The following is a 70,754-nucleotide window of genomic DNA, read 5'->3' as shown; positions in this document are numbered from 1 at the left end:
TTCTAGGGAAAACTTGACTAAGCTAAAACAAACTACCACTGTGGCTACTTATAAGAGCTGGTTTGAGATGTTGAGTAATAGGATCAAGAATTTACCTTAGTCTCATAAGCTTAGTTGCTTCCTAAGTGGATTAAGGAATGCGATAAGGCTGGCTGTAAGGATGCAAAATCCAAGAACATTGAGTGCTGCTTTTAGTTTAGCCAAGATTTAGGAGGAGTATTTGCTCACTTGTAAGAAGGCTTATAGGCCATTCCAAGAGTCTAGCAGGACTAATTGGCAAGAATCTCTAACAAATAAGCATGACAGTAAAGCTAAATCTTCAGCTAATTAAAGTGCCCATACAAAAGATTACATCAACTCAAATGGAGGAGAGAAGGAAGAAGGGCCTATGTTATTATTGTGATGAAAAATGGCAACCCAAACACAAGTGTAAGGGTCTCAAACTATTCATGATTGATGAAGGGTCCGTTTGGATAGAATTTATTGCTGAAAACTGAAAACACTGTAGTAAAATAATTTTTAAATGTGTGAATAGTACTGCGGGACCCATTTTTAATAAAAAAAAATTGCTAAAAAAGTACATGAACAGTGCGCGCACAGTACACGCACAGTGCGCGCACTGAGCACTTTGTCCCCCCAGCAGCAAACGAAAAAAAAAAAAGGAGAAAACACAAGTTCAGAAAACGCAGCCACAATAATCTCTATCCAAACACATTCAAAGTACAAGAAGTGAGTCAAGTGGAAGTTGGGGAAGGGGATTTAACTGCAGAATTTCAATTGGACCAAGCTGATATTACCTTATATGCATGGTTGGGCAGTCCTTCCCTAGGTACTATGAGGGTGTTAGATCAGATTAGGGGGCATTGGGTGGTGATTCTTTTGGATACTGGAAGTTCCCATAATTTCCTTGATGTTGTTTTGGTTAGGACCTTGAAATTGACTGTGGACACACCAGAATTCTAGAGGTGAAGGTGGCTAATGGAGATCTAATTAAAACTAAAGGGGAATGTAAGGATCTACTGCTTGAAATGCAAGGCAATGAATTCATAGTGATTTTGCATATGTTGACTCTAGGGGCTGTGATGTGGTGCTGGGAACTCAATGGCTTTGCACTCTTGGCCTTATCAATTGGGATTTCAAGCAGTTATGATGGGGTTCATGTACCAGGACAAACAAATATGGTTGCAGGGCATTAAACCTACTGGTTCGTTGATCCATGCTACAAGTGAATTCCTTAAACAAACAATCACTAAGGAACTGTTATTGAAGATTGTTTCCACTGAATTGGCTGACAGATCCAAGGCTTCAGAGGTTCCCACAGAAATGTTGTCCTTGCTTGAGGAGTATGCTGTTGTTTTTGAGGAACCAAGGGGTTTACCTCCTTGTAGAGGGCATGAACATCAGGTCATCCTCAAACCAAGTACCCAACCAACTTGTCAAAGACCCTATAGGTATCCATACTATCAAAAGACTGAAATTGAAGATATTGTTAAGGATTTGCTTGAGTCTGGTTCAATTAGGAATAGCCAAAGTCCTTTTGCTTCACTAGTATTGTTAGTTAGGAAGGCAGATGTTAGTTGGAGGATGTGTGTGGATTATAGGGCTCTTAATAATGACACTGTCAAGGATAAGTTCCCTATTCTTGTGGTGGATGAGCTCCTTGATGAATTAAGTGGTGCTTGGGTGTTTTCAAAATTGGATTTGAGGTCTAGCTATCATCAGATTAGAATGAAGGAGGTTTCGGCAAGGCACAATCCAAGAGCTCCCTGACTTATCATTCCAAGGGTCCAATAGGAGCATAGTAAACTTGAGAGACCTCCAACAATCTAGTGCATTTCACAATCGAACGAATCACCTTCAAGACTACATAACATGCATATAAAATAGCTTAACATCACTTCAAAGATTCTAATAGATAATTTCACAAATATCTCCTATGCATTTCCAAAATCAAAACTAAAATAAAATATATTTAAAAATCTAATATGTATAGATCAATGTTAAGATTATACACACTCCAAGTTTAAACCAAAATCAGGAAATTCAGAGCTTCACAACAAGTGCACAAGATTCTACAGAATAATGTTACTTTGCTTTTACATAACAATGTTAGAAAACTCAACAATTCAAATTTAAATAAAAAGAATGTGCAAAGCTAATAATCAACATGTCCACTTGCAGGTTAGCAAAATTAATAGTATTGTTACATGAATGGCTCAATGACATAATCAAGCAATTAATAGTATTGTTACGGAAATTGCAAAGCTGCACCAACTAATGCTTACTAAAATAAAAAACTAAGTGGAGTTCATCATCTCTCTATTAATTACAAAGCTAATTGATACAAGCCCATAAATCTACAATTTTCCATCTTCATTGGGGTTAGAGACTTTGGCATAAAACATACATGCTATCATTGTTAAAACTCTCTTATCAAAATTTAAAACTTTAAATCATATTCTTCATAACTACCTAAAATGATTGAGAAACAAAGGGTGACACATGTGGGGAGTAAAAGGACCTAAGCAGGCATTTGGGCCTTTGGACTCTAACAAGGAGGGCCGACCTGTTCTTAAATTAAGAACCTGTTAGTACTGCAAATCGGCCCATACGCCGAGGGTCCGAGGATACATCCGAGGGTGAGTTTCTCCTCGGATAGACCCAAGAGAACTCGGAGATTCACTATAAAAGTCAAGGCAAAGTTTCGGAAAGACTGTTGGTTAAAAGGGGGAATCCCTGAACCTTTTAGATGCACCGGTGTTAGAAAAATATCTTAGGCAAAGGCTGCCACTTTCACATTAAAGACCCTACACCTACCTCCCTGGCCGCATTAATGGGAAAGTGACCCCTAAACAGTAAAACCGAAACTTCTGGTTACTATTTAAAGTACTAAGAGAAGAAATATCTTGGGGGAAGAGATTTGAGCAACACGTGGATAAAGCACCAAGGGAAGAAGTATTTAAAAGGGGTGAAGGCCAAAGAAAAGGAGATCGGTCAGTTACCAAGAAAGAAATTAAGAATTGTAACCTTTAAGAAAGAAAGAGAAATAATACAAAAGTGGTCCTCGGCTTATGTCCGAGGAGGTCCCTTTGCAATTATCATCTACTATTTACAAGTATCTTCACACCTTAGCCTGTTATCAAGTTCCCAATACCTCTAAATTAGATTTCAAACTCACACTCTACAAATTTCATTGTTTAAGGCTCATTGGGCCTGAGCCCATAATTGTCTTTGGGTCCGAGTGCAATTGTGCACTTACAACACCCATAAATTATAAGGAAATGAACATGTAATGAAATCTAAGCTCTTTTTCCAGGCTTAACCTGTTCCAAATTTCTTACAAACTGACAATTTCATGCACGCTGCTCTTATTACTAGTAATAAAATGACAAAATGAAAAATGTTGTAATAGAGTTATAAACCTGAAATCGATAGAATTCTTAAAAAAGCTTCCCTTTGGTGGAGAACACAATCAAAGAAACCTTGATTACGAAGGCAAAGTGTTGCATGACTGGGCATTTGCCACATTTTGAAGTTGGTGACTTCCAAGCATGCACATTTTCACATCCAAATAACTCAAGGAATTGCGAGATTAACATAATTATAAATTATCCAAAACTTTCAAATGGGAACTTGCATAATTATAATTGTTATTTTTTTATAACACTATAAGCTAAGAGAGTGACACTCTGCATTACATACCATAATAACAATACAGACACACCAGATTGCCATAAAACATAGTACATCACCTATGGGGCAAATTTGCCATTGTTTGAATGCCCTGAGACTCATCACCTAATGTTGTAAGCATAAATAAATACTGATGTGGGACGAAAACACTGACCGTTCCTGGACGGTCGTCACCTCGGCAGCCGTCCAGGAGTTATCCTCAGAACGAGGGTAACGGGCAAGGCCGTCCTGAGGATGATGGCGAAGCTCCATCCCTCGTCCATGGGATGCGCACAGCCTGCCCCGAGAGGACTCGTCCACATAAAGCTTCGTGGACGAGGATGCTACACTTGGAATTATCAGGCACACTCGACGAAGGAATTCCAGGACGAGGAGATCATACTTAGGAGAATCTCCGAACATAATGTGACAATCCCTTATCCCACGCATAACTGTCATGTATCCGTTGTGAAAGAGAAGTGTAACTCCTGAACGGTTATGGCAGTTACGTTTAACCCTCCTTGAATCCAGGAGAGATTCCAGTTTCGATAACTGTCTATGAAGGCGCTATATAAAGACTGATTCAGACAAGGCAAAGGTATGTGAATTTTACTCCAAAAAAGTTGGAACTCCAAAAACATAGTGAGAAAAACTAACTTTACCATCAGAGGGTTTTTGGCCGGCAGCCCCGGTCGCCTTTGATTGGTTTCTCTTTTTTCTTCAGGCCGCAGAGAGAGCAAGTGGTCCTATCAAGTCCGAAGCATCCAGCCTACTGATCTTCTTAGCATCATCAGTTGGCGCCGTCTGTGGGGATAATCTAGTGTTCTTTTCGTTCGGTTGTTTGTTCTGTTTTCAACGACTAGTCTTTCCCAGACAAAGGGCTGAATGGTTCGAACAAGATCAAGGGCTACAAGCCCAGGCCACCAGGAGAGTAGGGATGCTTCTAGCAACCCCCTTTGCGATCACAGATCAGCGCCTGTCATGCAACCACCCTCCATTCAGCATATACAATCCATGGCCGCCGCAATGGCGGAACTGACACGTCAAAACCAGGAGTTGAATAGGGAGATCAACCTCAGGAGGCAGCGCCAAGATGGGCATGCAAATAGACGGGCACCGAGTCAGGAAGGTGGAGGAGAAAATGTCGAGTCCGAAGATCAAACAAGAGGTACCGCTTCAAGAAGGGTGCCACACTTGGAAAAAGAGATGGACCAGATGCAAAAAGCCATGGATGAAATGAGGGAAAACATGAGGCGAGCGAACCCAGTGGATGATATGGTTCACCGAACGGACTCCCCCTTCACGGCTTCCATCAGCAGTCACCCCCTACCTCCGAAGTTCAAAATGCCTTCTTTGGACTCGTATGATGGAAGTCGCGACCCTTGCGATCATATTGCAACTTTCAAGACGACCATGCATCTACAAGGAGTCCCAGACGAGATTATGTGTAGAGCTTTTCCCACCACACTTAAAGGACCAGCGCGAGTGTGGTTCGGTAAGATACCCCCAAACTCGGTAGGATCCTTTGAAGAATTGAGTAAGTTGTTTGTCAACAATTTCATTGAAGGACAGCGTCATAAGCGTTCCTCCTCCAGCCTGCTAACCATAGAGCAAGGGAAAAATGAGAGTTTACGATCCTTCATCACCCGTTTTAATAGGAAGGCCCTGACGGTGGACGAGATTGATGACAAGCTATTACTGGCCGCTTTCCACAATGGGGTCAATTCTGACTTATTCATTCATAAGCTCTACGAGCAGGAGCCGCAAACCATGGCCGATCTCGTCCATTCGGCCCAGAATTTTATGAACGCTGAGGACGCTATCATAGCCAAGAAAAGAGAAAGGGCAGAACATTCGGAAGTGGGTCACCACCGTTATTTGGATCAAGGATCTCGTCCAAAGAAAGCTCGGGTAGACGAGAGGAAAGATAAGGATGGTAAGAAGGCCAGTTCCTCCGCGAGGAATCAGCAATACACGCCCCTGACTATGCCACTAGAGCAGGTTCTTATGCAGATCAAGGATGATCCGTCCTTAAAGTGGCCGGAAAAAATGAAGGGAGACCCCAACAAGCGTAATAGGAGCAAGTACTGCCGTTTTCACAGGGACCATGGGCATGATACGGACGAGTGTTTTGACTTGAAGCAGTAGATAGAAAATCTCATTAGACAGGGAAAATTGAGGAACTTCCTTGGACGAGACCAGAGAGATGAGAAAATGAAGGCCAAGGTGGAAGAATCATCACGCCCCCCACTAGGAGAGATAAGGGTAATTGTAGGAGGAAACTCTACGGCGCAATCGTCCAAGTCAAGGAAGACATACCTGAAGGTGGTGCAGAACATCCAACTGTCTGGACGACCTCCTAGGACGAGGGAAGTAGACCAACAGGCTGTTACGTTCACGGACGAAGATGCAGGACGACTTCACCACCCACACGATGACACGATAGTCATCACCCTACTCATCTCTAACTACATGACCAGGAGGGTATTGATAGACAATGGTAGCTCTGCAGACATTCTCTACTACCCCGCATTCCAACAAATGAGGCTAGGACGAGATCAGCTTCGACCAGTGAACTCGCCGTTGGTAGGATTCGGAGGAATGAAGGTGCAACCTGTGGGCACCATCACATTGCCAGTGGTCGTCGGAACGTATCCGCAGCAGATAGCCAAGGAGGTAAATTTCCTTGTTGTTGATTGTGCATCGTCATATAATGCAATTATTGAAAGACCAACTTTGAATAGCTGGAAAGCGGTAACCTCTACCTACCACATGTCCATCAAATTCCCAACCAAACACGGAGTAGGCCAGGTACAAGGAGACCAGCTGGCTGCCAGAGAATTTTACTTAGCTATGCTGGCCATGGACGAGCACATGCAGGCGATGAGTATAGACGGAAAAAGGGTCGTAGCTGAGCCCACTGAGGCATTAGAGGACGTCCCTTTGGACGATAACCAGCCCGAGAAGTCTACTAGAGTTGGGGCGAGCATGAAAGAGGGGGCAAAGCACGCTTTGATTCGGTTTCTGAAGAAAAACCTCGATGTCTTTGCATAGAGTCATGAGGACATGCCCGACATTGATCCGAGTGTCATTACCTATAGCCTGAAAGTGTGTCCTTATTCGAAACCAGTGCATCAGAAGAGAAGAGTTTTTGCTCCCGAGCACGACAATGCCATTAAGGAAGAGGTGCAGAAGTTGGTCGCCGTGAAGTTCAACCGAGAAGTTCATTACCCAGACTGGTTGGCAAACGTAGTCATAATCAAGAAAGCCAATGGCAAATGGCGGATGTGTGTGGACTTCACTGATCTAAACAAAACTTACCCCAAGGATAGCTACCCATTATCGCGCATTGACCAGTTAGTGGACTCGACGGCAGGTCACAGGCTACTTAGCTTCATGGACGCTTTCTCAGGGTATAACCAGATTCAAATGAAGGAAGTGGATCAGGAGAAAACCTCATTCATCACGAGCCAAGGTTTGTATTGCTACAAGGTAATGCCCTTCGGTTTGAAGAACGCGGGGGCAACCTACCAAAGGCTGGTTAACCATATGTTCCGTCCTTAAATCGGGCGAAATGTGGAGGTTTATGTGGACGACATGCTGGTGAAGAGCCAGGACGAGGATAAACATCTGGACGACCTTCAAGAGACTTTTGATACGTTGCAACAGTACCACATGAAATTAAATCCGAGCAAGTGTGCTTTCGGGGTTTCATCGGGTAAATTCTTGGAGTTTATGGTGTCGCACAGGGGAATTGAGGCAAATCCGGATAAAATCCAGGCGATACTGAACATGGAGCTACCGAAAAATATCAAGGAAGTCCAGTCTCTTACTGGACGAGTCGCCGCCCTCAACAGGTTTGTATCGAAAGTTACTGACAAATGTTTACCATTCTTTAAAGTACTTAGGAAGGCTTTTGAATGGACGGACGAGTGTCAAAAGGCCTTTCAAGACTTGAAGACGTATCTAATAACGGCACCACTGTTGAGTCCGTCTGTACTTGGGGAAGAGTTATACTTGTACTTGGCAGTATCCCCACACGCAGTAAGCTCAGTGTTAGTCAGAGAAGAAGGGAGAGTCTAGAAGCCGGTCTATTACACAAGCCACGCGATGAGAGGGGCAGAAGGACGGTACCCGATGATGGAGAAACTAGCCTTCGCATTAATAACGGCTTCCAGGAAGCTGAGGCATTATTTTCAGGCGCACGTCATCAACGTCCTAACAGACCATCCCATAAAAAAGGCGATGAGCAAGTTGGAAGCTGCTGGACGGCTAGTACAGTGGGCCATTGAGCTTAGCGAGTTTGATGTCAGGTACCTCCCAAGGAGCACGATAAAAGCGCAAGCGTTGGTAGATTTCATTGCAGAATTCACCCCCAGTGAGGACGACCTGAACAAGGACGAAGGAAATGAAACGTGGGTGGTTAATGTAGACGAATCGTCCATACTGTATGCAGGAGGGATTGGAATTGTACTGAAATCCCCTAAGGGTGACAAGCTAGAGTATGCGGCCCGTCTGCAGTATCCAACTACCAACAACGAGGCTGAGTACGAGGCTCTACTCAAGGGGTTGGAATTGGCTAAGTCCTCAGGGGCGGAGTCGTTAACGATCAGAGGAGACTCTCAACTGGTCATTAACCAAGTAAATGGGATGTGTGATGTCAAGGAAGATTGAATGAAGAAGTACCTCAGCAAGGTGAAACGCCTTGCCCGAAAATTTTCAGCCATAAGTTTTATTCAACTTCCCAGGGAGGAGAATGCGGAAGCAGACGCCTTGGCGAAAGCCGCCTCGGTAGGGGTCATAGACGAGTTCGGCGACATCCAGTACATGCCGAGCATAGACATCCCTGACATACAGCAGATAGGAGGAAGAGAGAATTGGATGAGTCCAATAATAATTTACCTCAAAGATGGGAGGCTTCCAGAAGATAAGGAGGAGGCGAGAAAGTTAAGGGCCAAGTCGGCCAAGTATATCCTCATAAATGAGGTGTTGTACAAGCGAGGCTTTTCCCAACCTTACTTAAGATGCTTGGCTCCTGACGAGTCAAACTATGTTCTAAGGGAAGTTCATGAAGGATCGTGTGGAAATCATTCAGGGGCAATGTCCCTTGTCCATAAGATCGTCCGCGCCGGCTACTATTGACCAACAATGCAGGCAGACGCTAAAGCCTATGTCAAGGTATGTGATCAGTGCCAGCGTTATAGCAATGTGCCCAGACAGCCGTCAGAATACCAAACCCCAATGACGGCCCCATGGCCCTTCGCACAGTGGGGACTGGATATCCTGGGTCCTTTCCCCGTAGGAATCCGGCAGATGAAGTTTTTGGTGGTAGGAATAGATTACTTTACCAAGTGGGTGGAAGCCGAGCCTCTTGCAGCAATCACTCAGCAGAACGTGAAAACTTTTGTATGGAAGAATATCCTATGCAGGTTCGGAGTACCCAGGGTATTAGTATCTGACAACGGACGTCAATTTGACAACGCACCCTTCAGGGACTTTTGCAATCATTTTGGGATCAAGAATCACTATTCTTCACCCTCCCATCCGCAGGCAAATGGGCAAGCAGAAGTAGCAAACCGATCCCTGCTGAAAATCATCAAGACTCGGCTTGAGGGGGCAAAAGGCATATGGCCAGACGAGCTACCGGGTGTTCTTTGGGCCTATAGGATGACCGCAAGAACTCCAACAGGAGAGACCCCTTTTAAACTAGCCTATGGGAATGAAGCTGTCATACCAGCGGAGGTCCATATGGCAAGTTACCGAGTGATGGAGTACCAGGAGAAAGACAACGGGGAACAACTTCGCCTTGACCTCGATCTTATCGATGAGGTAAGAATGGATGCGGAGCAAAGGACGGCAAGGTACAAAAATCTCATGGCCAGACAGCATGACGCCATGGTAAAACCCAGACGGTTCGGTGTGGGGGACCTTGTCCTCAAAAGGGTCTCCTTGGCGACCAGGAACCCAGCTCATGGAAAACTGGGACCCAATTGGGAAGGACCCTACAGGATAATCAGCTACAAAAGGCAGGGGTCCTACAACCCGGAAGCCCTGGACAGGCGGAAGTTAGAGCATCCTTGGAACGTGGAACATCTGCGAAGGTACTATCAGTGATGAGCGGGGACAAGGGAAGTCAGTGGCAAAATTACAGTTGTGATTTGCGTGTTTGCTTATATTTACTTTTGCTTGTACTACTATTATGGTGTGTTATGAATAAAAGTGCACTAGTTCTTAAACTTTTGCACTACTTACAGACTAGCTTATGAAAGACGATGCAATGTACTTGAGTATCTTAATAAGGCACTAGCTTATAAGCATGTGCCAAGTTTGTGAACAATGTTCATGTAATAATATGGTTTGGATTTCTTATGTATTTGAATTCCAGTTTCCCTGATAATATCCACGGACGAGGCAAAAGCCTTAGACAAGTAAAATCTCGGGACGAAGGCAAACTCGTCTAAGATTTCCTTTAAATGAGGATAAAGCAAAGAAAAAATGCTAAGGCATGCTCGTCCAAGCTTCCTTTAAAAAAAAAATGAGGACAAAGCAAAGGGAAAAATGTTAAGGACTGCTCGTCCAAAGCTTTCCTTTAAAAAGGATAAAGCAAGAGAAAGAAACCAAGGACTGCTCGTCCAAAGCTTTTCTTCAAAAAAAAAGGATAAAGCAAAAGGAAAAAGGCCAAGGCCCACTCGTCTAAGAAAGAAAAGTAAGCCTTAAGGTATAACATTCCAGAGACGAGCACTCATCAAGACGAGAAAACATAAACATTATAAACTGCTTTCGAGAAGGCGAATAATAATGGCCTAAAGGACAGGCCAAATAATGCTGTCATCATCAGTCCTAAGTGGGTCGTCCATAAAAAGATTGTAGACGGTCATTCAACACTTAGAGCATTGTTTAAAAGACAATGACATAAATGATAACAAACAAAGAAGATATTCTTTAACTTAAAAAGGGTAGACGGCCACCGTCCAAAAACCCTTATAAAATAAGCAGTAAAAGACATTGTTCATAAGCTCGTCTAGAACACTCTAGACGAGGAAATTGTACTTGAATAACATTTCAAATTCTTAAATACATTTATTAAAAAAAAAAAAAAAAAAAAAAGCTAAGTGACAATGACAATTGGTTAAAAACAGAAACATCTTCTTCAAGAGGGAGAGGCATCAGCGTTGGGGTCGTCCTGGGCTGGTCTAGTGGAAGCGTCGTCCTCGATGTTGATATCGTCTGAACCTGTGTGGACGAGAGAACTTGTAGCAGCAGCAAGGTTGAGCTTGATGACGCTAAAATCAACTTCAGGAAAGCTGTCCATAGCGTCCATCCTAAAGTCCTCAAACCCTGCTGCGTAGTTTGTGTCCATCAGATCAGTAAACTCCTTGGACGCCTTGAATTCCTCCACTGCCTCGTCTTTGGCTTTCTTAAGAAGGAGACTCAGCTTGTTATTCTCCTTTTGAAGAAGCTCCAGACGGTCATCCTTCTTGGCAGCGTCGGACTTCAGCTCCCCCACCAAAGCCTTCAACTCCTCAGCCTCGTCCTTGGCCTTGTTCGCCACCTCCGCCCACGTCCTACAGTCATTCTTGATCTCTTCTATTCTTTTCTCTAGAAGGATCCTCGTCCTGTCCATCTCTGTGGCCTGCCTGGACGTAGCAATGAACTTTGACATTGCCTACATGGAAGAATAGAAAGTTCAGAAGATAGAATGGGCAAACATGGATGAACCAGGACGAGGAAAAATGCTCACCTTGAAGAGATCGTGGACGCCGCAGTGTTCGAACTGTTTCAAGGACATGTCGTAGCACGCAGCTACGTCCTCGCCTTTCACAGCCTCTTGGAATCGTTCCCAAGCCAGATCCTCATTCTCCAATAAATTGGTAGAAATCCTTCGAGGCTGGGACGAGTCAAGAGCAGGAGACTTGGACGGAGTGACGCTAAGGGGCGTGGACGAGTCTACATCAACGACCAAGACAGGCGGCTGGGAAGGAGGATCAGGCCTAGCAGTTTCAGGCCTGGACGACCCAGACTTAGCCTTCTTCCCTCGACGACTTGGCAAGCTAGCCAAGTCCACATGCTTAGACAAGCTCTTCCTTTTCTCTCCAGAAACAAGACGAGGTTGGGGTTGAGGTTCAGATCTAGCTGCCTCGTCGACCACTTCCTTCCCCTTGTTTCCCTTCATGGTTGCCATTCCTAAAAAAAATAATAATAATAAAAAATAAAAAATAGATAAATAAAAAATAATGAAAGTAAAACAAAAATGGAAAACACATATCTTAAAAAGAGCACTCACGTCTACGGGTAGTTAGCTCGTGTGCTAAGGCTTCGACGGATGGTTCAGGGCCAAGTCCCCACTTGTGTAGACGTTTAAGGGTCACTAACGAGTGAAAGTCTCGTTCAGAATGTAGACGGGCCCTGTGGACGCGATCTCGGTGGAACTTGTTTAGAGAAGGTCATCCAACGGCTGGTAAGGGAAGAAAGAAGTTATGGTTAGACCATCGTCCAAAGAGAGTATAATAAAAAGAAAACAAAAATGAAGAGCATAACATACCTTCCGGACGAAGGTTCCCTATGTCTCTAGTATAAGGAGCAAAAGAGTCTCTACCAACCTCAACGGGATGCCCCGCCCAGAAACCAGAAACAAAGAAAAATTTCGTCTTCTAGGTTCTGTCAGACGAGGGCAAAGACTTAATCAGTCTACAGTCATTGCCCCTGGCTGTGAACTGATGGAAGCCTCGAGATTGATTTATCTCGGAGGGTTTATAGCAGTACAAGAACTCGTCCACGGTGATACGACGGTCCCCGTCAAACACCTCCATCCATAAGACTTGCATGGAGACAATTAGTCTCCACGCGTTGGGGTTGAGCTGACACACTCCCAAGCCCAGCCTAGTGAGTAATTCCCTAGCAAAGGCATTCAAAGGAAGTCTAAGGCCCCCCAACAAATAAGCCTCATAGACACCTATCCCAAAACGAGGCTGGCAACACCATTCACCTCGGACAGCTAACCTAGGGTTTAGATCATCAGGATTCTGAAACCAAGTCCTAAGGGCATCTAACCTCCTCTCGTCCGTCCTAGAAGGAACTTTTAGAGCATAACTATACACAGTTTCCCGTTCGTCCAAAGGGGAGGACAGTGGGGAGCTAGTTAAGGTGTCAGCCCCAGAGGCTGTCCTCATCCTAACACTCTCTTGAAATATTTCTATAGGGATTCCAAGAACACCAGATGTGTATTCCTCAGTTGTATGACCATTACTACTACTGACATTACTAGAAGTATCATAGCTAGAGTCGTCATGGTACTCGTCTATGGCCTTGGCCACACTGTTACTAGACGAGTAGGAGGCCATTGAAAACACCCTAACACTTGAAAAGGAAAGCTAAAATAAGTGTAGAAAGATTACCTGGCTCTAGACGAAGGACACTAAAGACGCTGAGGATATTTCTTAGACGAAGCGACGGTAGAGAGTGTCAAAGCAGAAAATTTGAAAAAGTGAAAGGGGCATGAGAGGGAAACCACTATTTATAGGCAGAAAAGTCTCAGTAACCGCAACAACGGAACCAACTAAAAGGTGAGACGTGGCGCATGCCTCGAAGGAATAAAAACAGATGACTGGTCCCCTATGGATGCGCGCCACGCAGTGCAAAAAAAAAAAAAAAAAAAAAAGGTAAAGGGGGATGAACTCGTCCTAAAATCTGTTGATATGTTGCATAACTCCTGGACAAGGGGGCAATTGATGTGGGACGAAAACACTGACCGTTCCTGGACGGTCGTCACCTCGTCAGCCGTCCAGGAGTTATCCTCAGAACGAGGGTAACGGGCAAGGCCGTCCTGAGGATGATGGCGAAGCTCCATCCCTCGTCCATGGGATGCGTACAGCCTGCCCCGAGAGGACTCGTCCACATAAAGCTTCGTGGACGAGGATGCTACACTTGGAATTATCAGGCACACTCGACGAAGGAATTCCAGGACGAGGAGATCATACTTAGGAGAATCTCCGAACATAATGTGACAATCCCTTATCCCACGCATAATTGTCATGTATACGTTGTGAAAGAGAAGTGTAACTCCTGAACGGTTATGGCAGTTACGTTTAACCCTCCTTGAATCCAGGAGAGGTTCCAGTTTCGATAACCGTCTATGAAGGCGTTATATAAAGACTGATTCAGACAAGGCAACGGTATGTGAATTTTACTCCAAAAAAGTTGGAACTCCAAAAACATAGTGAGAAAAACTAACTTTACCATCGGAGGGTTTTTGGCCGGCAGCCCCGGTCGCCTTTGATTGGTTTCTCTTTTTTCTTCAGGCCGCAGAGAGAGCAAGTGGTCCTATCAAGTCTGAAGCATCCAGCCTACTGATCTTCTTAGCATCATCAAATACATTAATAGATTTCCATAAAACATAGTACATACCCAATGGGTAAACTTGGTGAGTTTTCAATCTTGATTGATGCAGTGGAAGAGGAAGGCATGGTTGCAAACGCCTGCAGAAATATAAACCATGTTTGTAAATAGAACAATTTCATTATTGAAAAAACCAAGGAACATATTAACAAATCAATTTTCACATTAAGAAAATCAATTGGTTATCATCAGGAATATGATGACAAAGAAGATTATTCAAAAAAGGAAAACCCAAGTTATTATACTTTGAATTAAAACTTCAACAAGTAATGCACAATTTACTGCCAAACTACCTGCCAAAAGTTGGGGAAACTTAGACACAAAGCTTGAGAATATATATATATATATATGTGTGTGTGTGTGTGTGTGTGTGTGTGTGTGTGTGGGGGGGGGGGGGGGGGGAACACAGGTCATAATTGGTATCCTAAAGTTGACAGAAATATAATGTTGCAAAACTTTTTTTTTTTTTTTTGAGAAGCCAACCTGGAAGTCTAGGAGGGAAATTTATTGAAAAATAACAGCAATAATGTGACAAAGTGAAGATTGTTCAAATTCTTAGGTCCAAGAATGGTTTGGAAATTAAATTCAATGAAATGGAATTTGATGACTTCAATTATATCAGTTTACACAAGGGCATACATTCTTTGTTAAAATATGCATTCCTACAAGATGGAAAGTGAGTTCCTACTCCTTTGGGATGATTCTTTGAAATTGGCAGAATATACCTAATCTACTTCCCACATTACACAATTTCTTCAATAAAAAATAAAATAGCCTACAATGTCACATTTTACAACCACCAATGACACATAACCCTGTGCATCAAAATCAGGCACCAAGACATTTTATTCCTCAATTTGCATTCCATGGGAACAAACTTAACTAATCTCCTCTAATTTAACCATATATATATATGTGTGTGTGTGTGTGTGTGTGTGTATACACACACACACACACATAGAACTACGGCAAGCATGTACAAATCACAAGAAATTATAAATTATAACATTGAGAGGAAATAAATAAAAATCAATAAATAGAGAGAGAAAAGAACCAACCTTTTATTTCCTCCAAACCAGATAGCATTGGAACTCTATTAGTCTCCAGCATCCTAGAAACTTCCAAACCAGAATCATAAGCTCTGATAAAATGGTCTTCAACATCCTTCAATGCCTCCAACAATTCCCTCCCATCAGTGGGTGTATCAATCACTCTAAAACTTAGCTGGGACGAATGATAGAGGATATCATCAATAATGTGACCATATGAAGATTGTTCTGCAGAACCCTGTCATCATGCATGACTATTCGTGTGTGTATGTGTGTGTGTGTGTATATATATATATATATATATATATATATATATATATATATATATATATAATGTTAATTTTTTCACTCACTTAATTTGAGAAGATTTTGGGGGACAACCCATTTTGGCTGATTTTATTACCGGGAATAAAATGTGTTGTAATAGAATAATTAAACTTATTCATTAGTTTGGTTGTGAGTTGTAACATTAGAATAAAACATATGTTTTATTTTAGGAAATATCTTATTCATACAATTATATTTCCTAGAAAATAATAAATTTTAAATTTTAGAGAGATGAGTTATTTTTTATGATTTTTTAATTCCATAATTGTTAGGTGGATATGGAAAGTTTATTTATTTGGAAATATATTAATGCTAGAAATTATTGCACATCCTAAAAAATAGCTATTACAACCCTTCTAGAGAAGAAATTATTATTTACACCAGGAGGACAGCTGATGTGGTCCTCTCTGACCAATGAGATAATACCATTTATGCAAATGTATTGTTATAATCCACATTCAATGTACTAAATGTATCATAAGATCACTAACCATAGAAACCTATGGAAGTAGACTTCTAGGAGAGACAACCTTGTACGAGGAAGAATTCAGTACCCACTTATCATCCTAGATCTGAATACTCTGCCCATTCTCCACATGCCATCTGATACCTTTCTTGACAACCTCTTGAGCCGCCATAATGCTTCTTCAAACATATGATGGCTTATTCCCCATCAAAGCCTGAATAAAATCACAGTCTTTAAAGTATCTTGTCAAGAAGAAATTGTAAATGAGTAAATTTTGAGCTATTTAAAGCCACTAGCCTTGTTTCGCCAAAAGAGCCAAATTGAAAGGTTTCAAAGATATGTGTCTTACAAGAGTCTTATAATGAGATTATAATTTAAGACATGATGAAATTAGAGGATAGATGCAATCTGAAGCGGCTTCATATGGTGTAAGACATATGTCATTTAACAAAAGTCTTATAATTTAATTATCACTTCTAATTTCATTAAATCTAATTTCATTCCCTCCAATTTATCTTAATTTTGAAGGGAATGAAAATTTGAGATTTTAAGGGAATAGAGTGGATTGAGTGTTCACTCCTACTCATTCTATTTCCTCCTTGTAAGGTCGCAATTTGCACCTAAGCCCAATAATAAGAAGGGTATAGGCCCAAAGAGCCCAATACAATAAATTTATAGAGAGTGAGTTCGAAATCTAGTTTCTTATGAGCTTAGATAACAACGATAATGGCCCAAGATCACAAAACGATAATGATGGACTAGTTTGTATGATGAAAAATTGTCCTCGGACTCAAGCTGAGGAGCTGAATCTTATATTTCTTCTTTCTTAAAGACAAATTACAAATATTCAATCTCCCTCCTCTCTCCTCTTTTTTCCCCCTCCTTTTATACTTCCCTTCCCCCTTTTTCTACCCTCCACATATGGATCAAATTGTCGGGCTGGATATTTGTCACATCAGTACATTCTTGAAGCCTTTTGAAGATAGCTGTAAGGCTGAACACTGCTACACAGGCATCACTTCCTCATTAATGCAGTCAGAGAGTTAGCTGCAGAGCATTCAATGCAGTGGCAGCAACTTTCCCTTTAGATATTTCATGGTTTTTCTTTGTCCTATACCCTTATAATGCACATTCTTATCAATAAAGTCTCATGGGATGTTGTCTCTAAATGGCAGATAACACATTCCGACCTCTGCTTAGCTGATCCGATAAGATATTCCTCCTCGAACCAGCTTTTCGGATTATCATCAGACTTTGCTTCTCAATAAACTAACATGGACCCTTAGTAAGATATTTACTCATCCTCAAACTGCTTAATGTTCTCAGATTGGGCCTCCGGCCCAATATGCATATAAATATGTACTCCTAGACCCATCCCCCCACACTCTTATTTAAACTTTCAAATAAGGGAATAAATTTTTCATTCATTCTATTAAAACTCCAAAACAAACAAAGAGAAAAATATTAAAAAAATAATTTCATTCATTCACTTTCATTCAATTTTATTCTCTCCGCCCTAAAAATGGCTAAATAAAAAGGCTAAATAAAAAGGTAATGAATTTAGAGGATAGATCTTATCCCATAATTATTTATAAATAAATAAACCGATACGTATTCAGCAAAAAATAAAATAAAATAAAACTGTTGTCCGACACGTATCACAAGAACCAGGAATATAAAAAGTCCTAGGTTTCCCATAAAAGATGAAAAATAAATAAAAATAAAGCCACTTTTTCAGGTTTCTCAGTTTTCCTTCATCGCCCAAAAACGCGAAATGGTAAGAACTCTGTAAAATTCCTAGATTTCCTCCTCATCATTTTTCTCTGCTATTTTAATTTCTATAGATTCTAATCCAGTTCTCCTTGGTTCCATTCAGACTGTAAAGGGTTTTTTTCTTTTTTGCCAATTTCTCAAAATTTATGTTCTATTTTTTTCCCTTCTTGCTTTTCTGGTTTGTGATTCTAGTATATTACTGCTGACCTTAATTTTAAAGAAAAATCACAGTTGCATCTTAATTCTGTTTTTTTCTTTTCTAATTTTTATAAATTTCTAGGATGAATAAGCTTAAAAGGAAATAGCTTTGCATACAAATTTTATTTTTGGGATGAACACGCTTAAATAAAAGTCTCCTTTGCATGTTGATTTTGCTACTTCTGCTCAATTGTCTCTTATTATTGCTTTTTTTTAAAACCCCATTTGAGCTCTAGTGCTCAAATTTTATAGCAAAAGGTTCAGCTATAGGTATAAATTTTGGGTTTGTAAAGCTTTTACATTTTCTGGGTAAAGTAGAAATCACTATCAAATGCTTTGTAATTTGAATAAAATAAAGTGTGTTTATGTGATTTTTCTATGTTGGTTTGGTCCTGGATGGATGGATAGGATTAGTGAAAGAAACAAGTTAGCCCCTTTCTATGTGAATGCTTGAACTTAAATATATGATTGAATCCTAGTACTATCTATGCTGTTGTAGAGTGTGGTTTGGTCTTTGGTGCTGAGAAAGTCCTCTTTTTAATTAAATTTGAAGATTTTGAAATTCATTTTATGTTCTTAGGAACAGCAGTTGGTGCTTTCAATGGTTTTTCGTATATGGGTTGAATGTTGAATGCCAAATAGAATACTGTGACTAACCCTGATTAGTCTGCAGAGGATTCACTGCTGACCTCAAATTTTTGGCAGTAAGGTTTGGCTGTTTGGTTGAATGCCAAATGATTGTTTCTTTGTTTGATGTTATTTGTTTTTCTTTTTGGGAGGTAATTTGCATTTTTGTATAAGCAGAAAGTTTACAGGAGTTTAGATGTTTGTTAATTTCAGTGGTTCATAGTTCTTATGGAAACGTGTATTGGCTGTTTTATGGATTTGACAGACTACTTCAAAGCGCCTTTCTGAGAGGAAAGTGGCAAAGTTTCAGAAGAATATCACAAAGAGGGGATTAGTGCCTGAAACCACTTCAAAGAAAGGATATGACTACCCAGTTGGGCCTATCGTTCTTGGTTTCTTTGTCTTTGTTGTCATTGGATCATGTATGGCCTTTCTAACTTCTTATTGTTGACATACTATTAATGCTTTTTAATAGCCTTTTGGGGGGATTGGGGGTAATGGGGCTCTTATTCAATTTTCCACATGTTTTATATTTACTATATCTTGGCAGTCTTTTACTCTTTTTTAAGTCTACTGTGACATAAAGTTATTTCATGAACTTGCTAAAAAGATGAAAAATAGCGTCCAATAAACATGCTATTGTGTAACATTGTGGACTTCATCTAGTGGTTACTTCTTTTCTCTTGTAATTCTGAATCTAGTGGTTACTGCTTTTCTCTTGTAATTCTGACCGGGATGTGGGCTATAGAACTAATTTATGATGTGTGGGTTTGAGTAACATTAATGTAGCTCTAGGAGCATGCTAAAAATATGTGCATTGTAATGTTTATCATTCACATTGATATCATCTGCTTGTTGCAACTTTACAGGTCAAGAACATAATATTTGGTAGCATATAGAGGTGTCAGTTTTTAATTTTGCTTATTCTAAATTCCTTGATGTATGCCTGTGGGATTAGACTACAGAATTGATTGGGGGGACGTTTATTTTTGGACCTAAAGTTACTGAACTGGTGAATAGTATCATTGTTAGTATACATAGACATTAGATTTTCTTAGGTGATTAAGTTGCCCTTTTTTTAACACGCAATTGATCACTTGCTTTCCCCTGATCTTTTTGTTGGCAGCCCTCTTTCAGATAATAAGGACAGCTACAAGCGGTGGGATGGCCTGAGCAAGAGCAGAAGGAAGTTTGGTGGAATATGGTCATCTTCGAAGACATCAATGTACCATGTAGTGAAGTTAGAACATCTTTGCTTCCTAATTTGCAATAATAAAGCAGTATCATTGTCCAGTTCATTTTATATTGTTTCAATTCCAGGGGCTTTTTTTTTTTTTTTTAAATTTGATGAAGGATGATAAACAGAACAAGGAGCAGCGACCAGCTGCGCTTAACAGCCAACGCTAAACAAGCAACAGCAGCTAGACCACTGTAGATCTATCAACAAAACAGAAAGTAAGAGAAACAGGAAGCCTTTTTAGAATCGAATTTGTTAACATTCTTAGACCAAAATAAACAATATCTAACGGCAGACGTAGCTAGAACCTGCTCCATTTCTGCCTTTAATTTTCCTTGAAATTTTCTAGCATCAAGAACCAGTTTGCATGTAGTCTTCTGAAAACTCTTCCCATTCAATTTCTTCAGAGTCTAATCAACTTCCTCACTCCATGACCCAACCTGCCTGCCCCTAGTCAGAATCTGCATCCAAATCATTTTAGAGATGGAACAATCAAAATAAAGATGATCTCTGGATTCAATTCTTCCCTTGCAAAAGAGTATAGCAAGTATCCTTTGTACCCCCACGAAGGCATCCTTTTATTATGGATGCGTATAGAAGACCAAAGCAGCTGTCACCAAGGAACTCTATATCCTTCACATCTCTAAGTACACACTGCGTATCCCTGCAATTATATAATTTATTTGCAGCAAACGCCCAATCTTCTCTATACTCACCATCAATTTGCACTTCACAAAGTTTACTTTGATTTTGTTCAAAGCTTTCTGACTTGTCAGTAGGCCACATCCAAAGACCATTAACTATAAACTTAGACAAACTGTCAAAGCAGCAACTTGTGTCATGCATCACCCTATTGCCATATTTTTGCGGCAAGGGACCACTATATGTTAAGAATCATGCTGTGCATCAAAATTTTCCCTACTTCCTACGACATGTTTCGATAGTGAGGACTAGCCCACAACCCTTGGTTAAAGGATTTTTCTCCAATTCCATGAGCAATTTAGTTAAAATAGCCACCTACCACAGAGTCGCAGAAATCTACAATTAAGAAGATATACAGGAGTTTAAGCTGCCCAAAAATAGAGCTGTATGCAAATAAATTCCAAATAAACCTGAAAACAGTATCTTTCCTCCACTCAGCTATCTTAAACAAACCCAGCCCTCCTTTTCTCGGGTCCAATTCGAATTATGCCCTCATATATTTATAAAGAAAAAAAAAAGTATGCAACTCAGGGGGGCAAGGCCCCCCTTGGGACCTAGTGTGGGTGTCCCTGATTAAGCACAAATCATTTTTAAAACTAAGCAGAAATATGCAAAAGAAATTAGAATACCAATCATATTTTCTAAACTTGACCATAGTGAGAGTTTTGTATACAAGTTACGACATTTTTTTATATGTGCGCAAAAAAGCAATAAAAATATATTGTATTGATCAAAACCTAGTAAACATAACAGAGGATGTCTTCATGGAATAAATTTTGAGGGTCATTTGCCTTCAAAAGCACTATAAATATTTTCAGATAAGATTTAGGTGGTTTTATCCAAATTTGCTATTGATTTTTGTAGTTACCAACTATTCATCATAAGCATCCCATCAATGTCACCGCCTAAAAAAGCACACAAAGTAGCCATTGAGATTATTAGGGTTTTTTATTTTAAAAACCAAACCTAATATAAATTTAGGTGATTCGACAACACAAAAATTAATTACAAACCTCAAATTTGTTCAAACAAAAAAAAAAATTGTTCATGGCTTTTTTTTTTTTTTACATGCTACACAGTGGGCCTTTAAGGCCCATACTCTCGGACAAATATGACAAGACAAACCACAAAACCCTTTTAAGGACAAAACGAGGGCCACATTAAGCCCAAGCAAATGAAGGGACAAAGTCAACTGAGTTGTGGGCCCATGCTATAGATATGTAGAATATAATTATGCTATATCTTATAATATGCAATCCATGCTCCCCATTTCTGTTCGGTTATTTGTTAACAAAAATTCTCACATCCACAATATCTTTCTGCTAAAGAATTTAGACTTGTAAAACATGTTTCAAAATCACAATGTCTCACAAAATGACAAACTTATACTTCACTCATCTTTTATTGACAGGCTTTTTAATACACCATGTACAACTGGGAATAGAACTGGAACCTTTTATGTTTAAGAACATACATAGTCTGCTATTTGAAAAGGAAGGCAATGTACTGCTCAAATAGATTAACATCATTTAGGCTTAATTTTCTAGCAATATACCAAATGATGTACTTAATACCGAACAAAATTACATTCAATACACTGATACAGGTAGGAAAAGAACTAGAGATGAGATCAATGCTTAACAAAAAAGGGGGATTGACATTATCTAGAAAAGTTTATGGTGCATTTGCTTTCCATATGTGCATTTGGTTTCATCTGATCTACGAGCTACTCTGGCCATTGTGCTCCCTGTATTTTCATTTTGGCAACAATCAGAACTTTTGGACATCTTCCTCGTTCGTGCATTGAAACCAATCTCCATATTGTTTTCAAATAGGAATTCGTCATCTGGAGAATCGTAGCCCATTGCCTCAAATTCCTGCAAAATAATGACAATAAATTTGAGTCTCATAAAGGCGCTCTTAGAGTATATTGACAGTATAAAGAAATGGAATCTAGTATTGTGTGCTTACTTTGGATTTTGACTTGGCACAATAGGGCGTTAAGCAGGGATTTACATCCTTGAGGAACATGTCATCTGGACTACCAGGAGTTGTTGGATCACCAGAGCTAAAGTCCTATATAAATTTTGGACGTGTTATTGAAATTATTAAAATTCAAAGGTCATGATGCTAAGACATGGACTAGAGAATATAGTTTGATCCAAGTAAAGCAGTTAGTTTCTCAAGTTTTGGAGGAAATAGAAAAGATAATCATGCCTTTGTTTGTTTTTGCTATGAGTAGGCCTACTGTAAATCAAACACCAGAACTTATATCATGTATAACTATCCAGCATTAACTATAACTAAATTAAACATAGCCATAGCTTGAAATTTGCATTCTATTATAGTATTCATACCAAAGAATTAGAGGCCTGTTCAAGATCATATATTGGTGTCCTTGGAGAACTGCCATGATGTTGGAAACATGCTCTTGCTGAATGTTTATCTGCTTTCACCTGCTCAAGAATTGTTGTTAGTCTCTATAAATATATAAAAAAGTAAAAATTAAAATTGCTAATTTTTCTAATAAAAGAAAATGTATAGAGCAACATACAGCAATATTATCTTCATTTTAAATTTGCAAAATATCTCATAACAAAAGCCTATACTCATGTTTGGTCCAAATCCAATAGATAAATTTAACCCTTAAAGTTAGAGCATAATTTCCTCAATCATAATATTTATGGTTAATCTTGTTCAGGGCCCACCATTTGAAATAATCATCTGACTCTTGGTTGTACTTCTTGGTTGTAATTGATACGAGTATCATGTTCAATATACTCCTGCACACATACTAGCAAACTGAAGAAGCATCTATTCTAGAATTGATTGCATGCACAACTTTCTAAGTATATCAATGAAATTGGCACAAATAGGAACATGCCCCTTTTGGCTAGACAAGAGTTCACCTTTAGAATTTATTTTACTAGCCACATCATATATCAGCCGAATTCCCATTGACATTGAAATGAAAACAAGTAGACCTTCTGGTTCTAGAAGGTTGTTAGGAGCCAAAATAGGGTAGGTTCAGCCATCAAGAGTTGAACTGTTAATCGGGGGATAGAAACGCCCCATTGGCAGTTCAGTTCCTACTTGGAGTGCAAATTGCCCCAGAGGTTCCATTTGTTGCCAAATTTCAAGGGTCATACACATGTGGAAGTTTCTATTGGACAACCATGAGCTCAATTGAACGTATTATTCAAGCTTGGATTGATTCTTGAAGTTAGTTCAAGAGTTGGTTATAAGTAGATAGAATTAGTTAGGGTTAGTGCACATGTAATACATTAATCAGATGTGTATATTATTTATAGCACGTACTCAATTAGTGAGCCAATGAGAATAGGGCATGACTTGTATAAATAGAGAGCAACGTAACCTTCAATCATGAATGGAGGAATAATCAAGTTGTTGCTTAGTTTCTCACTCTCTCTTGGTGAATTTCTTGGAGATAGAGTCTCTCTTGAAGAAGTCTCATCATTGGAAGTGGCGACTCTCTTGAAATAATCACAAGTCCATCATCATCTTTATGCAATCCATCATTAATCACTAATGTCAAAACCCTAGAAGTGTTCCCATCCAAAACCTAGATACTTTCCATTTCAAGAACCCACTAACACATCAATTACCCTAATTCCATAGCTGCACCCTAAAACCCAAGGCCCTTAAACATAAAATCCTAGCATCCAAATCTCTAGAATCTACTTGAGACAACTCATTATCCCTAACTCTAAACTAATTCTTTACAAAGGCACAAGATTGGAGATTTCTTTATACTGCAAGAATCCAGCAGTGACAGTGTAATTAGATCAGCACAAGCAATTGGCAACTTAATAGCTAGAATTAACAGTTTAATCTTGATTTAATATTGGTAGTGAAGCTTAATAGTCATTTTACAACATGGATATGTAATGATTTATTTCTTATGTTGTGAAATCGTGTAAATTATATATGCCAAAACTCTAAATTTTGATTGTTTGCTCTAGTTTCTGCAGCCCAATAGTTTGTGAAACACCAAACCAACTAGTTTGGCAGTGAATGAGTATCCATGTAGGTGTTGTCATTTATCATACCTCAGCAAGATCTTCTGCAAGGTATTGTAGTTGACCTGTGAGAGAAGTGACCTGCCTTTGGAGAGTTGGGATGAGCTGTTTCGCTTGTTTCAACTCTGAATTTTGCTTCTCTAGAAGTCCTTGAAGTTGAGAGTTCAGAACATCTGGGAATAGTATCGCACTCTTCAATGCCTTAATTTCTTCCCGTTGCTTCAAACACAAATCCTTCAACTTCTCAACCTGCAAATCTCATAGAAACAAACCGTCAAATTACAAATGCCCTCTCCCCTTCATGTCCACAAAATGCATACATTTCAATACATTGTGGATTAGCCCCTTTGCACTTAATCAAATTTGATATGTTAATAGTGAAATGTAAAGAATATGCATTGATTGAGGAACTGTTTCATGGGTCAGGAAATCATGGCATCTAAAATCAAAGTTCACTCCACTAAATTGTTGTTTTAGAACTACTATTAGTAAAAGGTTGTACCTAGCATACAAAACTACAACACTTTCACCTTTCATAGGGTTTCGAAGAGGTAATGGTAAACAAATTCACCCTATATTATTTTTCGAAGATACTGATTCTCATACTCAGGCTTATGACCTATCACTTTTGATGGAAGGTAATTGCCATTACCTCATCGTACCAAGTGTTCTATTATGGTTAAATGATTTTGGAATAGTCAGTAATTTATCATGGTATTAGAGCAGAAGATCCTAAGTTTAATGTTAAAATTACCACACATCAAGCTCCATCATTAAGAGAGAGTATAGACTCAAGCTTGATGGTGATTGTTAGAATTATGATTAAGTGATTAAATTCACCATTTCCTAAGTCTCCACTCTACTTCCCACTTAAAATTTTAAAATTTTCATGCATTGGGCTCCACTTATTAAGGGAGAATTTAAGGCCACACATGTGAAGAAGTGTTAGAATTATAGTTAAGTGATAAAATTCATCATTTTCTAATAATTTAAAATTTTTGGACAATCGGTAATTTATTACCAAGGCTAGTTAAACAATAAACACTTGAAGCAAAAATTGAAAACTTGAAACAAATCAGAAAGCACTTTTTTTTGTTAACCAAAAAAAAATTATCCAGTCATACTTAAGTCCTCTTCTTTCCCTGTCTATTCTTAGTAACCAGTCATAAATTAGCTATTGTTGAATGTCATATGAGCCCATAATAGCAATTGTAAAAATTAGAGAAATGTTCAAACCAAATTTCCCACTTTCTTTTCTTTTCTTTTTCCTCCCTTTCTCCTATTCCAAACAGAGCATTTCCCAGAAAAGAAATAAATGAATAAAAAAAATAAAAATAAAAAAGACCCACTGAGTCACTGACCTCTGTGCTCTTCTCCTCAAGCATGAACTTAAGCTGAGAAATCTCCATCTCTTGGTCCTTATTCATACCCAGAAGCTCTCTCTCACTCCTCAACACCATCGCCAAAGTCCTCGTGTTCTCCTTCACCTCAGTCAGAGCCTTCACCTCCTTCTTTTTCTTACTGTCAAACACTGTCGTTTCATTCCCATTCCCAGTCCCAAACAGCTTCTTGTGCAAGCCCTTGAAGCTCGCTCCTTTCCTCGCCGTCCTCTTCAAGTCCTCTGCAATCACATCCGACGGAATCACCATCTTCACCGCCTTCGACGAAGAAGAAGAAGAAGACGACGGCTTCTTCTCCATGAACTTCTTCACCATTGTGGCTAAGTTGGGATTTGAAGGCTTGGATTTGGCGTGGGAGGACAGATCGGACGGCTTGGAGGACTTGACAACGAGTGCTTTTGAAGAAGAAGAAGATGAAGATGAAGAGTTCAGCTTGAACTGCTTGTTTAGTTGCTCAGTGGATGAAGATGGGTCGGAAAAGTGCGAGGAAGTTGAGGAGCGTGTGTCGTACGAGCTGTACCGCGAGTGGGGCTTCAGCTTCAGAGACGCCATTATTCGGAGATTGATTAATATTGAAAACTCCGAACACACTTTCTAAATTTTGAAGAGAGCGTGGTTTTAGGGGTTTTGATTTTTTTTTTTGTTTTTGAGGAGATGAAGTTTGCTGTTTGATTATGTGAATGTGAATAATAATATAGTGTTTTTTGGAGATTTGGAGGAACGGGGGGACACGTGGCAGGCTATGGGTTCGTTTGGCTGTTGGTACTTTGGAGCGCTATCTGAATTCAATTCAAATTTTCGCGTGAACCGCGCGGCTTTTGTTTTTGTGTCTTGGTTCGGTCGTCTCTACTACACTAATTTAATAATTAAATTTGCCTCCTCAATTTTTGTTCAAATTACAATCATGTATTATGTAAGAGCAATTGTATCAGATCAGTTAAAATTTTGTAAAATGAAAAAAAGTGCAATTTTTACATATTTTATACAAAAAATCACCCACATCAGTGAGTGTATAAAAGTGTAAAAACGTGGAAACTCCTAAACAAGTTACGATGTAGTGTAAATATACACGGTACTGTAGCTCAGTTATTCAGTTTTTTAATATTAATTGTACAGTATAAAAAATCAATTTCGCTCTTTTTTTTCTCTCTCCTCTCACTGAGCCCACGCCACTCACAGGTCTCTCTTCTCTTTTCCTCCTTTCATTCTTGAGTTATTCCTTTCGTCTTCTCTCTTTGTCTGGTTCTTATTTTTGTTCATTCTCATCATTACGGGAAGCAAAATGTGATCGGTTTGGGGGGTTTTGCAACCACAGACTCATCTTCTCTATTGACAGATTTGGGGCTAATTTCTCTACATAGGTATGGGTTTTTCTCATTAAGATTTTAGGGTTTCTTGGGAGTTTCTCTAAACCAATTTTTGGGAGTTTCTCTAAACTAATTTTTTTTAGGGTTTCTTAGGAGTTTCTTGTTTCAAATTTTTCTAGTTTGGGTTTTTTTTTTTTAGGGATTCTTCGGAGCACACCCTGCTTCTCCCCTGTTTTCGGACTGATTGAACAGAGAGAGATATTCCAATGGACATGGATTTTCGGATGACCCATGACTGAACTCTTTTAAAGACCGTAGCTTCGTAGTAAGTTCCCTTTTTCTTTTCTTTTTTGGCTTCTATGTATTTGCTTATAAATATTTGTGTTCATCACTTCGTTTGTGAGTTTGGCATTGTATTATCAACATAGCATTATGCATGAATGCCATATATTTGTAGTTGCATTTTTTTTTTCTTACTTTTAAGCCAATGTGTCAACTGTGCTTTTCTCTGCTCCTTTTAGCTTCTCCTGTAAAGCACAAGGTAAATGGAAAGACAAAGCAGTCAAATATCAATAGAACAAAATGCATTTTTATAGACCCAACATTTAAGGATATCATGATTTTTCAATGGATACATAACTGCACCTCAGTGTGGGTTCTGAGCAATTGAGAAGTTAGAACCACTTGGGTGGGAGTTTTTCAACCCAAAAGAGAAACTTTATGGTATTTGATACTAATGGTCAAATAAAATCATAAATATGCAAAATGTGCTATCATGTTGACATGCTGGTTGATTTGGAGCTTGCAGTCTTGAACCTGTGAAATGTCCATCCCTTTAGGGGAATGTTGTATGGTGAATAGATTTTGTATTGGCTTTGTGTGTTTGCTGCCATGGGTATGGGCATTGTAGTTACTGTTGTTGTTGGTCTTTGTTAGTGTGCTCCAATTGTGTGGCCTTTGGCCTTATTTGTATTGTGCAAGGAAACAGATGCAATGTTATAGTTTCTGCATATCTGCATATCTGTTATAGTGTGTTTCTGCAGAAAAATAATTTTTCTGCATACTGTTATTTTTCTGCAGAAACTGTTTTGTGTTTCTGCAGAAAAATAATTTTTCTGCATAGTGTGTGCTTCTGCAGAAAAATAATTTTTCTGCATACTATAATTTTTCTGCATAGTGTGTTTCTGCAGAAAAATAATTTCTCTGTATAGTGTTGTTTCGATTCATGACATAAATAACACATGCCAGACAGTTTAGTCAATGTTACACTAGCATGCTTTGTAGGTGAACTGGTGCAGTGTCCCTTGTTCATTCTTGCTTATAATACTAGATTTCTTGTTCATCCATCTTTCACATTTGGGGGATTTTGGCATGTCTAGTCAATGAAGCACTAACATGCTGTTGGGATGCAGTGTCCGAGTATCAGACATGGGTTAGACATGATATGTTCCTAACATGTGTCAGATAGGTATTCTTACACTTACACATCAAATAAAAACCAAATACCATAATTGTCCATTACTGTCCAAACATGCAATAGAGTATAGACTTGCTCAAAATTACTCAAAACAAAACCAACATGTAATAGAGAACTTTGTCCATAACTGTCTCATCTCTCCTTGAGACCCTCTTTATCTGTGATGATCTACATTAAGCTCTTTTTTTTTTTTTTTTTTTTTTTGAGAAAGCCTTTTAAGCTTGAGAAATCACTACTTACCACTTTCTATTCTCTATGCGTTCAAAGAAGTTAAGAGAATTTAATTTTGAGTTGCATTAGGGTCTATATTTGTACACATATCATTATAAGATTGAATGAAGAGACAGTGCTTCTTCCATTTCTTCCTCTTCTTTTTTTGGATTTCCTTGATTCTCTTTCCTTGTACATGTCTTGTATACAAGAGTCTCTCTTTTCTTTTAATCGTATTTTTTTGGAAAAAAAAATGTTACACACATCATGCCTAGCACTTTTTCATGTTTGTGCTTGAATTTTGGGGTTGGGGAGGCAAGGGGCTTTATATATTGTGATCTTTTAAGTCTTTACATTGAAATCCTTAAATGTACTGATATATGGAATTGAATCCGGGGCACCTCCACGAAGCAACACAACTTCATTTTTATAGGTGATGGACTCACAAAATCCTTTCCTCCTTGACATTTTAGAAGGCAATGAACAAGGTTTTGAGTCCTTTGATAGTAGTATTTTGATGTCCACGCCACATTTTGACGTGAATGTTCATCAATCTCCACCCCAAGTTGAAATGGGACAATCTATACCCCCTATTGCAAAAAAATCAACTACTAAGAGACGAGGTCAACGGGGAATCAACTTCACCATAGATGAAGATGTTAAGCTAGTATCAGCGTGGCTCAATGTTAGCTTAGATGCCGTGACATCAACGGACCAAAAGCACACAACATTTTGGGAAAGAATTTGGTCCACCTTCCACAATGACAAGAAATTTAACCGCTCCAAGGATTCTTTAACTAGTCGGTGGTCTATTATTCAAAAGGAGACCAACAAGTTTTGTGGATGCTTGGCCCAAATTGAGAACCGGAATCAAAGTGGTAAAACTGAGCATGACAAGGTATTTTGACTCAACATCTAATATGTATTGTACATCAATACACTTTTAGTTTTATGATTCTCATTATTTTCAATTTTTTACTTTTGTAGATTGAAGATGCAAAAACTCTTTATCTAAATAATAGCAAAAATGCATTTCAATTGGAACATTGTTGGAGAGTTTTGAAGAATGAAGCTAAGTGGTTGATTCTAAGAGAAAATTTGAACGCCCGCAAAAGAAAGCCAGCCACACAATCTTCTCGTACTTTTGCAAGCTCAATAGATCTAGATGAAGATAATGATGAGATGAACTCCGGCGAAACCTTGGAGAGACCCATAGGCAAGAAGGCCGAAAAGGAGAAATTAAAGAAAAGAAAGAATTGTGATGATGTGGTCCCAATACTTTCCTCCAAATTGGACGAAATCAAGGAAGAAAAGAGGAGAATGCATGAGGAGAAGAAGGAAAGTATGCGCATTGCATTAGAAGAACGAAGAGAGTTAATGTGCATTGCATCCGAAGAACGAAGAGAGTTGATTCGTCTCAAGGAAGAGAAGAATGAAGTAGAAAAGAGGAAAATAGAAGATGAAATTATGATGAAAGATACAAGAACCATGGATCCTGAGCAACAAGAATATATTCGTCTACGTCGTTTGGAAATCTTGGATAGGTTAAAGTCAAAATTTCCATCATAATTTGGATATTATTATTGACAATATCTAATCAAGTAATTTTTGTCTAGTGCAAAGATACTAGCACATGGTTGGCATAGATGATTTGATGTTAGACATCTCTTTTGTAGTATTTACTTGTGCAAGGAACATGATTATTCAATCTCTAATCATGTTAGATATATTTTTGTAGTCTTCACTTGTGCAAGGAAATAGATGTAATGTTGTAAATTTTGTATTGTGCACGGACAATAGCACTTGTTTAGTTTGTAAATTTTGTATTGTGCAAGGAAACAGATGCAATGTTACAGTTTCTGCATATCTGCATATCTGTTATAGTGTGTTTCTGCAGAAAAATAATTTTTCTGCATAGTGTGTGCTTCTGCAGAAAAATAATTTCTCTGTATAGTGTTATTTTTCTGCAGAAACTGTTTTGTGTTTCTGCAGAAAAATAATTTTTCTGCATAGTGTGTGCTTCTGCAGAAAAATAATTTTTCTGCATACTATAATTTTTCTGCATAGTGTGTTTCTGCAGAAAAATAATTTCTCTGTATAGTGTTTTTTTTCTGCAGAAATTGTTGTGTTTCTGCAGAAAAATAATTTTTCTGCATAGTGTGTTTCTGCAGAAAAATAATTTCTCTGTATAGTGTTTTTTTTCTGCAGAAATTGTTGTGTTTCTGCAGAAAAATCATTTTTCTGCATAGTGTGTTTCTGCAGAAACTGTTTTGTGTTTCTGCATAGTGTTAATTTTCTGTTTTGTGTACTCTTTGCAAATTTTGTAAAATAAAATTTCTATCTTTTATCTCCAAAAAAAACTTAGTAAATTTCAAATTCGCGACAATGAAGTTTAATAGAGTGACAATGAAGTTTAATATTAGAATAAAAATTAATTACAGTGTCATTTTTGGAAACTTAGTAATATTAAACTTAGTAAGTTTCAAATTCCAATGAAGGTTCATATTAAACTTAGTAAATTTCAAAATCCTACAACTGGCCTTGTAGTTGCCATAGATGCTCGACGAGATCCGCTTGAAGTTGAGAATGAATTCCTCTATCTTTAATAGAATTATGACGTTCAATGAACTGCATAAGGTTACAAGTGGGATTATGTGACACCGGTTCGGGTCCATTATCATTGATTTGATCATAATTGTAGTCATTTGCTCTAAAGGTAAGTATGTCGCTCATCTTCAACGATCATATTATGCAATATTATACATGCCATCATAATGTCCTTAAGCGTTTCAAGGTGAAAAAAACGTGCAGGCCCGCGAACAATTGCAAATTGCGCTTAAAGTACTCCAAATGCATGTTCGACATCCTTCCTAGCCGCCTCTTGTGCAGAAGAAAAATGTTGTTTTTTACGATCTTGTGGTGCTAGAATTGTTTTGACAAATGTTGCCCATGATGGATATATACCCTATCTGCAAGATAGTACCTCATCGAATAGTCATTACCGTTTATCGAGTAATTAACCGGAGGAGCACGCCCTTCAACAAGCTTAGAAAATACAAAAGACAACTCTAGGATATTGATGTCATTGTGAGACCCCGGTAACCCAAAAAATGCATGCAAAGGTCATACGACGCCACGATTTCCAGAATTATCGTTGGATCACGTGTATGACCAATATATTGACCTTTCCACTTACTTGGACAATTCTTCCATTTCCAATGCATGCAGTCGATGCTTCCTAGCATTCCTGAAAATCCACGATGTTGGCCAACCGCTAACAATCTTGCAATGTCATTGGTGTTTGGTGACCTCAAGTACTCTTCAGAAAAGATTGAAACTACCGCTTTAACAAACTTTTTAAAGCTTTTTATTGCAATGGTTTCTCCAATCCTCAAGTATTCATCCATGAAATCAGCCGACACTTCATAAGCAAGCATTCTGATTGCGGCGGTCATCTTTTTGAAAGGAAGACAACCCGAGTGTGTTAGCTGCATTTCTTTTTTGAACAAAGTATGGTTCAATAGCTTCAACTCTTGAATGGATACGTAGAAAAAGAGAATGACTCATTCGAAATACATTAGGAGGATACACTAGTGTTTCGGCAAAATAATCATGGAAAAGCCTGTTATGACCTTGCAAAGGATTACGCCAAATAAACCTGCGAGGTTGAACCGAACGACGACGTGATGTTGATACTCCTTCATTGTTTAATTCTTCTATGGCAATAGCTAGAGTAAGTTCAAACTCATCATCATCAGAAGATGAGTCAAATGGAGGCTCATCATTTAGAAAAATAAAATCAATGTCATAATGGAAATCCATTAAGAGAGAACAAAAACCGAATGGAAGAGATAATTTTGTAGAAGTGGATGGAAATTAGAGAGAAAATGGTCATATTTATAGAGCAAAAATGTGACCTTTAGGTTTGAATTTACCATTGGGTTTAAAGTTAAAAAAGATATGACCTTTAGGTTTGACTTTACTATTGGGTTTAAAGTTAAAAAAATATGACCTTTAGGTTTGAATTTACCATTGGGTTTAAAGTTAGGTTTGAATTTACCGTTTGAATTTCAAAATTATGACTAGTGGATATAACAATAAAAATTATGACCGTTGGGTAAAAAAAAAAAAAAACCGTTGGTCAGAGACATCGATTTGGTAGCATCGGTTCGGTCACCGATTCTAGCAATATGGCGGTCGGAGACATCGATTCGGCAATGGTCGTCGGAGCCACTATTATGACAATCGGCTCACCGGTGATGGCGGTACAATGGTTGGAGACACTAGTCCGGTGGGTGATCACCAAAGCCACTATTTTGGTAGTTTGGCATCAGCGGCGTTTGTCGAAGCCACTATTTTAACGAGCAATCCATCGGCGTTCGCCGGAGCCAATGGATTTAACTATTTGGCAGTATGGTGGGCGGCGAGACCAATCCATCGGCGTTCGCCGGAGCCACTATTTTGGCGGTTCGGCCATCGGACCTCCACCACAAGCGGCTTCATTGGCCGGGCCACCGGTGTTGGTAGTTTACTTAAAATATATGTTTAAATTATAAAAGTATGACCATTAGGGAAATTAATAAAAAATTGATGAAGAATGAATATTTTATTGAAAAGTCTTGTAAAATAGATAAACTGATGTGGGTGTTTTGTAAAAGTGATAGTGTAAAATAGAAAAAGTAGGTTTTTTGTGTAAAATAGACGGAATCTTTTACATGAGCTGATGTGGTTGCTCTAATACGTATATCATAAAAGTTAGATTTAAAAGCTGTGATTATGTTTATTGAATTGTAAAAAATATTTTGATATAAAAAAATGAAAAATGATATGTCCACAATATTTTTATAATAAATCTTAAGTGGCAGGTTGTTACCGGTTGTTATTGTTGGGGTAAAAAAGTAATCTTAGTGTTAAGTTCAAATTTGAACCAATAGCAACTAACCAACTGTGATTTGTTGTAAAAATATTGTGGATGTAGCGTCTCTCTAAAAAAAAATAGATATAATTTTGTTTTTGTTCTTGTCTTCTTCTACTATAATTTTTAAGTTGATAAAAATCTTTAATTTGATTACAATTCAAATTTTTCATCTAATCCTTTTATTATTATAATTTATATGTTGATAAAAAAATCTTAATTTGATTACAATCCAAAATCTTTAGCTAATCCTTTTTTATTTAAATTATATTACTACATGTAAAAAAAATTTAAAAAAAAAACAACAACAACATAGTATATGATTTTGTTCTAAAGGTCTATTTTAAAATTCTATGCAACTACGTTTAGCATTTTAATAAAATTCTAAATTCTTTGTATTTCCTCTTCACACACCGTGGCTCTTGTTTTTCTTTGGATTTCCTCTTCACATGCCACTTATTTTTAAATTTTAGATTTTAGCTTCACACCACCAAATTAGACTAATATTGAACTTTTTGTTTATATCAACTTCTTTAACATGAAGTGTGTGTGTATATCAAATAATTCATAATAAATACCTACTATGTGATTTTTTTTCTCTATTTTTCTCTTCTTCTTTTTTCATCAAATTGAATATGTTTTGTGTATTTTTTGTCTTTTGTTTAACCTAATATCCTTAAGTTTTATGCAATTTATATGGTTATGGTTTGAGAATTAAAGTATGCAATTTTCTGTCCATTTAGTCTTTCTTTCTTTCTTTCTTTTTTCTTTGTTTTTAATCAATCAATTATGGTTAGACATGATTTTTATCAATCATTAAATTTTCTTTTATTTTGTATATCATATATGACATTGTTTCCAATGGTGATATGCTGTTTCCATTCCCTTAATTTTGATTTCGAGAGCAATCTTCTTTTTAGCTTATTATTAAGTATGTCTTGATAATAATTTGATGATAAATTGTTGAAAATTTTTTATTTTTTTTATATTACTTTATCAAAATGGATAGATGAAATCAAAGATATAACCTCTTGGATGAAATTGACACCGAAAAAGACGATTGGAATATTAAAGTAAGGGTCACAAGAATGTGGGAAGTACTTAATATTAAAACAAATAATGAACTTGAGTGTTGATTTGGTGCTACTTGATGAGAAGGTAAGTTTTGAAGTAAAATAATGAAATTACTTTTAGGTCTTCAAATACAATTGAATTTTATATTCTTGATTAAGTTTATTCTCAATTTTCCAGGATAACCTTATTCATGAAAGTATTAGAAAATCATTTGTTGGTCATTTTAGAGATATACAAGAAGGAAAAATTTATCGAATTAAATCTTTTAGAGTTGTCAAAAACAAGGATGCTTACAAGATTGTGAATCACAAGTACATGATAAGATTTTATACAACATTTGTGAAGTTGTTAAAAACATATGATCAACTTATTGCAAAACAGAAATTTGAATTGGTTCCATTTGACGAGTTGAAGTTTCTTGCTGACAAAAACACAACTCTAACAAGTAATTTTGGTTATACATTTATACTCAATATATATTAATATCTTCATAACTCATGATTTTTTATCAAGCACTTTATCGTTTGCAGATGTAATAAGAGAAACCGTAGGAATTCTCACATGGAAAAGATAGAGGTTTTTTTTTTTTTTTTGAGAATCCATATTCATCGGCATTTTATTAAGAAGTTGAAAAATCAGCAGAGACAAAATGATAAATATCTGGTGGAAAAGATAGAGGTGCATGAGAAAAAATTGAACAATAGGCTAATCGAACTTCAAGATAACATGTCAATTAGATATTGCAGAATATATTACTTAGATTCATACATTTTGTCAAGAGGTAAAATTTTAATTGTCTAACAAAATTTTTTATGCAAGAGGGAAAAAAATTATAATAATATTTTGGGAAAAATTTGCAAGGCAGTTAATGAAGATATATGTTTTGATAATTTTGTGCATTCTTTTATAATTATCACATCAACTACTATTAAGACATATATGAGTAAGTAATTATTTCTTTAGATATACATGATATGTATTTAAACATCATAATTTAAACTAATTATGTATGAATGATGGTAGGGAAATTATCATTGTCTTCTACAAACTCTTCAAAGTTGCATGTGAATTTAGATATTCCATTGGTCATAGAATTAAGAAAAAGGTTAGTACAATTTTTATATTTCTTTATTTATGTTAGTTCAATGTATACTTTCTTAAATTATTATTTTATGAACTAAAAAATTCCACCTCTTGACAATTTTAATATGTTAAATTTCAATATAATCTTGAAGAAACCGAATCAACTATCACATTCAGTCCTTGACTCTAATGAGATTTCTAAGATGAAAAGAACACTATCGGAAATTTTAACCTTTATAAAGACTTAAAAATAACATGTTAGGGACAAAAATTATATTTTTTTTTGATGTTGGGATTTATGTTAGAATGGTAACATTTACCGCATGCTTTTTAATAGGACAACATTTTATTGCACAAACTCTGTTAAAAAAATCGACGCTGAGAATGGGTGATAGTATGTCTCTTGTGATAAGTTTCCTAAAAAAAGACAAAATTTAGCTACAAAATTAGTTGTAGCATAAAGTTACAACCTTATTCAATATCTTTTTATTGAAGGTGAATTTTGACAAATCCACTATTGGATCACATCTTCTTCTTATATTCTCTATGCTTACAATATTTCTAAAAAATTGAAGATCAATAGCTATATCATCAATAAATTGTTTAAAGTGCAAGTTTTTATAGTTTAAAATTGCGTATAAAATATGAGCTTATAGATCATATAATAAACAATATCCAATTTATACAAATTTTGACATGTGTATTAAGAGCGTAAAACATACATTTTAACGGTTAGATTTCTAAAATATGTAGTAATGTTTTAGTTTTAGATTATAATTTTGAAGCTAAACTTTGTCCCCTAACAAATTTAAAAACTTGGATCAAAACTATAGTGTGACACATGTATGAAAGCATGTGAATTTCCAAAAGCTAGGTAAGTGATTTTATATATTTACTAATGGTTAATTTTGAATATATATATATATATATATATATATCTAATTGATGTAAGTGGAAAATAATATTTTAGTTGCGGGTTTGACATGTAAGTTGGCAATACAATAGTACATGCAAATTTTGTAGTGTTTGACAAGGAAGCAGAGAACTTAATTAAAGTCCAATGGAACAAGACTGATTGTGACACATTTAGGAACTTAGATAATAAAAACAAAAATTATTACAGGTCCGAAAATCGGAACAAAGGTTCTTATTCCTTGAATAGTTATATCTCCTACAGAATCAAAGTAGTCATTCATCCTAAGAAAAATACAGTTTCCTTTAAAGATCTGTTATGCTATGACAATCAACAAAAGTGAAGAACAAACTCTAAACAATGCTGGCCTCTACTTGCTAAGTCTAGTGTTCAGCCACGGCCATTTGTACGTTGCTTTGTCTCGAGTTTTTCTCGCGTAACAAGTTCTAAAGGACTAAAGATTTTAATAAAGAATAATGACAAACAAGAACAAGGATACCCTACGAATATAGTGTACAAAGAGGAATTCAACAATCTCTCAAAAGTAAAAAACAACTTCTAACATTTTTTTCTCATTAATATTATTGCTTACAAAATTGCAAATTAGTTACAAAACTTAGAATTTATATTGCAAATCCACTAGATAAAAAATTCTCATTACAGCACAATTGGTATGTTACAAATTGGTAATTTTTTATTTAGGTGTTATCATTTTATATTTGATAGTTATTAAACCAATACAATTCATTCCTTTTTTTATTATAATAATTATTTATTTGGTTATTATTTATCAAATAAAATATATATTCTATAAGTTTATGATAAAATCATACAACGCATGGGGCTTTAACTAATTATTAGTATTATTGGAGAAATTATTGATAGATCATTTGCTTTGAATCTTGCAAAAATTTGTTCTTTTAGCAAAAAAATATCTTCTTCTTTTTTTCAAAACAACTTTTAAAAGCATTCATATCAAATTATTTATTTTACTCTACATTTCATTAAAAAAAAATTATTACTCTCTCTCTCTCTCTCTCTCTCTCTCTCTCTCTCTCTCCTTATTTATATGAGTAAATAAGTATTAAAAATAGATTTGCATTTGAATAGTAAATGTGTATATTTACAAGGTTCCTATAACAACAATCTAAATTTACCCCTTATGCTATTATACGTTTACTAATATGAGTGCTCTAACTATTTAGAGAGCGCGAATTTTTTGTGTTGTGAATTGTTAAGTACAGTGGTGTTTAATTAGTTTGTGCCTATTGTATAAGTAAAAGAGGCAAGTTTGGGGAGTAGTGAATATTTGAATGTTTGAACTTGACTCAACAATAAAAGTAAAATGCTTTGTGTGGGTGTCAAAAACACAAAGTAAGGAAAATGTTTCTCTAGTTCTTGATTAACATAACTAAATTCTACAAAATGGATGAAATTCCGCGATGGGAAGATTAGATAGATAATTGAAGGTCAAGAAAATAGAAAAAGATACTTTGATTGATGAAAATCGGTTTCCCAAGGTACAAGTGGAGGTTGTAAGTGAAAATACAAGTTCTTGCTCTCACCTTTCTCTCTCTCTTGTTTATCCTCAATTTTTCTAGATCCCTTTTCATGTTAGCTCTTTCCACCTTTTATCCTCTCCTTCCAAATGTTCCTCTACCATTTATTGATTATGAAGCCAAACTTTTAGGGTGTTCTTTATAGAGATATTTGTCCCATCAAACTCCTCCTCTACCATTTCTTGATCATAAAGGTAGACTTTTGGGGTGTTCTTACTATTCAGCCCAGTCATTCAACATTTAATGGGGTTGAATTAGATAGGAAGAGTTCATTAATGCGCAAGTGACTGTTTCATTGGGTTCTGTGTCTTCTCGTTCACATTCCTTAAGGATGATAACTAAAGCTGTATCCTCGGTAAGTTAGATAATTGCTTCTTAGTTGGGCCACTTTATCTCGGGACAAACAAGTCTCTCGGATTACCTCAGTAACAAGTTTAGGTGGCCTCTCTTCTTCTGGGCTTTGGCTTTCTTGTGTTGGCATATGGTCTGGGCCCTTGTTGCCAAAGTGAATATTCAAAATCTCATTCTCGGTCCAAAGACCATAGGGTGATTGTACCCTAACCCCCACACTTCTTTTAAAAAGAAGAAGCATAGACTCAGCTTGACCTTGAATCATCCCTACAACAAACAATGTTCAAATTCAAGCTCGTTAGAAGTCTAAAAACTTGAAGCCAGCTTGGCTCGACTTGATTATTAAGTCAAATTGAGTTCAAGCTTGAACTCAGACTAAATATTAAACTCTTAGACTTGAGATTTCTTAAAGATATCGTCCAATTCTAGTCATGGCTCAAGCACAATCTTTAATGTGCAGATAAAGAATACTAGTTAAAAAGTTATAATACACAAGTCTACTAACCATGGTTAATGTAGGTTATTTTAAGGCTTAGTCTCTATAGATGCCCAAATTAGGTTCATTGTAAGTTTATAGCTTAGTATAGTGAAAGATATAATCGTCAAATACTTTCCTTTGTGAATATAGGTTGTTAGGTTGAACTATGTAATCCATGAATTCTCTCTACTCTCTTTATACTCTCTCTCTCTCTCTCTCTATTCTTCTATATGTTCTAAGTTCTAAAATGATCCAGCACAAGCACATTATAAAAAGCTTAATTCCTGAAAAAATCAAGTAATAAAAATACCATAGATTTGGATTATATGTTTTGTTATATAGTACTTAAGTGTTATTATTTAGGTGCCTCTCATAAAATTCAGTTATATGACTTTTTTTTATTATTGAGTGGAATTATATTTTTAGTTAAATATAACCAATGGCTAAATCATAAGAGGATATTTTAATATTGTTTTTTTCTTTTTTTTTGAAGAAACTGAAAGGTTTTTGCAACACACAAACTCTTCCTCTCCCGTGTTTAAAGGACTGGGTTGCGTTTATATCGTTTCAGTGTGTTATCACTCACCACTCACCAGCCATAAGATTACAGTATATAAATAAAAAACCACACACTTCACCATAGTTATCTCCTTTACTTCCATTCTTTTATTTTTACTAATTCCATGTTATGTCAAATAACACCTTCAATATCTTTCCTATACTTTCTACTTCTGTGTGTTTCTCTTTCTCTTGCATTCTTGAGTAAAAATAAGAGGATCAGAGAAGCTTGAGCATAGTTTTTATTTTTATTTTTTTATGTCCTCCCCCAATATTTTGGGTTTTGGTGTATGTGGATGCAATGGGTAATTGGAGAAATCATCCATTACGTAGATTTTACCATAAAAAACAGCCTCCAAGGCCGCCCCAGAGAGAATACGACTTTGAAAATTTTTTCCCAGGTAACTCTGTTTTTTTATTTTTTAATAATTTTTTTAAAATTTGAATATTTTTGGTTCTTTGTTGAATTGGTTGTTTTTTTTATAATAATTTTGTAGAATTATTGGCATTGTTGTTTTTCTTGATGGGTATTATATGAAATCTCTGTTACTGTACTATGTTTTCTCAAACTGATTTCTTAGATTTTTTTTTTTAATTTTTTTATTGCTGTCTGTTTGATAGCTGAGAAAATTCTTGGAAAGTAAAGAAATTGAATTAGTAAAATTTTATATCTTTGGGGAGGCCAGGGATGGTAGTTTTACTGTAACATTGGATTTGAGTGATCCAAGCAGTAAACAAAGGAGAGAGAGATAGTCATAAAGTCTAATCTTATCTCAAATTACATATTTACATGCTGTAATTCACACTCAGTGGGTTTTGAACCCATGATCTCACCATCCATTTGAGTTAATGCTCATTGGCAACCATATTGTTTTCTTTGATAAGCAAAGATCAATTTATTGATAGGATCATTGGAGAAGATTACTCTAATACACGGGAAGCATACTAGAGAAACTCCTAAAAAATTGCAATATGAATTTTATAAGATCAACAAAATTCTATAAAAGAAGGGGACTCTGTGCTGGCTAATATTTTAATCCAATCAAACATCAATCTCAGGAATAAAGACATGAGTGAAATCATTGAAAGGTTTACCATTAAAATGTTTTATTTTTAATATATGAAGGAAATTTATGATCTTGAAAATATTTGTGACCTAGGAAATGAATACAGGTCTGCTTGTGTTAGTTTGGAAGCTAACTCATTTACATTTATGCATTGTATTTCAAAACGAATAAGGTTTTACGTGTTGGAATAGTTTGGAGATTATCAGATTATTGTTTTATTGGTTTTAAAAGCCCTTACCCTAATCTATAACCCATATCAGCAAAGAGTTTCAAACTTGAGTTTTATAATCAAAGCCTCTTTCATCCTGTCTTGTATCCCAGTCTAGTACATTATTGATGTTAGAAATTTTGATGGGAATTCTTGAAATACTTATACATAGGGAATTCTCTGACATTTTCTACCATATGTTATGTGATTCTCATAATATTCTGCTTGTTTTGAATGTGGTACACTGGCTTCAATGCTGTATGTCTTTTCCTGAGATTAAATTTCTTTTACTGGTGAGGAAATTTGTAATTCATGGGTGTCTTTTTCTCCTTTTGTCTTGTATGTTCTCTGTTTCATTTTGTGTAGATGGAGAGTTCTTATCAGCACAAATCATGGATCTGAGTGGGCTCATTAAATTGATTTTTTTTTCTTTCCCTTTTCTATCTCTTATAGGAGGGAAAGATGGTGTGCCTTTATGGGAAAAGAAATTTTGCACTTCAGTTGGAAGAATACCATGGGGGAAGATAGTAGATAATAAGAAGTATATACACTTTCAAGATAATGTGCTCAGTTGGGATGATTCTGCTGGTAAAGTGGCATTTCAAAATGCGAAGAAACGTTTTTGGGCAGAGATCAATGGCCTCCTCTGTGATATCTCTCTGCCTGATCCAGATATGTATATTGATGAAATAGATTGGAATACTAACATTGATCCTGAACTGATTAAGGAATTGGATGAAGAGTTGCATAATATGCAACAAGAAAATTATAACAATCCTCATGAATTTTCCAATGTGGTGGATCTTGGATCTCTGAAAAAAGAAGTAGGGGAGTGGAACCCATGGGAATCTTGGGGAAATGGAGGGGATAAGGCATGGGACGATTTTGGGAATAAAGGTAGGAGATGGAACCAGCAGGAGCCAAAGAATTGGAATAATGGTCACAATACATGGGAAAGCCGAATTGAACAGAATAATGGTGCTTTAAAAGATAGAGGGTGGGGATATTGTGAGGAAAATGGATGGGGTAGGAATGAGTGGGATAATGGCGACAACCCTTGGCCAGTGAAGAATAAAGGATGGGGTGATTTTGAGAATAAAGATTGGGGCTGGAACCAGAGGGAGCCAAAGAATTTGAATAATGATGGCAATACTTTGGAAAGCAGATTTAGACAGAATAACAGAGCTTTTAAAGATAGAGGATGGAGAGATTGCAGGGGAAATGGATGGGGTAGGAGTCAGGGGGATAATGGTGACAATTCTTTGCCTTTGAAAAATAAAGGATGGGGTAAATTTGAGAATAAAGATTGGGGCTGGAACCAAAAGGAGCCAAAAAAATTAAATAATGGTGACAATCCTTGGGAAAGCAGATTTGGACAGAATAATGGAACTTTAGAAGGTAGAGGATGGAGAGATTGTGGGGGAAATGGATTTAGTAGGAAACAGTGGGGAAAAAATAATAATGAGTTAAAGCATTGGGAATTTACAAGAACTGATAGGGGAACATGGAATGAGGGTAGCCAGACAAGGGGAGGTGTTGAAGCTAGGGGAACCTGGAATGAGGGTAGCAGGAAGAGGAGAAGTGTTGGAGGTAAGGGAACCTGGAATGAGGGTGGCCGTAATTGAATATTAGAAAACTCTGTCCATGGAATTGGGACAAGCTTGTCTTGTGGATGTCATCAAGCTATGATCTGATTGATGTCCTGTGTTGTTTTGTTCCTTATATAGCAAGGGATAGTGATGTTCTTCTGGAATGCTATCTATTGAACACCTGAAGGGATAAAATATAACACAATCCCGGAGTTTGTACAAGAGTGTGGGGATTTTGTATTTGTATTTTTCTTCAGAAGAGAAATTCATGCAGGTATTTTGGACCTCTTTCTGTAAGATCTTTTACACGATCAGTGTAACTTGTGTTTCTTTTACTTCCCTGTGTGAGAGTTTTATTGAGTTGTCACACTTATTCTTGGTGAGAGCTTTTTATATCGTTATATGTATAGAAATTGAGGCTTTTTGGCTGTTGCACCATGTTTTCCAAATTGTATTAGGTGATTGGAAGCTACCCCATCTATTTCTTTCAGTTCAGGCAGTGGTGAGAGTTGTGTTGGTTCTGTGGTGAGACTTGAGAGGTATGATTCAATATTCATTATCATTAATGCGCTTAATGAATTTTATGTGGTTTAGTTATCAGTAGTGTTTATGACCAGCCTTCATTGACAAGATCACATAATTGTAGTGCATAATTAGCTGTTTTCCCAGCCATCTAATTGTTTAATTTTTCAACTCAACCCACCCTGTGACATAGGAACTAACTGGGCAGGGCACACTGCACCATGTATTATATGTAGTCTATACCTTGACAACTAAACCAAAGAGAAAATGAAAGTGATCAGGGCAGGGTAATATTGGAGCTGTATCTAAGATGACTCTTGGGAAAATAATATATAGTATATACCATTAAATTAAAAGGATAATCTTTGATATGGGATCAGGTTGTCATAATCATTTCATTAATAATATATACAAAGAAGAATATGGAGAAATTTCCTAGGAAAGAAAAAACTATTGATAAATTGTCACTTAGCTTAAATGGATAATTCATGAGAGTGAGAAATTTTGATCATTGAATTAATAATTAACTATGCATCCTTGGTGCGATGATCACTTCACAAGTATAAGTGTTTGTAGGGTATGGGAGGCCAGTGTTCAAGTTTACAGGAGAGAGTTTCACACTCATATATACTTATATTAGACTATTAGAATTTCTATTTTGTATCAAAAAAAGAAAAAAAGAACAGTCCTGTAGAAATTGGAGTGGACAATGGCACACGGAACCACATTAAGAACTTTGATAGTGGATACCTGAGCCATATCCTGAATACTTTGAAATCTATCGTTTATATCTGTGAGTCGAATCAGTCAAATGAAGGACTATAAGAAGGGGTAATGCAAAGTCATTTTTCTATACAAAACTTTTATTTAATTTTCTTGTTTTCTCGTCTACTTTTTGATAAGTTGATATTGTTACAATGATTTAAGATGAAAGAGGCTTCATCTACATATCAACTCAAATCCCCAAATACTAACCACCACATGTTCAAACAGAGTGCATGAAGATATTTTACATTACAAAGAAAGTTAAAAGAGGCTCTTAACAATATGAGGAATCTTAACATCTTATTGTTGGGGACCAACTGATGATCCTCCAACAATTGTCTCATATGACAAGTTTCTCTTTCCCTTCAACCAATCTAGATGGGTTTCCAACAGCGGTAGTCTTAGGAGGCACCTCCTTTAGGACCACTGACCCTGCACCAATTTTAGCCCCTTCTCCAATTCTTATACTACCCAAAACCTTAGTTCCTGCACCTATTAAAACCCCATCACCTATCTTAGGATGCCTATCCCCAGAAACTTTTCCTGTACCACCTAATGTCACATTATGTAGAATTGTAACGTTGTCACCTATGACTGCCGTCTCTCCAATCACAATTCCGGTGGCATGATCAAGTAATATCCCCCGTCCGATTTTCGCTCCAGGATGGATGTCTACTGCAAAAACCTCGGATATCCTACTCTGAATTAGAAGTGCCATGACCTTCCTACCTTGTGACCACAATTTATGTGCCACCCTATGAGCTTGGCATGCAAGGAAACCTTTGAAATTCAACAAGCAGTGAACATAACTAATGCAAGCTGGGTCTCGTTCTCTTACAGCTTTGAGATCATCTCTGATGGCTCTCCTGGCCTCATGATCTTCACGAAAAACGCCTAAGAAAACTTCCATGAGCGCATCGCTAGCAATATGTGCATTGCTTAACTTCATGGCTAGGTGACTCGCTAATGCACTCTCTAGTGAAACTTGCGACAATATTGATGAGTAGTAGTACTTGAGCAAGATAGGCTCTTGTTCTAAATCATGTAAAGCTTCCTCTTGAATTTTCAACCACAACCCATCTTCATCCTCATCATGCAGAATGGTTTTTGATGAATTTGAGACTTTCTTCCCACCCCAGTTGCTGATTTTACCAGAAACCAAATTTGACAAATTGAGTCTGCAAGGTTGGTTCCTGCAACGAGTACTAATTTGGCACTTGTTGGAGTCCAAAGTAAATGGATCAGTACTAGAAGTTTCACATCTTGAATTAGCAATACAAGCTGCCATTGTTTTGGGGAGCTAGCTCTTGATGGCTTTCTTGAATGTATAACTTATGTAGGCTAGAACTTTGATGAAACGAGTAGAAGCAGAGAGGATTGGTTATGAAGAGAGAAGTGAGAGTACTCGTGGTGGAATTGGGAGACAAGAATTGGGCTATATACTAGTTGAGGAGGCGAACTATACCATGCCAACTGCCAAGTACAAGAAGTTTCTTGGCAGTAACATACTGACCTATGGTTATGGAATGTGAAAGGTTCATGAATAAATTTCAAGAACAAAATAGCTGACGTTTGTGATGACGAACTCTTTTCATTATTGTAGTCTTCCATTTATTTTGGTCAAATGTTCAAGTTCAAACGTCATGATAAAGAGACATACTTGGAGAACAAAAAAGGATATAAAAGAATCTACAACTTTATTTTATTTTATTGTAATTATGCTCGGTGAGTGTATTACCTTTTAACCCTTCTATTTTTTGTGATATTGTCAACTTAGACACACGAGTTTTTCAAAATATTTGATATATTGTCAATATTTTTTTGGGTTCACCTATCAACATATATCAAATCTGAGTTTAATCAATAAAATTGTGTTTAGGTTAGTCTAGTTCATAAGCTACTCAAAGACAATGATGTTATAATATGCTTATGAGTTAATGATCTTTTGCTTAGATCCTTTATACTTGTAATGAAGTTTTTAGTAAAACTTATTTAAGTGAAAAGTTAATATCCGAAACTTTAAAATAAACACAATTTTAACCTCTTTTGGTTTTGAAAATAGTAACATGTAGTCATTTGAAAGTGGCACGACTTTGTTGTCTCTAAGAGTTCGCTTGACCCTCATTGAACCAAAATTGTGATAGTTTTTTCCTTAATTATTTTCTGATCAAGCCCAAGCTAAACCTGCCTATAAGAGCATTCCCTGGCTGGAAATGCAAAAAAAAAAGAAAAAAAAGAAAGTAATTTGCATAACTAAAAAGTCACTTTATTTATTTTACATAACTACTTTAACAATACACCATATATCTCATTATTTATCTTACATTTTATCACATTAAAATAATATATTTTCTACCCACAACAACAATAGCAAATGTAAAGGAGGATTGAGAATCTCAAAGGAGAGAGACGGATGAATACAAAAAGAAGTTATAACATTTGCAAGATGCTATAGTGTTATGCAAATACATAACATCGTAGCATGTTGTAAATCAGAAATGCAAAATGCAATTCGGGATGAAAGTTGTTTTTTATGCATTTTTGTGAATAATATTATCTATTTTGCATTGTTTTGGGTTTTGCATGATCCAATGAGAATTCTCTTAGAGCATTAGCATTTATCCTAAAAACTCCACTTTTATTACTTTAGTTAATATACTATTCATATACCACCACATTATCCACAATGCTCTGTATTCATCTCATTTAGATATTATTTTTCATCTATCCAAAAATCAACCCAAACAAGCAGCCTTTAGAAAGAAAGAAAAAAAAAAAAAAAGCCCCAAATAACCATTGCAGCAATTGCACAACTACCAAACCCAAAAATTTATCTAGTATCAACCCATAAATCTCCGATTTTCCACCGCACGAACCAACTCAAATCACAACTCTGTTCAACCAAATCACAACCTAGATTAAAGCAACTCTAGTTCCACCACCTCCATGAACTAGATTGAAGCTCCACCACTAGACCACCAGCACCTCAAACAGCTTAACAATCGCTAATCTACATGGATTGATTCTTGAGAGAGAGAAAAAAAGAGAGTTAGATCAAGAGAGAGAGAAGAGAGACAAAAAATGAATGAATAATTTCTTAAAAAACAATAGTGATGAACAATACCCTTAATAGAGGTACTATTCATATGTTACTACTATGCAATGGATTGTTGAGCACTCTTGAGCTTGATGTGGGGGTGGTTTTTGGTCGATTTGCTATATATAGCATATGGTGAGCCAAATGTTAAATGTGAACATGGACTACTATATTACTTCCAAAAGGAAAAGAAATCCTTCACTCACCCTAAATTATGAATGGCAGGACCCCAATAAAGCTATAGGCACAATATTTTTATAACAATTTCACAACAAAGTCTAAGTGGAAAGCTATGAATACTAAGTACGAAAGTGATGTCACTGGTGGGTTTGTATGCGAACTAGTAACAGCTTGTCACTTAGACTTTGTTATAAAAATGTTGTTCCTATAGCATTACATTTTCAAATCCTATTAAAAACAATTAATGCATAGTGAAAGACAGGTTTTGGACAAGGTAAAAAGCGGTAGGAGTACCCAAAAAAAAAAGACTAAGGGTGTGTTTGGATACTACTTATTTTGCTGAAACTGAAAACTTATTGCTGAAAGTACTGTAGATAAAGGTAAAAGTTAGTTGAAATAGTACAGTGGGGCCCATGAATAGTAGCAAAAATAAGCTGAATAGTAAAATAATTTTAATTTTCCATCCCAATCCAAAAGCACGCTAAGGTTTGGGATTGATTTCTTTTTGGTCTTTTGATTTTAGTTTTTCTTTGTTGAGAGAGAGAGAGAGATAGATATTTAGTTTGAGATTATTGTGTGGGCCTTTTTTGCAAATGTTGGGCTGGGCCGCCTGCTACAACACTAGGCCCAAAGATTTCTGGATCAAGGAGTTGGGACCGGTCCAAGAGCAAACCTTTTTGGTCTAGCTTGCGCGCAAACAATACCCCTGTTGATCAGGCTTTGGTTACATGTCCATGGCAGGCAGAACTGTTATATTAACTACGGCTAACAGATATAATAATGATAATAATGGAAATTCCTTTAGAATTCAGATAAAATAAACAGTGGGCTTTGATAAGGGTGCCTGTTTTACAAAACAACAACAAAATAATAAGTATTGAATGAACAACAATAAGTTTATTAAAGGAAGTAAATGTTAGCCTGCCGCGTTAAGTTATTGTCAAGTCTAAGTCAAAAAGGAGAGCCGCCTCTTCAATACGACTAACCTTTTATGAAAAGAGAAATTAGCTGCTTTGAAGGGGCGGGCCTAAATGGCTTGTATTTTGCAAGGTCTTTTTCTGTTACCAGAGAGCATGGGTTGAAAAGGGAGAGGGAGATTAACCCATTCGGTGTAGACTTGCCACTCAGTTCTCTCTGTTTTCTTTTGCTTCTTCTCTCTATTCGTTAATCCTTTCCTTTCTTTCTTTTCGTTTTTACTCTCCTTTTTATTTTATTTTATTTTTTTCTGATTCTCTCTTCGTTTCTTCTTGTTTTCTTACTCTTACTCTCCTTTTGCTTCTAGTGATTATCCCCTTCACCTTAGAGGTTCCGTCCCCCTACCGTGCTCAACAAAGGCTCCTTATATAGCGTCAACCGTGTTTGGCTTTTACCATTTTAACCCTTAACCGTTTTTTGTTTGGTGTGGGTGTCCTTGCCGACCATCACTGACTGCTCAGTCGCCTAACCAGCGCCACTTACCTACACTGGCCGCGCCTCTCCACCTCACCAGACAAAGAAGGCTCTTTTGTTTGCTAGCTTGCCGTGGCACTCTTACCTGCCACGGTGTAAGTACTCTCCTTCTCTCCGTCCCTCATGGCATGCACCTAGTGGTTCCAACTCAGCTTTGCCTCTTTTGGATGGTATGTCATCCTAGCAAGACATTGCCTCCAAAAGAGCTTAAGCAGGAAACACGAAAATTGGTTTCCCCCCCCCCCACCACCAAACTATACTCTCTTACCTCTGACCCATGACCTCACCATTTCCTGTATTGGCTGGGTATAGGCTGGTGGTGCCTGGGCCTTGCGCGTGCTTTACCTCTATGCTCATCCAAGTTTTGCCTGCTGCTCAGGTATCTACCGCGGTTTGAAAGTCAATTTGTCCCATCTGCCATTCGCCTTTGACTTCTTATGGCGTGGGCTACTTTTCTAGACTTTGCATTTATGGTTTGCTTCTCTTAGGGGTTAGGCCTTGCCCGTTTATGGGCTGTTCTTACGCTCCCAGCCCTTATTATTTGTTTCTTGCCGCATCCCTCTACTATGCCTGCCGTGAGTTTTGCTTAACCCAAGTTTGCTGGGCCTCTCTGGACTTTTCTATTCATTCTTTTTTTGAAGGCTCAATAAACTCCTTGGGTCCTTTACTACTTGTGGGCTCCCTCGTCCCACCTACTTTCCTTTGGGCATCCTTGGCCTGTTTACTTTCTTGGGGCATCCTTGGCCCAAGTGCTTCTTACTTCCTCCTTAGGGCTCATGGATTCTCCATTGCCCCTTACTTTCTTTACTTACATTGCTTTGGGCCTGCCGTGACAGCCGTGATCCATTCTTGCTTTTCTACATCCATACAGCCCATGGGTGTGTTATTTCTTTCTTCCAGGCCTTCTTAGGTCCACTTACTTCTTCAGGGTCCATTTGCTTGCTTTGTGGACCCATGATCCATTATTCCTGCCGCTTGGACTTAATGACATTTTCTATCCTAGTTTCTTCTGCCCACGTCTTTGGGCTTTTCCTCCTGCTGGGCTTCTAAAAATGAGCATCTACAATTACAAATTCTACATTTTAAAACTAGGAGATAACTCCTATGTACTACTTTTTGTGTTCCACCAATCACAATTTATTATGTGTTTGATTTTTTTTCCCAATATTAAACTTTGATTATTTTATAAGGAAAGTCAACCAAATACATGACAAGTTATGATTAATGGTACATAAAGTTGAATACAAAAAGTATTATATAAGATTTGTATTCTTAAAACTTCAATGTAAAACAATGGAAGCATTTGCCTATAGCCGTACAAAGATTTTATTAAACTTCTTTTTTTCTTAGATAATATTTGAGGTATTGTCTCTTGCATGTAAAAAGATATTCCATTTATTAACCTTCGGGAGTCTTATTTTATTTGTGGGCCTTAGGTGGTTGCCTTACTCACCCAAGGTGCTGGCCAACTCTCTACATTAGTGTCTTGTTCTTTTTTCCTACATCAACTTGAAAGTTGAAACCATGGCAACACAATTCTATATAGATCATTTATAAGTACAAAATCAAAATTATGATGAAAAATCAATAACTGTGCATATAAAATTCAAGTAGGGGTAGGGGTGACCCTGTATTTGATTTTATAAGGAAGTGCTTTTGCTGCTTGTGTCCAAAAGCGTTTTTTAGTCTCCAAACCCAATACCAAATAGGGCTCAAGGTTTAGCTCAAGGGTTTTATTTATTTATTTATAATAAAATACCAAAATCATCCCTATAATTTGGGCTAATACCAGTTACTATCAAAATATTTCCAATAATTTTTTTTAACAAAATCAATTTAATCTCTAAGCACAAACATCACTTAACTCAATTTGAAAATTCTCTTTCTCCTTTTTGCTTTCTTGTCCATATCTGGTTGGTATTTATTTACCAGGTTACCCAAATATTTACTTATGCGTATAATTGCCATAGTGCAATCATTGCGGGAGACCTATGTAGTCAAGACTTGTCATTGGAAGGAAATATATGATTTAGTGTGTGCTTGAATAACAATGAAAAATTAAAATTATTTTACTATTCAGCTTATTTTTGCTACTATTCATGGGCTCCGCTGTACTATTTCAACTATTTTTACCTTTATCTATAGTACTTTTAGCAATAAGTTTTCAGATTTAGCAAAATAAATGGTATCCAAACAGACCCTTAAAGGAGTATCAAACTTTCAAACGTCATTAAAGTGTTGTTTGCGTTGAGGGACAAAACTGGGAATTTTTGAAAATTTGATAAAACTCGGTATAATCTGAAACCTTAGGATGAATTTTGTATTTCACCTTTTTTTTTTTAAATAAGTTGGGCCCTAGCTTTAGCTTGAGACTTGATACCCTTTTCCATGGACTAATCAATTTACGTTAATAATTGAATAAACTACATTTTTTTCCTTCATATTTGATTCTATTTTCATAGTATCCTAGCAGTTGGCGGGTTTTCCAAAACTCAAGCCACTTAATCCAACCGTTAGAACCAATTATTACGACGAGTTTTAAGTTTTTTCTAGCAATAGATCAGTAGAAATCCACCAAATCTGATGAAATTTCCTTAGGATTTAGTGAGATCTCACCAGATTCGATGAGATCTTTGCTGGATCTAAGCAAAATTTTCAGTTTCTTCACTATTGTCAGTTTTGACCAAATTGACTGACATCCAATGTGTGATTCGACTAGTTTGATCCGGCTATCTCCCTAGTTGGCAACGAGTTTAACATTTCTCCACCATATTTGGTTGGGTCAATTGCAAGTTGGGTACAAACTCGACCTAGACCAACCAGTGAACACCTGTGATCAAACATAAGAAAATAAAATGATATTTTCAAACATAAAGGACCAAATGAAAATAATTCCAAGTTTAGGGTTAAAAAATATACTTTACATTTAATAGTTTTTTTTTTAATAAATCTGATAATTACAATAGAGATGAAGAATTTGAACTCTAAAATCAAGAGGTGATAGTTGAATTATAGAAACTTTCAATTAGATAGCCTTGTAGCCATTATCAAATTTCTATGCACGTATTGTTTTTGTTGCCTTCGGCCATATGATGAATTGGGCCCGAACTGTTGATATCACGGCCATGTTATGTGTAATGTTGAATTTACGCTAAACTGGCCGGTTCCAAACCAAATCAGTCCGAAGTTAATATCTTGGGCTACATGCCTACAAGTTGGTCCAATCTGAGCGAGGCATGATCATCCTAACATGGCCATGATTATGTGCTATGTTTGATTTACACTAAACTCTAGGGTTCAATATTTTTCCTTGCACCAATGAAGGACCAAAAAAAATAAAGAAGGAAGAGAAATTCTTTGTACCAAGATTGTTTTAATAGTTGTCATTTAAAAATAAGATGGAATCCAACAAACATTTTCTCAAGCTCTTTTCCCATATTATGTGAACCACTCTCTCATACTCTGATCCCCAAATGCATGGGTCCCAAGTCTCTCAATTAGTATCCACCTATAGGGCTCTGAAATACCACATACAAGCTTATTGCAAAAATTAATGTCAATCATGGGAGGCCCATCTTTAATTCATATTGTATCTCCCTTACAGTTAGCCATCATGTCGAGTAGTGTTGTTGATGACCTCATTATTGCTCGAGAAATGGTGCATCGGTTTCACACTGAAAAAACTAGAACTAGATTATCAAAGAAAAAAAAAAAAAAAAACTAAAACTAGGTCTATGATCTTAAAATTGATTTGAAAAAGCTTATGATAGGCTTGAATGAAGATTCATTCAAGAAGTGCCGATATTTTTTGACTTTCCTAACCACCTTAAAAAGTTAATTATGAGTTGCATAACTTCGCCCAAGATCACAATTCACTAATGGTGGGCAATTACTTTAATCCGCTGTTTAGAACTCTGGTTATGTAAGTATTATAAATAGGTTTAAAATACTATTATTACTATTTTTGTGTGTGTTCTAATAAGTATTACTGTTTATAAAAAAAAAAATGTTATTCACTCTTCCCATACATCCTCATCTTGTAAGAATAATATTGAAAAAATAATTTTTTATGCATAATGAATAGTAATATCATTTTTCTCACTTTTCTTCAAATTATTAGCATAAGTTTAGTTGCGCGTTCCATCTTTAATCTTCAAGCTTATTATAGCGAAATGGTTATGTTAATAAAATTATTATTTTTAGGTGAGTATAGCAAGTAAAGATAGGTTCCAATTAATTTATTTTTGTAAAATCTATTGTTATTGAATAAAATATTTGGGGTTCAATGCCCGTCTACACAAAAAGTCATTTGGTGTCTTAATCTGATAATAGAGAACAATTATCGTGAAATGGATACTATAAGCTTAAATATTATTGTACTTACAAAAAAAAATTGTTATTTCATAAAGAATTCAACATTTATTTACTCTTATGTGGGTGATCAAAACTCTATCATGTAATCCCATTTATAAATTATAATGATACCTTAGCCCAAATGCCCAACTCACTTCCAACCTTAATTACCCAAAACAAAGAGGCTACCATTTCCCATTCATTACAATTAAATAAAGAATCTATCAATTATGGTAGAGTTACGCAATCAATTTGACAACATTTTTCATATATTAGCAAAAATTTTATTGGTTCTTATTTAAACCTGTAATTAATATCAAATTTATATTTACCATTAACAATCTTTAACATTAGCAAAAGGTCAAAATTTTTTTTTGTCAAATGGTTTGTGTCTGATTTTCTCTTTACGATAATTCAGCCCATGCCCATGCCCATGCCCATGCCCAAACAAACTCATCAAACTCTTTTCTTATAATTTTAAAGTGTTATTGGCTTCCACTTACCCTTTTTTACCAAACAAACACACGGTCACAGACTCACACACATTTTTGTTCATACATTAAAAAAAAAAAAAAAACAGTCAAACAGCCAAACTCAGCTTAACGTTGACCTTTAACTTTACCTTACTACATAACTAATAACAGTTTTACAGCCTCTTTTTAGGTAGTAACTAACAAAACAGGAAGACAGAGCCGCAAGTGGTTGAGAAAATCCAAATCTACACCAACCTTGTTTAATGTTCAAAAACCATCCAAAAATCTCAGAAAGATGTGATTTTGAGATTAACCCATTAATGCTTATTTGGGAAATTATCAAAATCCAATTCACAATCCCTGTGAAAAGTTAGGGTTTTTTTACTTTTTACTTGCCCCCCCTCCTAAAAATACCAGTCTTCTTTCTTCTCAGTCTTTTTATTGTGCCTTTTAATTAAGAAACGTAGTTTATATATAGTATATATTGCAAAGGGGTTCGTGAACTCTCTCAGCTTCTTCAGGATTCAATGGGTCGGTCTCGTGGGAATTTCCACTCTCCTGATGAGGACCCAACCCAAAGGTTTGAAAATTTGAATGATTTTCTTTGTTTTTTTGAAGTTTAATTCACATTTGTGCTTGAATGGTATGTGGGTTTTCTTTCTTTTCTGTGAAATTTTTTTTTTTTGTGGGATATACATTCTGTGTTCTTAGTTCTTTCTGTTTCATTTTCTGATAGTTGCAGACTATAATAAAATTGTGAAGTGCTATATGTGATCAGCAATGTGTAGTATTGTGAAAGTGAAAATAATGGACTAAATGCAAAATGGGGTTGTACTACTACTTATCCTGAAGGAGGAAAAAAAAAAAGATCCGTTTGCTTGTTTTTATTTTTGGGTTGCTGTTCATCTTAGTAGCTACTTGTGTACTGTTCTTCAGTTTCTGTAGCAATTTGGCTAAGATGATAAGCTAGGGGACTAGTTAGTTATTTCAAAGCCTAGTTAGTTATAAAAGAGCCAATCAAATGCTATGAGCCTATAGCATTGCAGTTAGCCAATGGCATGCATTCTTGTGTAACTATAAATTGACAAGGTAGTGCATGTTGTGGTCAGTTTTGATTATCAAAAAGAAAGCACGAGAGGTATTTTCCAAGATTTTGTCTCTTGAAGAGTTGAAACACCCCTGGCTTACTCTAAGAAACTTAGCATTGCCCACCATTTCAAGTCCGAAACTCATTCTCTCAATTTGGTACTGCATTCGGTGCTATCCTCTACTGAACATTATGGCTGAAGATTCTATGGACAGGTGTTTTTATTAGTGATCTTTATAGTGAAGAAGTTAGAGCTTGTGTCAGTGTTATATTGTACTTAATTTGACAATCTTTCCACGTGTTTCTAGAACAACAAAATGAACTATAGGAAGGAACACATTGTGTTTATTAATACTTCTCAAGCATTTTGACATAATTACTTATCAATGTTTTTGAGTTTTCTGCAAACAAAGTAGTCTTATTAACTTTCTGGTTTTATTCTTCTTTTGGACTTGAAGTGCCCTCTTGTCTGTAGTATTTATTTGAATCTTGAATTGGTAACTAGGATTTTGCCGAAGTTTTGTAGGTTTATATGAGATGCATCATATTAGTTGTGTTATTGATTTATAGTTGGCACATTACTATAAGTTTTATTTCTAAATACCAAAAATTTCTATGCAGATCAAGGAGAAAAAAGAATGCTAACAGTGGTGAAAATTCAGAATCTGCAGCTGCAGGTACTTTTACATGACATAATTTTATATTTGTTATTTGGTCATTTGATCAAGGTTCTGCCTGGGCACAGGTGTTTTCCATTTTTTTTTTTTAATTATGTTAAGTCCTGGCTGATGTTGCTAATTGGTTGATGCCTGATGGAAGCCCTTAATGGCTGTGATACCAATTTTTGATGTAGGATCTTTAAGAATTCAGCACTAAATTAGATATCTTGATGAGATCTTGAAGAGTTCTTGAAATAAGGATTGATGTTTAAGGTTTTAGGTAAAGAAAATATTGAATCTTGAATATGTTGATCGCTGTTTGGTTTTAAAACAATGAATAGAACATGAAATAACACTAGGCAATCACACTTAAGTAGGAGAAGACAATTACACTCTCAAAGCTCAAATTTAAAATAAACCGTTGGAATTTTAGTAAAATCAATCACACTTCTAATTTTGTGGACTACAATAAAGCCTTTATGTAGGCTATTGTTAAATCCTTTTACTAGGACTCACTAGGATTACTAATAACAAACAAGGGCAAAACTTGGGTCTTGTGCCTCCAATGCACTAGACTCGTTTATGATTACATGCGTCAAAAGTGGACATGTGTCAGAAGTGGACACGCTCCAACAAACAAAAATTACTTAGAAATTTTGAACCAAATAGGAAAATGACTCTAAACACATAAAATAAGACTCATGGGCCTTTAGGGCAGCCCATTCCAGAAAATCTGGAAATTATTAAATTGCCCCTATTTTAGTAAAAATTTATTAAAACTAAACCACCAACTTTTTTTTAAAATTATCTTAGGTGTAATACATTTAGGTTCACAAATTAAATTAAAACACATAGTTACATTGAATTTAATTGTTCTTGGAAAAGAAAACAGTGTTCGTGCTTCATTGGTAATGCAACTGCATGTTTGAATCTAACTGGGAAACCTAATGTCTAGCACCTAAGGAATTGTACCTAAGTTTTACCTTTGTTAATTATTGCAACAAGCATATTGCAGGGAAGATCTGCATCAAGTGTTTAGTATGCAAAGAAATTACAGCAACTTTCTATTTTTATCTTTGGGTCAGGTCACTTGACTTGTTCCTTAACCTATCCCTCTACTTGTTCCTTGTAATCTCTTTGTTGCAATAATTCTTAAATCTTTGTGTATTTAACTTTGTTTTTACTCGAACTCTTCTTTACTGTCTGTAACTCTGGGAGACCATGGGTGTCTTGGCTCAAATGGCAAAGATACAGGGTTGCCTCTATTTAGGCATTGTAAAGTCCTCTGATAGACAGTTAGAAATGTATATTGTAGAAGCTTCTATAGCAAAATGATGGTGCTTTTTTTCTCCTAACCAAGCCATCATTGTTAGTGCTACTGTTTTGTCTATGTGCTTTTACTTTCTTTCTTTTTTCCCTGACCCTTCCTTTTTCTCTGTGTGTGTGTGTGTTTTTCTTTCTTCTTTTATCTTTGAGTCAGGTCAAGGAACAAGTGAAGGGAAAAGGGCTTTATACCACTGTAATTATTGCAACAAAGACATTACAGGGAAGATCCGTATCAAGTGTTTCAATTGCCCTGATTTTGACCTATGTATAGAGTGTTTTTCTGTTGGAGCTGAGGTGCAACCGCATAAGAGCAATCACCCTTACAGGGTTATGGTTAGTAATACTTTTAATAAATTATTTCTCCTGTGGATACCATACAGACTTGTAGAGTTTTTCATTGTGTTAATGTATCTATAGAAGCTGCTTTTCATGTCTTTATAATGTGGATGTAACTTTGTGCCTGTTTCAGCATGATATGCTGCTGCTGATAATAGAGAGTGTGGACAAAAGAATGTAAACCCATAAATTGTGCTTATACTCGTGTGTTTTCACTTCAACAGGACAATTTATCCTTCCCTCTTATTTGCCCTGATTGGAATGCAGATGATGAAATACTGCTTCTAGAGGTACTTTCAATCTTGTTTTTAATCCCTACAATCCTAATTATTTTTTTCATCACTATATTTGGTACCTGGCCTGGTGGAGTCTATTTTGGCTTTTGTATTATTAAAATTCTTATTTCAGGGTATTGAAATGTATGGCATGGGTAACTGGGCAGAAGTTGCTGAGCATGTGGGGACTAAGAGTAAAGAACAATGTATAGATCACTATACCAACAAATATAAGAACTCCCCATACTTCCCTCTTCCGGTATGACATCTTAAACAAAATCAATGACTCAATTATCTTCTGAATTGCAACTTTTTAGAGAGCAAATAAGTTGTGGAACATATTCTTTTTGTAGGACATGTCTCACGTTGTTGGAAAAAATAGAAAGGAGCTTCTTGCTATGGCTAAAGGACATAGTGAGGACAAGAAAGGTGTGCAATGATGTTATGATAACTCTTTAATCCTTCTTTTTTTTAAATAAAAAATTTATCTTGCTTACATGGTGATATATCGTAATTTATGCAGTAGTCACATCACAAGAAATATTATCTTCATATTCTGGATGCTAATAGGGTAGCTGATGCTCTGGCCAATAATGTTTATAGCCCTAGGCCACACTTTGGTATAGAAATGTGCCTTGTGATAAAAGAAAATTGTAACCAAAGACATGAGAGGTTTATCTTGACCTAGGTTTTTTTTTTTTTGGGGGGGTGGGCAGGGTGGGGTGTCCCAGTTTCGTAATATATATCTTCTGCTAAAGTAAACATCTACTGAATTAGGAGGCAATACATGGTTGTCAATGAATGATTTCCATTTATTTTTTATGATTAGTGGGGCTATGCTATTCATTTGTTGATGAGCAATTTCTGGTGACTATCACAGGATTTCCTTTGATGGGGGAGCTTAATTTGAAGGAAGAATCTCCATTTTCTCCCTCAAGAGTCAAGTATGGCTATCATTCACTACCATGGTTGTATTGTACAATTTAGCTGAGATAACTTCTTATGTGTGTGTGTGTGTTTTTTTTTAAAAATTTTTTTTATCAATTTAATCAGAGTTGAAGAGTCACATAAAGGTGGTTCCTCTAGCCGCTTATTGTCAAGTTTAAATGCTGGTGAGGCAAATATTTCTAACTAGCTACGTATGATTTATTAAATAATTAATTCAATTACATCATGATATTTGATTCTTTGCTTTGTTTTCTTATACTTCAGAAGTGGAATCTGGGGTCCGTTCTAGTAGCTCAAGTTCGGCTGCAACAGCTGCTAACAAGAAGGCATCTAACATGACCCAAGTTAAGGATGGCCCTGGTGTCATTAAAATGGAAGGTGAGACAAATATATTATCTACAGATTGTTGGTAGTTATTATTTTTTTTTCTTTTTTCTTGTTCTTGTTTTCCTTTTTGGTTAATATATATTTTCTATTAATCCGAGAGTGAACCTCCTTAAAATTGGGGATAATTTTGCCAACTAACCACCTCTCTCTCTCTCTCTCTCTCTTATACACATGCGCCCACACACACACACACACACACTCCAGTGCAATTACATAATTCCCTTGTAGTTTGGGGGTGGTTTCAAGTTAAACTCTTAAATTTTAAAATGTTTCAATTAAAAACATAGATTATTTAAAATTTTCCAATTTGCCCCCTCTAATAGTCAATGTTAACTAAAAGGAACGAAAAATCAAGTAAGTTGCCACATGCTTATTTGGGCACCAAAGGACCTGTAATATGAATATCATATGGAATTTTATTGCCCCCTAAAAAACCTCACAAAATGGTCGCATGTAACTACATTTATTTCTGAGGATTTTTTAAAGTTATTTTGTATGCTATTTTGGTGGCAAAATTATATATGTGATTCACATGGATTAATTTCTGGTATCTTGATAGATTATAATTACCATTAATACGAATTTTTGTTACTTTTTGTTAAAGAATCTCTTACCAAGGAGGCTAAATGAAACAATTGAAAAAATTCATGTTCTAATAAACTTTTTAAAATCTAGAGTTTAATTTGAAACCACCCCCAAACTAGAGGAGGAATTATGAATTTCATCCTATTTTATTTTGATGTTGATCTAGCTGAAAGACTTTCTTGAATGAGTGCAATCAATTATACTTTTGCATTTTGTTGTTTGTTGGCATCTGTTACCTTCTATTTTCACGTACTAGAAGGTTGAAAACTTGGTGGTGCATTCATAATCAATATGGTTATGATAAAATAGCTGGTTATTAAATTATGTTCTTTTTATATTGTGTGCAGATCATCAAGCAGAAAGGAGCTTTGGGGGGAAGAGACCGCACTCTTCAGGGAGCGAGGGACCTTCTTTAGTTGAGTTGAGTGGTTATAACCATAAAAGACAGGAGTTTGATCCTGAATATGACAATGATGCTGAGCAGTTATTGGCTGAGATGGAATTTAAGGACACAGACAGTGAGGATGAACGTGAGCTGAAGTTGCGAGTGCTGCGTATCTATGCAAAGAGGTACTAGGTGACAATAATTTGATCCTAGTAGTGCAATTGGCACTTCCTGGTGTCTCCAACAAAGACATTTAGGATTCAAATACCTCCACCCCCATTGTAACTATCAAATTATCAAAATAATTTGATTTCCATATAACTTCACACTTACTGGTACATTTATTTATTTAGCCATATGAAACTTGCAAGACAGCATTAAGTTCAGACCAACTTCTCATAATGGTAAAAAAAATAAAAATAAAAAAAGAAGAGAGGAAAATAGGAATTGAAATAATATTGTCATAAATTATGATGACGACAGGATGATCATTTGTGTGTGTGATTTCTTGATTCTTGTTTATCTGTGATGAAACTATTCACTAGTTATCACCATATGAAGATTATGTTTAGGCTTTCATAATATGGTATAAGCTTACTGTATTTAGTAGTATATAAATATGTTAAGACACGCTCTCTCTGCATCATGGTTAACTTGGCAGGCTTGATGAGAGGAAGCGTAGGAAGGATTTCATACTGGAAAGAAATTTGCTATATCCAAATCATTTTGAGAAGGATTTATCGCCTGAAGAGAGGGCAATCTGTCGGCGATATGATGTCTTCATGCGCTTTCATTCCAAGGAAGAGCATGAGGATTTGCTTCAGACTGTTATTTCAGAGCATCGGACCCTGAAAAGAATTCAAGAACTTAAGGTATGATACATGGTTAGCCCCACAGAGGCTGTTTAGACTGTCTATGTAAAATAAATGCAGTTGTGCCTGAAATATTTTATATGATAAATACCCCATATATATTGTATACCCAAAACTTTTTTTGTAAAACAAGCATGCCACATGGCTTTTCTTGGAACGTGCCATTCATGATATCATATTTTATACACCCATGCATGCACACAGACACATAGTATATACTAAGTAGGAATGCTTCATTCTGGTATTAAGTATGATGATGCTTTCAATTTGTCAAACTGATGTCATCTCCGCATGAATTTTATCATTCAGGAAGCCCGAGCTGCTGGTTGCCGCACTGCAGCTGAGGCTGATAGATACCTTGAACAGAAAAGGAAAAGGGAAGCTGAAGAAAGTGCTCGTAGAGCAAAGGAAAGTGCTCAAGTTGGTCCAAGCAGTCAGGCTGGTCCAAATCCATTCATGGCTTCAGATTCTGGTGGCAAGGAGTCGAATTCACGACCAGCGGTACAGGCAACTTCAAGCTCCATGAATGATTTGGAGATAACAGGCCTTCATGGGGCAGATTTATTGTCTGAAAGTGTAAGTGTGCCATCTCAATCTTCTAATTCTTAATCCACAAAGAAGCATGAGGGTATCCAGTTTGTTTACCATATTCCTAGAAAAAAGTACCACTTGCTACTAAATATCCATAACGTTGATAGGCTGAAAACTTGTCTGGGCTCATTAAACTATGACACAAATAACAGTTTGAGCCTAAAGTTTTCTGTGCACTGTATATCTGTGCATTTTTATTGAACCAATAACTTAAGCAGTCTGCTTCTATGTGTTTACAGGAGAAACGACTCTGCAGTGAGATTCGGCTACCCCCAGCTCTTTATCTCAACATGCAAGAGGTTATGTCAATTGAAATTATCAATGGAAATGTCTCTAAGAAAGCCGATGCCCATCGCTTGTTCAAGCTTGAAACAAGCAAAATTGACAGGGTTTATGACATGCTTGTGAAAAAGGGGATTGCTCAACCATGAAACTATCCCATGTTTCCCATTGTTCTTGGTCTTAGTTGTAATTAGCTTAATTTGTATCAATTTTGACCCCGAAAATAAAAAGCATGGTATATCTTCGTGTGGTCTATTTTGAAATATTAATAGTATAGGTATTCATAAGACATCCAGAATTTTTGTATCAATCAAGATGAGTTGAATGAAATTAGAGAAAATAAAACCCTGTTTCTTCACCATATTTTGGCCTCATTGCAAAGTGTAGGTACTACTCATCATGTTTCTGATCCCGTCGCATGTTTTTAGTCAAACTAGTACTGTTGTACCCCATTTCTATCAGAAATAATTGCGAGTGCAAGGGATCAATGTGTGCTTTGGAGTCTAGACCTCTGGAAGGGAAATTGGTGTTGGCAAATTACACTCAAATACGGATTGTGTTTTGAACTCTTGGTCTATTGTCATTGCATGTTACAATGAGATGTATGCACGACTAAACCTTAAGAACATGATTCAACATTTTATTATTACACAGCCTAGGACAGTTTGGAAATAAAATGTACTTTAACATGGAAATTATCCAACATGCAGGCCCCTTCAAGGCTTCAACCATCCTAAGTACCTTGTTCGCTCTATCTGTATGCTTACAAAGAAATGATATTTGTCTGTTGGTTAATTGGACATGCTCTAACATGGGGTTCAAATCATGGCGGTTGCTGAATTATATAAGCCAATGTTGCAACATTGTACATAAATAAATATATTACTAAGATTTTGTCTAATTGGTGGAAGCTTAGTTTGAATCTATCATTAGTCATAGTCAATTTTGTTTTGTTCCACGTAGCAAAATATGTCCTGCTGGTACAAGAAGTTGTTAAATAGAGAAAGGAATTTGCACTGTTGCATCATCAAAGTGTATCTCATGAAAGTCTATAACTCAGTTGATTGTGCGTTTGATTGTCGTTGGAGTTTCTCTCAAGTTTGTTTCATAGGTTAGGGAGTGTATAAGCTACTTCCCAAATCCCAGTGACTTTCAATGGCAGCTTTGTAGGCTACTTTAAACCAAGTGATCCCTTATTCCTGTACAGGTTTGAAGTGGCATTTGAGGTGTTTTCCAGGTTGATGGTGCAGAATGTTAAAGACTTCAAGTTTCACCCTAAAAGTCTAAAGTTCACTTATCTTTGTTTTGTTAATGACCTGATGGTGTACCCAGTGCTGAATTGCCATCCATAAGCTTGATTTAGAAAGTGATTGAGGAGTTCAAGAATCTATTTGGACTTTGTGCAACTTCACTGAAGAGTGAAGTTTTCTTGTTATTGCTCCTTAATTTGGTTGTTGTTAGACACTTTGAATAGAAACTTAGAAGTTTTTATGGAAGAGTAAAGATAGTTTACTCTTGGTGAGAAACTAACTTGGAATGTATGCACACCTAAAAAGGTTAAAAAGGAAGGTGGATATCGTTTATTTTGCTAAAGCTGAAAACTTATTGCTGAAAGTACTGTAGATAAAAGTAAAAGTTAGTTGAAATAGTACAGTGCGACCCATGAATAGTACCAAAAAGTACAGTGGGTTCATAAATAGTAGCAAAAATAAGCTGAATAGTAAAATAATTTTAATTTTTTATTCTTATCTAAATGCATGCTATAATAAAATATAACTAGAATTCGCATATAGGTTTTCTTTGAGTGGCTTGAATAAATAATCTTTTGAAAGAAGGAAAGACTTTTTTTATTTAATTAATAAATGGTACAAATACCTTAAAACAGTAAATGGCGTTGGAGGAAACTTTTAAAACTTCAAGGCCAAACCCTAGGTCTAGACCACTTAGCTATTGCCTAGGGCCTCGAAATGCAGGCTGCAATAAGTGATTTTTTCCCCAATATGGGTTGTATATATATATTTTTTCTCTACTCTTAAAATGGTCCAAAATATTGAGTGATGTTAGAGATACCGATTTTATTATATCGGTTTTACAAATTGACGTGTCACCTATCATATGAAATAATTCAAATACTTATTTATGATTTTATTTATTTATTTATTTTTGTTGAATAAGATATTACATTAATTGAGAAAGGAAAAACACAAACAACATAAAACAAACAAAACCACAAGGAAGGGATGGGACTCAACCAACTCCTCCCTCTACAAACTCAAAAAACTACAGAGAAGCGTGGAGTCCCAAACCTGTTCCAAAAATAAGCCCATTGGATTAGGGAATGAGCTACAAAGTTAGAGTCTCTAAATACAAAACAAGCATTATAGCATATAAAAGAATTTAAATGAATTAGTCTCTAATTACATTAATTATCACATCAGATTGTAATAATTCATTTTTCCAAATAAAGGAATTGAAATTCAACCTAATCATTATTAAGTGAATTAGTCTTAGTATAACTAATAATAATAAAGTTCAAATTAAAAAATTTTACAATATTAAATTGAATATTATTTAAGTGATTTAAATATAAAAATATTAATTTAAAAATTTTGAATTAGACCTCAAATTGTATTGAGTTGGCTGGTAAAACTTAGAGATTTGGCATTGACCTTTCTTGAAATATGCTGCAAGATATGGCAGAAACATCTTCCACTAAAATGATTGGTGGTGATCAAATGGAGTGCTTTATTGGGAATATAGATTTAGAGTAGTATATGAATCTGATACTACTAGCAACAAAAATGCAAAGTTGCCTAGTGTGCTACATGAGAAAGATTGGGTTTTGGAAGCTTAATCTTGTAAGATTGGATGATCTAATTTCAATTTAGTGTAAGCTCACTCTAGTTGAGTTGGGGGAAAGTAGCTATGTTGGCTCCATTCCAAATTAGGCCAATTCCCTTGTGTTGAAACTTGGGAATGCATAAGATATAGTGCTATAAAAGTTACCTGGTGGAAATAATTAAGTTGACAAGCAAAGATTAGAATGATAAAATGGAGATTTAAGGGTGATATACCTTATATTTTATGCAGATCATCTCCCCATCTATTGCTTTTTTTTGTAGAAGGTATTAGAAGGCTGTTATGTCTTGGTGCCTCATAAACATCCTTAAGTTTCTTCATAATATGTTATGAGATATTATAATAAGTTTCTTCATAACATGTCATGAGATATTATAATACACTAGTGAATTCCCACATGATGTGCGGTATAACTTATTATTAGTTTTCTCCAATATTTCAATAAGTTTACCAAGAATCTTGTAACTTAATTGGTTGACATCTCAATTTCCAATAGAGTTCATGATTCAGATCCTCCAACTATTGATGTATAAAAACAAATTTCAATAAATTTCATTGTAAAAAATTGTAATCTTTAGTTATTTTATATACAAAATAGAAAGACACTAAGAGCAGTGTAGTGATTTGATTACACTAAATATATGTTCACAAATTGAAAATTGCATGATATAGTGGTTGATATAGATAAGCATGTTTCATGCTTACTTAAAAAATGCATATATCCTTTGATTATTATTATTTTTACCTTCTTGATTGTGTCAATTGTTGTCAAAGCAACTAAACATGAGTAAGAATATCAGATTCTAAATTTATTATTATTATTCAAATTAAAAATTATCTCTTATATATAGAGTTTATAAAAATAATCATATAACTAACGTGCACCCTTAGTGCGGTGGTAACTCTACAAGTATAAGTACTTGTAGGGTGTGAGGGGCAAATGGCGAGGTTCAAGTCTCCACGAGGGAGCTTTACACATATATACACTTAGATTAGGCTAAAGTAGAAATTCTATCTTGTATAAAAAAAAAAAAATAATTGTGAGGTGCCGAGGACCCAAAAGCCCGAGGATCCGAGGAAGGGAAGGCTGACACGTAGCAAGTAAGATGATATAAAAGAATAGGGAAATTCACCTGACGATTCCCGAAGATGAGATGGCATGGACACTAGTGACGTAAGGGACGTATTGCACATATCTGAAGATGGTAGTGTAACCTAGGAGATTGCATTGAATGACTGGCACCAACCTTTCTGGCCGCATTAATGAGAAGATACCAACTTTGTCCGTTGCATTAATGAAGATATGACCTGAACAGTGTATAACGCAGAGTTGGAGTTTTGTTCTGTTACCGACAGACAGGTGTCGGGAGGAAAAACTTGATAGATGGCAAGGTGTAAGGTTGAGATGATAGGAGTGAATTATATAAATAGGGGCTGAAAGAGATGGAGGGGGACTTTTGTTGTTGGACCCTCTCTACCAAATATATTGTATAAGGACCTTTGATCAGGAAACTAGGAGGAGGAGTTTTAACGAGTTTGTGAATTTTTAGGTCCTTACAATTGGCGCCGTCTGTGGGAACAACAACGTAATATAGGAATAGATGGCTGAGGCGTACTTAGAAGGGGAGGAATCAGTAAGTTCACGAAGTAGGGACGTAGCTGTAAGTCTCCAGCGTGACAAAGGGAAGGGACATATCTCAGGAGTGGTGAAAGCACATGATGGCGGTCAGGGGGCTGAGCAGCAATCACGGCGAGGGACATATGTCTCGCGACGATGTATTGCAACAGATGCAATTTGAGATAGCTTACTTACGCAAGTGCGTGGATAGTAGGAAGCGGAGGCGCAAGAGTAATGCTAGCTCTTCCAATGACAGTTCGGAAGCAAACCTCAGAGGAAGTGATCCCCCAGTATTTGAGCCTAGTCGAAGTGTTACCCGTGTCAGTGTGTCTTCGGACGTTAGGGCAAAGCAGCAGAAGGAGACAAGGATGCCTGATACTGATGGGATATATCGCGATGACGGGAGTGATGCAATGGGTAAAGCCCTGAGGCAAATTTCCAAATCCCCTTTTATAGCCAGGATAAATAGGGCAAAGCTACCTCGTAGGTTTTCACAACCCATCTTCACTATGTATAACGGGAGGACTGACCCTGTAGAGCATGTTAGTCATTTTAGTCAGAAGATGGCCGTTTATTCGAATAATGAGGCATTGATGTGTAGAGTTTTTCCCTCCAGTTTGGGGGCCGTGGTTATAAGGTGGTTTGACGCTTTGGCAGAAGGTTCTCTGAGGTCTTTTGAGGAATTGACTAGGGCATTTGGAGCAAGGTTCATAACTTGTACTAGGATTCCAAAACCCTTGGATGCTCTACTGTCTATGTCTATGAGGGAAGGCGAAACACTCAAAACCTACTCCGACTGATATTGGGAAACGTATAATGAAATTGATGGGGATGTGGAGAATGTAGCCGTGAGAAATTTCAAGGTGGGTCTTCCCACGGAGCATGGGTTAAGGAAGTCTTTGACAATGAAGGCCGCGATAGATATGCGTCAGCTCATGGACCGGATAGATAAGTATAAGCGGGTGGAAGAAGATCAAATGCAAAGCAAAGGAAAAATGAAAGGGTATCTGGAGAGGAAGGATCTTCGGGTAGGGGGGTTTCAAGGTAGTCGGCCCAAACGAGACTTTCCAAGCCATCCAAGGACCGCCGAGTCTCCTCTAATTAACTCATTATTTAAGGAACCCGTGCATCACATACTGGAGAAAATTCGGCATGAGCCATATTTTAGGCCACCCAACAAGATGAGTGGAGATGCATCCATGAGAAATCAAAACCTCCACTGCCATTACCATCAGGATAAGGGACACACCACGGAGGATTGCCGGACATTGCGCGATCATCTGAATCACTTGATTAAGGTTGGAAAGATCAATCATTTATTAGTTAATCCGGACGGAAAAGGGGGCCAGCAAGGCACTCGGAAATATTGGGGTCAGGCCCCTCAGCCATCGCTAGGCACTATTAACGTCATCTTGGCGCAGCCGAGAGGAGAGTTTGGGACACTTTCTCGGGTCATGACTATTCAAAACAGTTGTGGGAATGACATCATGGACGAAAGTAATCAAGCCGATAAAAGGATGAAGTTCTCGGGGACGACGGTATTGAGGTTTTCCGATAGGGACAAAGAGGGCACATATCAACCCCATGATGACGCTTTGGTGGTGACGGTTCGTATTGGGGGATATAATGTAAGGCGAGTCTTGGTGGATGATGGAAGTGGTGCAAAAATCATGTATCCTGATCTGTTTAATGGTTTGAAGTTGAAAGATGAAGATTTGGAAAAGTATGATCATCCGTTGGTCGGTTTTGATGGGAAGCAGGTAATCCCACGAGGAATGATTAAGTTACCTGTACAGGTGGAGGGTTCCGAAGTACAGGTGAACTTCATAGTCGTTATGGCATACTCCCCGTACACGGCCATTTTGGCTAGACCATGGCTGCATGCAATGGAGGCAGTTTCATCTACTTTACATGTGATGGTGAAGTACCCTATACGAGGAAACGTGGGAGTATTACGTGGCAGTCAAATGGTAGCCAGGCAATGTCTAACGTTTGCTACTATTCGAACATGCCGAGGATCGTTGGAAGGGGAAGTTCTTGAGACATCATAGCAATTAAAGGAGGCTGCTCGGGAAGTCGGCCTAGATGAGGATGAGGGCTCTGCCGAGCAACTAGACAAGGTAATTATTGGGGTAGATAAAGAGAAATATTTCCAAGTCGGGTCCAAGTTGCCGATACAGGAAAGAGAGGAGTTGGTTCAATTCTTGCGGGATAATATTGATGTTTTTGCATAGACGACTTATGACGTACCAGGAATTAATCCAGAAGTTATCTGCCACCATTTGAATATTAACCCCCATGCGACGCCTAGACAGCAGCCTCCTCGGCGAGCATCTCAAGAGCACGCAGAGGCAGTTAAAGAGGAGGTTAGTAAGCTAAAGCAAGCTGGTGCGATCAAGGAGACCTTCTATCCTGAGTGGCTGGCCAATACTGTCGTGGTAAAAAAGAAGAACGGGAAATGGAGAGTCTGTATTGACTTTACAGATTTGAATAAGGCATGTCCCAAGGATCCCTTCCCAATACCCAGAATCGATCAATTGGTGGACGCAACTGTGGGGCACCCCCGAATGAGCTTCTTGGATGCATTTCAAGGGTATCATCAGATCCCTTTGTCCTTGAATGATCAGGAGAAGATGGCTTTTCGTGCCCCTAACGTTAACTACCATTACCGAGTGATGCCCTTTGGTCTAAAGAATGCAGGATCCACTTATCAACGAATGGTGACTAGAATGTTTAATGCGCAACTGGGGCGTAATATGGAAGCTTACATTGATGACATGGTAATTAAAAGTAAAAGGACATAAGACCATTTGACAGATTTGCAGGAGACCTTCTCGGTGTTAAGAAAGTATAAGTTCCGCTTGAATGCATCAAAGTGTTCCTTTGGAGTGGGCTCGGGAAAGTTTTTAGGGTACATAATTACTCATCGGGGAATTAAAGTTAATCCCGATCAAATTAAGGCTGTCTTAGGTTTACATTCCCCTCGGAATCCAAAAGAAGTGCAGAAGTTAGCAGGTATGATTGCAGCCTTGAACAGGTTCATCTCTCGGTCCGAAGACAGGTGCCGCTCATTTTATCGCCTTTTGCACAAGTGGAAAGATTTCCGGTGGACTAATGAATGCAACTTGGCTTTTGAGGACTTAAAGCAATACCTATCTAGACCACCGATATTATCAAGACCCGAGAAGGAAGAAGTGTTATATGCTTATCTAGCTGTCACAAATCACTCCGTAAGTCTTGTCTTAATACGGAATGATGATGGGGTCCAGAAACCAATATATTATATCAGCAAGTCTTTACAGGAAGTGGAACAATGATATCTGCTTTTGGAAAAAGCGCTTCTAGCCGTGGTGCATGCAACAAGGAAATTGCCCCATTACTTCCAAGCTCACACCGTAGTAATACTCACTCAATTGCCTCTGCAAGCTATCATGAGGAAGTCGGATTACACGGGTCGTGTAGCAAAGTGGGGAACCAAACTGGGAGCTTATGATATCAAGTATATGCCTCGGACAGCTATCAAAGGGCAAATCCTTGCTGACTTCGTGGCCGAGTTCACAGAAGGTCAAATTAACCACGAGGATACCATAATGACAGTAATGTCCATTGGGATGGAAAACGTCACTCCTTGGGAAGTCTACACGGATGGGGCATCAAATCGAAAAGGAGCCGGGGTTGGAGTCGTGCTAATATCTCCCGAAAAGCTAGTCATTGAAAAGTCATTGAGGTTGGGATTCTCGGCCACTAATAATGAGGCCGAGTACGAGGCTCTCTTGGTGGGCGCCCAAATGGTTAAACACTTGGGAGGAAAGGTAGTGAGGTTGTATTGTGATTCCCAATTAGTGGTAGGGCAGGTTAATGGAGAATTTGAGGCAAAAGATGAACGAATGAAAAGCTATCTCAAACGAGTCAAAGGGGTGCTAAGTTTGTTTGAAAGTTTCAAGGTACAACAAGTCCCAAGGGGACATAACGCTCATGCTGATTCATTAGCAATGTTAGCCACTTCACTGGGTTCGAAATTACCACGTATGGTTCTGGTGGAGGATTTAGTGACCTCTAGCTTGACTAGCATCTCGGCAATCCGGGTTCACAGCGTTCATGTAGGCCCAAGCTGGATGGACCCAATTATAGCTTTCTTGCAGCACGGAATACTACCTGAAGATGGAACAATGGCCGAGAAGGTACGAAGAAGCGCTCCCCGTTACTGGCTATCAGAGGAGCAAAAACTCTATAGGCGTTCCTATGCAGGGCCGTACCTACTTTGCGTACACCCTGAAGCCGTGGAACCTTTGCTGGAAGAATTGCATGAAGGTGTGTGTGGGAGCCATACTGGAGGAAGATCATTAGCTCATAGAGCCATAACCCAAGGGTATTGGTGGCCGAGCATGCAGAAAACCTCTCAAGATTATGCCAAAAAATGTGATCAATGTCAAAGATTTGCGCCAAACATACATCAACCAGGAGGTAACTTAAATCCGTTGTCCAGCCCATGGCCCTTCGCTAAGTAGGGTTTAGACATCGTTGGACCTTTTCCTCGGGCATCAGGTAATAGGAAATGGCTCATTGTCGGCACGGATTACTTCACGAAATGGGTGGAGGCCGAGCCATTAGCCAACATTAGGGATGTGGATGCGAAGAAATTCATCTGGAAAAATATCATAACTCGCTTCGGAGTCCCTCATACCTTGATATCTGATAATGGGCTACAATTTGATAGCAAGGCTTTTTCCGACGATCTTGCGCGAAATGGGAATAAGAAATGGATATTCAACACCGTCTTATCCTCAAGGAAATGGTCAGCCGAAGCAACAAATAAAGTCATCTTGGCGGTGCTTGAAGAAACGATTGGATAATGCTAAAGGCAAGGTAGAAGAATTGCCTCATGTATTATGGGCTTATCGTACTACACCCCGAAGATCGACAGGCGAGACCCCCTTTTCAATGACGTATGGAATGGAAGCTATAATACCATTAGAATCGGGCTTTCCCACCCTAAAGTCCGACCAGTATGACGAAGCGAGCAATCATGA

The 70,754-nt window shown here is 37.0% G+C and overlaps 8 protein-coding genes across 9 annotated transcripts; 5 read left to right on the top strand and 3 right to left on the bottom strand.

Moving 5' to 3' along the window:
• Nucleotides 1–17,551: 17,551 nt before the first annotated feature.
• LOC142636994 (uncharacterized) lies at nt 17,552–19,805 on the top strand. Its single transcript, XM_075811287.1, has 3 exons — nt 17,552–17,686; nt 18,773–18,929; nt 19,634–19,805. Exons 1-3 carry the CDS (start codon nt 17,684–17,686, stop codon nt 19,678–19,680), a joined length of 207 nt encoding a protein of 68 aa, XP_075667402.1. The 5' UTR covers nt 17,552–17,683; the 3' UTR covers nt 19,681–19,805.
• A 2,013-nt stretch (nt 19,806–21,818) lies between these two features.
• On the bottom strand, nt 21,819–26,557 carry LOC142634257 (uncharacterized). Its single transcript, XM_075808554.1, has 5 exons — nt 25,848–26,557; nt 24,517–24,735; nt 22,804–22,902; nt 22,418–22,522; nt 21,819–22,323 (listed from the first exon to the last, which is right to left on the bottom strand). The coding sequence occupies exons 1-5, from the start codon at nt 26,436–26,438 to the stop codon at nt 22,111–22,113; spliced, it is 1,227 nt and encodes a 408-aa protein (XP_075664669.1). The 5' UTR covers nt 26,439–26,557; the 3' UTR covers nt 21,819–22,110.
• A 2,878-nt stretch (nt 26,558–29,435) lies between these two features.
• On the top strand, nt 29,436–30,666 carry LOC142633550 (glutathione S-transferase T3-like). Its single transcript, XM_075807791.1, has 2 exons — nt 29,436–29,778; nt 29,868–30,666. The coding sequence occupies exons 1-2, from the start codon at nt 29,452–29,454 to the stop codon at nt 30,447–30,449; spliced, it is 909 nt and encodes a 302-aa protein (XP_075663906.1). The 5' UTR covers nt 29,436–29,451; the 3' UTR covers nt 30,450–30,666.
• A 1,282-nt stretch (nt 30,667–31,948) lies between these two features.
• LOC142635607 (uncharacterized) lies at nt 31,949–32,702 on the bottom strand. The gene is made up of 2 exons (XM_075809743.1): nt 32,457–32,702; nt 31,949–32,368 (listed from the first exon to the last, which is right to left on the bottom strand). The coding sequence occupies exons 1-2, from the start codon at nt 32,700–32,702 to the stop codon at nt 31,949–31,951; spliced, it is 666 nt and encodes a 221-aa protein (XP_075665858.1).
• A 2,212-nt stretch (nt 32,703–34,914) lies between these two features.
• LOC142635605 (uncharacterized) lies at nt 34,915–35,443 on the top strand. Its single transcript, XM_075809742.1, has 3 exons — nt 34,915–34,953; nt 35,047–35,314; nt 35,400–35,443. Exons 1-3 carry the CDS (start codon nt 34,915–34,917, stop codon nt 35,441–35,443), a joined length of 351 nt encoding a protein of 116 aa, XP_075665857.1.
• Nucleotides 35,444–39,772: 4,329 nt separating this feature from the next.
• Nucleotides 39,773–43,261, top strand: LOC142633441 (uncharacterized). Of its 2 annotated transcripts, XR_012843914.1 has the most exons (3): nt 39,773–40,212; nt 41,540–42,949; nt 43,134–43,261. XR_012843914.1 is itself a non-coding variant. In XM_075807683.1 (2 exons), exons 1-2 carry the CDS (start codon nt 40,113–40,115, stop codon nt 42,709–42,711), a joined length of 1,272 nt encoding a protein of 423 aa, XP_075663798.1. In that variant the 5' UTR covers nt 39,773–40,112; the 3' UTR covers nt 42,712–43,010. The 2 variants fall into 2 exon arrangements, 1 of the variants encoding a protein (XP_075663798.1); XM_075807683.1 differs by lacking the exon at nt 43,134–43,261 and having other exon boundaries at nt 41,540–43,010.
• A 781-nt stretch (nt 43,262–44,042) lies between these two features.
• Nucleotides 44,043–45,476, bottom strand: LOC142633442 (serine acetyltransferase 1, chloroplastic-like). The gene has a single exon (XM_075807684.1). It carries the CDS (start codon nt 45,248–45,250, stop codon nt 44,303–44,305), a length of 948 nt encoding a protein of 315 aa, XP_075663799.1. The 5' UTR covers nt 45,251–45,476; the 3' UTR covers nt 44,043–44,302.
• An 8,197-nt stretch (nt 45,477–53,673) lies between these two features.
• LOC142633583 (transcriptional adapter ADA2b) lies at nt 53,674–61,608 on the top strand. The gene is made up of 13 exons (XM_075807827.1): nt 53,674–54,094; nt 55,223–55,278; nt 56,741–56,919; nt 57,147–57,212; nt 57,331–57,456; nt 57,551–57,626; nt 58,078–58,141; nt 58,251–58,309; nt 58,410–58,523; nt 59,465–59,687; nt 60,164–60,374; nt 60,684–60,950; nt 61,205–61,608. Exons 1-13 carry the CDS (start codon nt 54,042–54,044, stop codon nt 61,394–61,396), a joined length of 1,686 nt encoding a protein of 561 aa, XP_075663942.1. The 5' UTR covers nt 53,674–54,041; the 3' UTR covers nt 61,397–61,608.
• Nucleotides 61,609–70,754: the final 9,146 nt, after the last annotated feature.

Source organism: Castanea sativa, chromosome 5 (genome assembly GCF_040712315.1).
Source record: "Castanea sativa cultivar Marrone di Chiusa Pesio chromosome 5, ASM4071231v1".
In the NCBI taxonomy this organism is placed as follows: Eukaryota; Viridiplantae; Streptophyta; class Magnoliopsida; order Fagales; family Fagaceae; genus Castanea; species Castanea sativa.
This window is presented reverse-complemented; position numbering and strand designations above follow the sequence as displayed.

Coding starts and splice junctions, on each gene's coding strand:
- LOC142636994 (XM_075811287.1), top strand. Junction 18,930..19,633: donor CTTTGTTGTCATTGGATCAT/GTATGGCCTTTC, acceptor TTTTGTTGGCAG/CCCTCTTTCAGATAATAAGG.
- LOC142634257 (XM_075808554.1), bottom strand. CDS start 26,438: ATGGCGTCTCTGAAGCTGAAGCCCCACTCGCGGTACAGCTCGTACGAC. Junction 22,523..22,803: donor AACAGGCCTCTAATTCTTTG/GTATGAATACTA, acceptor AAATTTATATAG/GACTTTAGCTCTGGTGATCC. Junction 22,324..22,417: donor GTGCCAAGTCAAAATCCAAA/GTAAGCACACAA, acceptor ATTATTTTGCAG/GAATTTGAGGCAATGGGCTA.
- LOC142633550 (XM_075807791.1), top strand. CDS start 29,452: ATGGGACAATCTATACCCCCTATTGCAAAAAAATCAACTACTAAGAGA. Junction 29,779..29,867: donor GTAAAACTGAGCATGACAAG/GTATTTTGACTC, acceptor TTACTTTTGTAG/ATTGAAGATGCAAAAACTCT.
- LOC142635607 (XM_075809743.1), bottom strand. CDS start 32,702: ATGGATTTCCATTATGACATTGATTTTATTTTTCTAAATGATGAGCCT. Junction 32,369..32,456: donor CACTAGTGTATCCTCCTAAT/GTATTTCGAATG, acceptor AAAGAAATGCAG/CTAACACACTCGGGTTGTCT.
- LOC142635605 (XM_075809742.1), top strand. CDS start 34,915: ATGAACTTGAGTGTTGATTTGGTGCTACTTGATGAGAAG. Junction 34,954..35,046: donor TGGTGCTACTTGATGAGAAG/GTAAGTTTTGAA, acceptor TCAATTTTCCAG/GATAACCTTATTCATGAAAG. Junction 35,315..35,399: donor CAAAAACACAACTCTAACAA/GTAATTTTGGTT, acceptor TATCGTTTGCAG/ATGTAATAAGAGAAACCGTA.
- LOC142633441 (XM_075807683.1), top strand. CDS start 40,113: ATGGGTAATTGGAGAAATCATCCATTACGTAGATTTTACCATAAAAAA. Junction 40,213..41,539: donor CTTTGAAAATTTTTTCCCAG/GTAACTCTGTTT, acceptor TATCTCTTATAG/GAGGGAAAGATGGTGTGCCT.
- LOC142633442 (XM_075807684.1), bottom strand. CDS start 45,250: ATGGCAGCTTGTATTGCTAATTCAAGATGTGAAACTTCTAGTACTGAT.
- LOC142633583 (XM_075807827.1), top strand. CDS start 54,042: ATGGGTCGGTCTCGTGGGAATTTCCACTCTCCTGATGAGGACCCAACC. Junction 54,095..55,222: donor GATGAGGACCCAACCCAAAG/GTTTGAAAATTT, acceptor ATTTCTATGCAG/ATCAAGGAGAAAAAAGAATG. Junction 58,524..59,464: donor TGGTGTCATTAAAATGGAAG/GTGAGACAAATA, acceptor TATTGTGTGCAG/ATCATCAAGCAGAAAGGAGC.